This window comes from Protopterus annectens, chromosome 11.part0 (genome assembly GCF_019279795.1).
Source record: "Protopterus annectens isolate FY-2018-M chromosome 11.part0, PAN1.0, whole genome shotgun sequence".
Taxonomy (NCBI): domain Eukaryota; kingdom Metazoa; phylum Chordata; order Ceratodontiformes; family Protopteridae; genus Protopterus; species Protopterus annectens.
The window spans coordinates 702,582,500-702,654,588 of NC_056745.1; the positions used below are offsets into that span (position 1 = coordinate 702,582,500).

The window sequence follows — 72,089 nt, forward strand, 5'->3', positions numbered from 1 at the left end:
TATGTTTAACTCAAAGTTTATATGAAAAAAAAGTCTGTTTATGCTACTGCCAGAATAGAAAGGAAAAACAAGGAGGGACAAACATTTTAATAAATGTCAGACCCAGCATGGAGCCTTTGCTCTTAGTAAACCTATCCAAAAATAGTTTGGCTAAGTATTTGTCTAATATTGTTGACAATGAAATGAATGAAGTTTCCAAAGAATTTGAGCCCTACCCATAAATAACAAAATCCATCCCTAATATACAGTAGCTACAGGGCAGATGGTCTTAATGGCTATTTTTGACAAATACAATTGATAAAAAAATTAAACAATGAAAAATATTAGCAATCTTTAAAAATCGGGAGATGTCCTGATATCTGGAGAAAAGCTATTATTGTACTCATCTCTAAGACAAGAGATGCAGCCTCTTTAGAGAGCTATAACCCAGTATGCCTCACAAATATAATGGATAAATGTTTTGAGAGAGAATTAAAATAACTATTGTCAGGTAAACTTCCAGGATAGCAATTAATTCACCCCTAAGGATAATACAGTAGGATTCCTAGTCCTGGTTTTCACAGGCATTTTGTCTATGGCTACAATCAGAACTGTAAGATACAATATTTACGGCCTAAACCAGGTAATTTAATTTCAGACCATTTTTCAAAGTTAGCTGGACTGAGATTAACTTCTTCTCTTCCAGTATCCTCTGTTACAATATATTAATTTCAACAATTACAATACAGTATGACATACAGGTGCATTTATTTTCTGTCCAGCAGGACCCACTTTTGGTACATTTTTTTTTTAACACAAGCAACTTTACAAATACATTTTCAACACAAGCATCTCTACAAATCAGTTTGATATACAAATGACACATAATTCCTTACAAAACTCCAGCTAGCTATGCTGGCATATGTTATACATCCATTGCCTTATTTCTCCTGGCATAGCTGGCACTACCTCACATTGTCACAGGCTATACCACTGGGTTAAGCTTCTCACAAACAACGATGGAGACCAGAAAGAGTAGCAATTTTATCATGGTGACAACATTTCATAACAGAGTCGGCATTTGATGGAACTCTTTCCACTACAACTAAGACTGTAAGATACAATTATAACCTTTAAAAATGAATTGGATAAAAAATTAGATAACACAGTATTTAACTCAACCAAAACCAAAGGAAGAAACTCAAAGCCAAACAACACCCAGAAGGTGACAACTTGGAAAAAAACCTACAACAAGCATTGTAAGAGGTCCAGAAAGCACCCAGAAGTCAAGGCAAAAATAAACTGTTTATTCCAATACAATTCTTCCCTCTTGTATTGTTTTTTTTCCAAGTATTTAATACAACCAAACAAACCTGTAATGTCCACATGAACACTCGCAAACAAGAACCACAAATCCTGCAGTGCTTGAAGAATGACATGAAACAAATCTAAAACTTGTAGAAAATTTAATAAATACAGTTAAGTGCGCCTTTGTTCTGGCCATTTACAAGGAACTTCATCAGAATTGCCATTTCCTGATAAAATCCTTCACTATATATCATACTACCAAATTACATGTTACAAAATATCCAATAAAAATCCAAATTTAATTAAAACACGCAATTAAGTAAAAAAATGAAGCTTACTGAAGGTTGGGCGTCGGGCTGGCAACTTGGCACCATAAAAATCTACTGCCAATCATTAGCGGACCGGAGTTCCGCTGTGGCAACCCCTAAACGGGAAAAGCCGAAAAGGCAAACAAAACTTTGATGTTTTTGACTTAATTGTGAGTTTTTAAATAATCATTGTTTTAATTAAATTTGGATTTTATTGAATATTTTACAGAATGTGATTTGGTAGTAAGATATTTAATGAAGAATTTTATCAAAAAATGGTAGTTCTGAGGAAGTACCTTGTAAATGGCTGGATCGAAAGCGCTTAACTCTATGTATTAAAGTTTCTAAAAGTCTTGGATTTGCCATGTGTCGTTCTTCCAGCACTGCAGGATTTGTGGTTCTCATATTTAATACTTATGAAAGGCCCTGAGTCTACTTAATATAACACATTGAATAGTGAACATAGCATACCACTCAAGAGTGCTCCGGTATGGCTAGTGATCCTGTGGAATAGTTAACCAGACCTTCAATTTTGTTTCTTGTTTCTAGTATCCTTTCTACATGCTTCAGTGGAGCACATTTAATAAAATAAGCTGGACAGCAACAAACAACTTTTAGTGAAAAATAATGCAATACACTTAAATGGTGGAGCTACAAAATTAACAAAGTATTAAACCAAAAGGAAAGTTAAAACCATGTACATTGCCTTCACGCTTTAACCTACCCAGTGCAACATGGCTATTGTGAATTCCATCCAAAAAGAACTCAGTAAAAAAAAAAAAAAAGGGGGGCAAAGCTAATCTTCATTTGAGGTAAATCTTGCTATCAACAATGACAACAATAATAAAGTCTTCTGCAACCACATCTGAAAAGTGAAGGAGAAGAAACAAGAATATGTGTGCTAAAACAAAATGGCATCACCACAACATAGGAAAGAGACAGCTTCCACTATGACAATTTGAAATGTGGTTGCTCAGAAGAGAATGAAACATCTATACCATTCATACCAGTGGTATGGATCAAAAAATGTGTCACCCTTACACCCACAAACTTATACCATTCTCCACAGTAGAACAATATTGGGGGAAAAGAGGAATCTCCTCAGGTTATCTTCGTTTGCACTCCAGTAAACATGTGAAAGTGATTTCTGAACTACTACACTTCGATGAAAACTGTCACTTCTGAATAGTCTTACAGATTTTTGAAGTCTATGCAATTATGTTTTAGGAGGGCAGTGCAATGATGTGTTCTGCTTGACAGGTTAGCAGTAACTTTTGCTACTTTATAATAGCATTGTTTGAGTTTATGTAGTGTATTTTTCTACAAGATAGTAAGGATGGGGGGCATACAGTAGACTTGGAATAAGAACTGTATTATATGTTACTTGTCTTGCCTGTTCCATAAGATATGATTTTATTTTATACAGCATACCGGATTTATTATGAGTTTTTCTTATGACTTAATTGGGCATGATCACACTTTAATTTATCATCAATGATAACATTTAGTGGTTTGGTAAGAATGACTTAATTCAAGGACTGAATTGTCTGGACAGGAGATATTAATGGAACAATATGGAGTATCCAACATGGGTTACCATACGTTTTGTTGAACATTCCTTTATGTGACAAATGCTAGGAGTGGCTGAGATTGTAGAATGTTCAATACATCTCAGTGTCATTTCTTCAAAACTGGTGAGTGAAGATTGGGAAGGGGTTAGAACGTGTGTGTGTCTGCATGTTAAAGTTAGGATAGGGGTTAGGTAAGGGTACAGGCATTGTGCGTTTGCATGCAAGTGTATGTATATTACAGTTAGGGTCAGGGTCGGGGTTAGGTGTGTGTTTGTGTGTCTGAGTGTGTCTTATGTAGTGACAGTATTACAGGAAGGAATTTTAAGGTATAATGTGGTGTTAGGCTTGGCACTTACTACTGGAGGCCCCTCTACCTACCTCACTAATATATGCTAACCCTAACCCTAACCCCACACCGTACCTTAGAAAGAAACTTTCCCATAACACTGCCACTATTCAGACAAACTGGAGACTAGTATTATGGGCAGCAGTTTAGTGTAAAGATCAGAAAAGGAACTTGCTTTCCTTTTTCTATGTTTCACTTGTTTGACGTTTAAGTAATTTGGCCTTTTGCGTGTTCAATCTTATTTTTGTCTGTATGTTATGTTTGACATTAAGTTCAATCATACATAAGTAAATCCCAACATGATATACAGAGTTTTAGTATTACTTGTGCTAAAGGCATGTTTGTACATTTAGTACCATATTACACTGCTCTAGCCATCTTTCGATACTGTTAAAGGATGCTTGAGCAATAGTTTCCAGTTGGTCCAGTGCAGGAGCTGAATAAATTAGAATGGATTCATCTGCATACTTCACTAATGTTGAATGGGCATTAAATGACTGTTTTGTACATATTAATTGATAAAATGTGTAAGGGTCCAAGGATCGAGCCTTGAAAGACACCCATTTTCACTGGACAAAAGTTTGAATACATGTCAGACAAGTGTACACATTGACTAAGTGCGAAGTTATTTATTATTTATTTCCAGTTTGATGTCAGACGAGGTCCTCTAGGCTCAGGGAGCCCGTTTTTAGTGGAGGCACAGGGAGAAAAGCTCTGCATTACAGAGTTTAGTTACATATAGAATCGCAGTGAAAAAAGACACAATTGCAATTTCATTCCATGCTACAGAACAGGAATAAAATTCTTTGGTTACATAGTACCTAAATATTTAGGATGGCAGTGGTAACTTAATTGAGAGGGAGAATAAAGACTTAGAATGAAAAGAGAGAAAAAAAAGGTGGGATGGGTTATTTATAATATGTACAATTATGTTATTTACAATATGTACATTTATGCAAGGTTAGGCTTGTACTCAGAGTTAGTCAGGTGTTTAAGGGGTGGATTGATTATTAGGCTAGGTGGGGAGAGTGCAGTTGCATTTCCTGTTACAGGAAAGGTAGGAATGTAGCAGGGTTTTAAAGTTTTCATAGTTTTCACAAGTCCTTAGAGAGGAAGGAAGAGAATTCCATTTTTTAGCTAAGGAAAAGGCTAGAAGAAGCTAACCAGCAGGACGACTGGGTTTGCGGACAACGATTAGGTTTTGGTGAGTAGATCTTAAGAGTTCTCTGAGTAGTGTAAGGTTGAAAGATGTTGGTTAGTGCTTGGCACTTAGTAGGTTGAAAAATTAGCCTGTGGGCTGTAGTAATTTGGAGATAGTCTAGATGGTTGGAGAGTTCAAGCCAATTTAACAAATGAAGGGCAGTACAATGATGGGAGGAGAATTTGGCTTTGGTCGCAAATTTAGAAATCTTATTATAACAGGCTTCCAATTTGGAGGAGAGAGAGGCAGAAATGTTTGTTAGTACAGGAGCACCATACATTAGTGAGGGGAGTAGAAAGATAGTGGCGAGAGTTTGTCTGATGGAAGGAGACAGAAAGTGGATGTTTCTGTATAGCATACCAAGTTTTATATGGGTTTTCTTAATGTCTTGCTGCTTTTGTTTTTTGTTTAGTATTACCTCATGTGGGTACTACTTGGCACATTGACTATGTTCAGCGAGATATAATTGTGTTGAAAGGAGACAGTCTGTGCAGGAGTAAATTAATGCAAGTCTGTATGAAACATTTAAATAAATCTCATAATAGACAGTCAACAACTTGACACTTATTTTTAGAATCATGTATTAAGTTTTAAAAATGCAGTATGTGTGCTATGATAAGGACAAAATCCAAGTTATGCAGGAGAGAGAATATTAATTTTGGTCAGGTATAGGTTCATAGGTAAGTACTAAGCTAGCGGCCCTTATAGCCCATTTTGATGCTTGAATTAAACCATCCCATTTGTTAAATTGGGCTTGCTTATCCCATGGTCAATAATCATATATTACCACTAGTAAGAATAATGGGATAATCCGAGGGGACCCATGCATGGGATAAAGCACTTGCTGCCTCTCATCCTGGGGTAAAGTTTTCCGTTTCCCATTCATAGATCTATGTTGCATTTGAATATGGACATTGGTGAGCTTTGTTTTATGTGGCAAGGGAGTCTGTTCCACAGCAGCAGTATCCTCTGCAAAATATACCTGTCCCATCAAACCCTTCTACTGTTGCAGAAGAGGTTTAGATCCCTAGACAGAGTATTTTTGATTCTGTTTGGCTTGAAAATGTGCACTAAATCCATCAGTATTTGGCTAGAGAATGCCTTGTATGCCAGACACAAGTCGCTTCTTAGTCTATAGGAAACAGTGTATAGTGATAGGACATCGAGTCAGTTCATTTAAGACCTATTGTTTAGGCCTTGTCTCTTTTAGTAAGATATCTCTGTGGACATTCCAGCTGTTGCATGTATATGAACAGATACATGCCAAAGGTGGCATTATACTCAATGACTGGCCTAATAAGGGCTGAGGAAAGGTTGACAATGACATGGCTAGATCTAAACACAATCCCTTTGCTTGTGGGCTCTGCAATATAGAAAAACTTCCATACAACAATGGGCACAAGTTTGTTGAAAATTAGGTCACTGTCCATATATATGTTCCCAAACACCTGTGTCAACTCTTAAGGGCATATTATCAATGTGGTAGTTCCTCAAGGTAGACAGCTTCCCAAAGGATACAATAATGCCTTTTTGGCACCAGTTATTTATTTGGACAAACCTTCCTGCAGGATGGCTAAGTCATTTGGGGATTCAGTGGCTGCTCCTACCTTGCAGTCCTCTACAAATTTAGCCAGAGCCCTTTGGCATTGGCTTTTACTTCAGAGACACAGAGGCCACACAGGAAGTGTCCCTGTACAGAACTCTGGAAGACTCCACTGGTGACTGGTCTTTCTGTGGAGGTAACTTCCCCTAATTTGATTTCCTGCACCCTATCTGTGAGCCATCTGGCAATCAGTTGAGTGACGTAGGGATTTATTCCCAGTTTATTTAGCTTTTCTACTATGCCCGAGACTCTGTGTGTGTGAGTGTGTGAGTGTGTGAGTGTGTGAGTGTGTGAGTGTGTGAGTGTGTGAGTGTGTGAGTGTGTGAGAGAGAGAGAGAGAGAGAGAGCACGCAAGATAGTGCCAAATGTTTAGCAAGGTCAAGGTATGCGAGTACCATTTTAACTTCATCCATCACATTCAGTATGACCTGCCCTTTATAAATCCAAACAGAGATGGGTCCAGTGTTTGAAGGTTTCCTATGTCCATTTTTTCATGTCTTTACATATGAGGCTAGTCAGACTTGAAAAGTTTGTAATTGCCTGGGTCCATGGGAGAAAGTACAGTTGTGTTAAAATCTTACAATAACGGTAGATGTCCTTGCCTTCAACACTGCAGTATTCATTACTGATGTGATTACCTGTCATGAAGCCCATCATCGAGCCAGTCTACCAAAGTCTACTGTTGCTTTAAGGTGCACTGAACACCACCTACACACTCCTCGCATAGCGTAGGACATAAAGGTGATGTTCACACACACCATCCTCAGAACTGATTGCCCCAGTAGGAACAGCAGTCCAAGGATGACCAAAGAGAACCTGCACATCCAGGAAGGAAAAAAGACTAGGGGGATGGAGGGAGGTAGTAAATACTGCAGCGGTGAAGGCAAGGACATCTACCATTATGGTAAGATTTTACTGTATTATGTCCTTACATTCACCGCTGCAGCATTTGTTACTGATGGCAGAGTGCCAAAGCTCAAGACGAAACTTGGGAGGAGGAAGCAGCAGTACAGCCTAATAAACCATGGAGAATGGCATTAGCAAAACCAGCTCTAGCTCTGGAGATACCATCCAACTTGTAATATTTGGTAAAGATATGCACTGAATAGCTTCAGGAATAGAATTAGTGTCTGAACCCTTAAAAAAAAGCACCAGAAGCCACAGCTCTAGTAGAATTAGCCTTTTCAGATGAAGGAAGGCTCTCGCCATGAAAACTGTAACAAAAACAAATAGCCTTTGAAATCCAGATAGAAATAGTTTGCTTGGAAACAGCCAATCCTAAACACCAAGGATGAAAGGAAACAAACAACTGATGAGATTTTCTGATAGCTTTAGTCTTATTTAAATAAAATCTGAGCTGTCTATGCACATTTAAGATATGCAGCACCATCTTCTTGCTGTCAGATTGCTGAGAGGGGAAAAAAGTAGGCAAATTAATAGACTGGTTAAGTGACAACTCATTAAACCACCTTGGGCATAAAAAAGGATTAGTACACAAGGACACCCTATCCTCATGAAATATGAAAAAAAGATGGACAAGCCATAACGACTTGCGACTTAGACACCCATCTCACAGAAGTAAAAGCTAAGAAAAGAACTGTCTTCCAAAAACAAAATTGCAAGGAAGCTGAAACAGCAGGCTCAAAAGGAGCCTGAGTCAATTTCTCCAGAATGAAATTAAGATCCCAGGGAGGAGGAACAGGCTTTCTGGAAGGTCTAATATTGCTTAGCCTAAAATTCAGAAGCTAACAGGGGAGTTAAAGGCAGACAAGCAGAAAGAGCTGATAAGTGGGCCTTAATGGAAGAATAGGCCAAAACAGCATTGACCAGCTCACACAAATAAGAGAGGAATAAAGGAACATCCACAGTGAGCGAGTCCAGGTCATGAGAAATACACCAAATAGAAAACCTCTTCCATTTAGATAAGTAGAATTTCCTAGTAGTAGGTTTCCTGGCCTCCTGCAGGACCTGCAGCACGTTCTCAGAAAAAAGGTGTCTATGAGGGATCAAAACCCTATTACCCACAGTGTCATTTGAAGAGTGGACAGGTGCGGATGGATGAGATACCTTGTCTTGTGTGAGTAGATCCACCCTGTGAGGTAGCTTATGATGATTGCCCTTGGTTGTAGGGGGAACCAGTGCTGTTGCGGCCAAAAGAGAGTCACCAACAAGATTTTGGGAGCATCCTGTTGAATCTTAAACATGACTCTCGGAATGAGAGGAAGGGGAGGGAATGCATAAAGAAATATCTCCTACCAAGAAAATGAGAGAGTGTCCACCTTCCATACTAGAGTACCTGGGACTCTAGCACAAAACAGAGGAAGTTGTCTGTTCAGAGGTGAGGCAAAGAGATGTACTTGAGGAGCACCCGACTGAACAATGTCCAGAAACACATCTCTGTGAAGCATCCATTCGTGGGATTGAGTGAAGGACATGCTCAGAGTGTCTGCCACAATGTTCTTATCTGAAGGAATACAAACTGCCTGAAGTGACACTTTACTCAGATCCCATACAAGAAGAGGCAGCCAGCAAAGAAGGTAAGATCTTATTCTCCCGTGTGTTGATATAACCCATAACTGTGGTACTGTCCGTGAATACCTTGAAAGGCCCCAGAGAGAAAAGAGGAAGAAAGGCCTGAAGAGCCAGCTAAGAGCTCTCATCTCTGACGGTCATGTGTTCCTTCTGCTGATGAGGTGACCACACTCCCTGAACCTTCAGGGAGCCAAATGTTGCTCCCCATCCCACATCTGAAGCGGCTGTGAACAGATCCTGAGAAGGAAGAGAAGGATAAAAATGGAGCCCTGGATTTAGGGACATGTGCTGAATCCACAACAGAAGTTCCTTCTTGAGGCAAGAGAGAAGAGGAACTGTGAAGTCTAGAGATGTGCATGTTGAAGCCACACCAACTTCAGAAACCACTGGAACTTCCTCATGTGAAGTTCGGCCAGAGGAGGTATCAGAATGGTGGAAGCCATGAACTCCAGAGCGCTGAGAAACTTCCTGGCTGTAATGGAGGCCAGGGGAAAGTAGAATTTGAAAGAAAGAAATGAGAGTTAAGGCCTTTGGAGGAGGCAGGGATGCCAACATTGGCACAGTCTAAATCCTGCAACCCAGAAAGACACGATCCTGAGAAAGTCATTGAAGACTTTTTGAAGTTTATCATGAACCCTAGACTTTGAAGAAGACAAATGGTAAAATGAAGATTTTACAAAAGGACCTCTGGAGAGGATGCCTGAATCAACAGGTCATCCAAGTAAGGAAATATTTGGATCCCTTGAAGCCTGCAAAAAAACAATCCCAGGAGCAAGGCATTTGGTGAACACCCTTGGGACAGTAGAAATTCCAAAGCACAGAACGGAAAATGCCAGGAAGCAGAGAAACACAAAAGCCTCCTGAAAAGAGGATGGATCGGAATATGGAGATAAGCATCCTTGAGCTCCAATAAACAGAAAAAACAGCAAGAAACGGATGGAGGCAAACAGGTCAACAGTTAAAAACGGTGTTCAGACTGGCAGCAAAGATGTTCAGAAGATGGTACATCTGAATGTCACCTTTATGCCCTATGCTATGTGAGAAGTGTCTAGATGATGTTCAGCATACCTTAAAGCAATGATAGACTGGCCGGACAATGGGCTTCATTGCAGGGAATCCCATCAGTAATGAATACTACAGCACTGAATGTAAGGACATCTTCAAGGACATGCAGGGGAACAAATTTAGCTGTTCTCCATTCGCTTGGTACAAAACCTGTATGGAGATGATGCTGAACAGTGTTGTTTGGGCTGTAATATAAATAAATTAATATTTAATAGTAACGCTAATATAAAATAAATAGTTAATTATAATAATATAAATATCTGATATTTGCTTCTGAATATATTTTCCACTGTTTTTGAAAGAGACAATAACATAACAACTGACCTGTAGTTTGAAAATTCTGTTGATGCAACTCCTTTATGTAGTGGCGTGATATACTGTTTTTTCTATATTTGGGAACATTTTCTTGTATAGACTTATTTATAAGAATTGTTAGCTTAAAAATGAAAGTTTGTGCTATGTATTTATTTTTAACAGAATTTAGAAATAGCCTTTATTTTCTGTAATACTGTTTGCAGTGGGGATCTAGCCCTTCAGCAACTCTTTGTGGGGTTGGCTTCCTTACATATTATGTTATGGTTAAGAGGGTTGTGTCAGTTTCATTTATAAACTATTGCAACAAAAACAGCAAAGGACCAAATACAGAAAAACAACAAAAAGGCTAGAAAAAAAAAACAAGCACATTTACTAACACACTCTAGTGCCTCAGCTCATAATTAGCCTTCAATGAGTAAAACAGTGCACAATCAGCAGCACAATATAATCCAATCACAAACAGAATTAAACTATTAAATTAAAACCTAAAAATAATTTAAATTGAGACTCTCCGTGTGAAGCAATGTAGGAAGGTGTAGGAAGTTAATATCATGATAAAAAGACAGCAGCCTCCAGAGCAAAAGAAAACAGACACTCTAACCCAAGAGTTAAATTAACATACCTCAACTGTACAGATTTTCGCAGAATGTCCAGATTTTTGTTTCATGGTTTGGTCTTTTTTTCTTCAATTTGCGGTTTTCTGGCAAATTAGTGTCAAATCATTAAAGATTGAAGACAGAAAATAATGGTAGACATTTGAGTTTGACTCCATACCATTGAGAAAATTCCTGCTAATCCAAAACCTGTTATTCTATTAACTTTGTAAGTTTGTAAGAGCAATATTTAAAAGATGTCCCTATTTTGGGCCTTTGTGCCACTTTTATTTATTTATTGTTATGACCAGATTTCTTAAGAGTTTATGATAAATCGAGTAATGTAGTTTGAGATGGTTTGCAGAGTTGTGCTGTTTTTCTTTGAGATGGCAGCAATGATGGCCCACAGCATTTAAAAAAAATCCCTTAAACTTCATCTGTCTTCACACTGGATAGACACCTGCACCCCTACAGACAACCTCAAAACCTGACCCCTCTCAGAATCCTACTCTTCCTTACTCCTCTTCACTCCATAACTAGTATATCTTTTCCTTTTCTCAATCTTGCAAATTCACTTTGTTGTCACTTTAGCCTGTGCTATCCCTATTCTAAGCCTTCTGTCACCTTCTTTGACCCTTTAAACTAATTCCTTCTCACTGCTATTAATCTTACTTATACATTTAAACATTTCTATAACCACATTTGAATCATGACAGCAAACAATTCTTCACGGTTACCAAATTTATATAATTATCAAAATTAGTCTAAGTCATCATTACTTTAATGTGATACTACTGTCTTATATACTCTGTATTGTTATGTAAAAATTCTCTAAGTAGTTAAATGTGGAACTTTTCTCCCCGGGCCTCCACTGAAAATGGGCTCATCTCAGGCCCAGTGGATTTTTCCAGTAAACAAATTCAATAAATAAATAAATGGGTAGTCCATATCCAAGTTGGAAGAAAAGGATTTTTCCTTGGCAGTGGCAATTCTGGCTGAAAGTAATGAGGATCATTTTTTTTTTGGGGGGGGGGGTCTAGGAGAGGAGGGAGTTGATTTTTATTTTTCCTATGTGGTTGTAGAAGTGGAGACTGATCAGGTCAGATGCCTAGGTATTTAAAGGATGTAGCAATTTCTGTGGAGGAGTCATTTAGATTTGTAACAAGAACATGGGGTGTGGGAGAGTTTCTGAGCTGGGCCAAAAATACTGCTCAAAACATATGTAAAAAAAATTATGATACAAACTCAAACAACAAGAAGTTCATACAGTATCATGAAGTAATGCACTTGCACTCCTAATATAGGTATTCCTTCAGTGTTTTCTGGAAAGACTCTAAGGCTTTATTGCTTTTAACTTCAGTTGATTTGTTGTTCCAGACAGCTGTGCTAAATTAACTTAAAAAATAGGTGTAAATTATTTACATACATGTTTCAGTTCTTGAAATTGCCACCAGAAGTGATTATACATGGGAATATTTGTGTGCCTATTATGTAGAAAACAGCACAATCCTACTTCTCAACCTTTTACAAGAAATCTGGACAAAGCCATAAATTGGGGGGGGGGGCCTCTAAATATGGATACTTTTTAAATACTGCTCTTAAAGAAAACTTTGATAGAACAAAATGTTGTGAATTAGGATGAATTTTGGTCCTTCCTTATTATAGCGTGCCCCGGCTAGGGTTATCGCCTTTCCCACTTTGCGAGGAACAGTCCCTCTTTGGGCAGTTGGGTCCTGCAAAAAAAATGAAAAAATGGCAAATGTCCTGAAATTTTAGGACAAAAATGTCTCCTATATTTTCTTAGTTGCATAAAACAGTTATTTTCTATCGGAAACACTTAAATGTTATAAGAAACAGAATAAGCAACTCAAAATGCTACAAGAATAACCTTTTATTCTGACAAAAAAGTGAAGTTCTGTCTTTTGTACTGGCCGTGGGTATATTTTTGCCCTAAAAAAAATCTGACGTTTCTGCAAAAAATGTCCCACTTTGAGCATTTGAAAAGGTGACAACCCTAGCCCTGGCGACGGTGGCCTTGGCGATACAGTCAGGTAAACAGGGCGATTAATCTGAACTGTGCCACAGACAACACTCTGAACCATATTTAAAAGTAAAAACGAAACGTGTAGCCCGCTACAATAACTGGTCAAGCACTTTACAAACAGGAAAACAGTTGTAGCTCTCAGTCTCTTGACTTCACAATCAGAGGCAAACCCCAAAACAATTAGGGACACTTATCAACGTGAAAAGTTGACAGAACAACAGAATGCGAATTAATGTACATTTTCTTAAGTAAAAGAAGCCTGCCGACATTAAGTGTAATCCACCACCTTCTCTCCCTAAACCTCCAATTTTGAACTAAAACAGCAAGATCTGAGAGTATCGATTGTACTCCTAGAGACACTACATCATGGGCTCGGTAAAAATACTTACGCTGTCACTTTATATCGCTAACATTTCCAACATGGAAACATGCACACAAATCCAAAACTTTAGGCTAATAAATACTGAAGCAAATACTAAGGAATATGCCAACTATGAGTCTATGCTGCCTTCCTTTGCACAAGCACAGTCTTGCCAAGTAAGTACAAAACAGGTACAATGGTCCAAAAATTATATAAATACATTCATATTACAATATAGACAATATACACAATTTACGTAATCACTTAACTGCATCGCCCGAGGCCGTTATCGCCGGGGGCTGCTATAATAAAGAAGTACCTACATTTTCTAAGGGCATGAAGTCTGCAACTCAAACGTCAGTCATTACGTTCTAACTTCAACCCTCAATGATTTGCCAGAAAAACATAATTTTATTTAAAAAAAAAAAAACAAACCAAAATCTGGACAGTTGAAAGGTACTGAATAAATACAAAAACTGTGAGATAAACGAAGAAAAAATAATCTGGCTGTAGGTAGACCCGGATGGGGGCACCGGGTGGAGTGAAGGGGCTGCTATGGAGCCCTTTTACTTACGGCAAAGGACGGCCATGACTTAATAAATGCTGGGTCTGGCATTCATTGGCATTATGGTCCATAGACTTATTTTACTTCAAATGTTTTATTAATTCACATTCTCTTATCCTGCCGACTTTTCAAGTTAATAGTACTATTTTTTATCCCTGACTTGGATATTTCCCCCGATTCTGCAGGTACTAAGAATAGTTTAGAGGTACGTTGCTCAGGGATAGCGTGAACGTAGGCGCTATATTCACAAACAGTAAATGCGCACCGCCCACAAATTGTTTTCTATCTGGAACCCGGTTTAATCTACGCATGCCTGCTTGACTTTAAATGGAAACGTTAAAAATTCCAGATGCACATCTCTAAGCAGTCTTCACTTTATAGTGACCACTAAGTATATACCTTAAACTGAACAAAACATGCGTTGGGGATTACTTAATTCAGAAAGGGTCACTGTTAATTTATACAGGAACGTTGTTTTGAATTTCCATTATGTTTCTGCTTTTCAATCGTAAATTATGAATTCTACCTAGTGGCAAGTACATTATGCAAATGGATTATAGACGTAACATTTTCAACACTGAAGTGAAAAGTCGATATAACGTTCTACGCGTTTATTTCAAAAAAGAAAATCAGTAAATACGACAGACATTTATACTCCTGCGTCGAAGTTAAAAGACATTTCTAACACATCAACCCGAAGAGAATATCGGTGAACTATTTTATAATTTTCTTAACACACTGAAAATTACACATTCAATGCATTATATAAGCATAATGAGTACAGCTATAGAGAATATTTTTGTAATTAGGTAGCATTATTTGGATAGCACAGCCCACCACAACTACGCCCGCTATCATATTAGAAAGCTATCTCTGTACCTTAAGCATGACGTATTTACCATGGTAACTTTTCATCCCTCATTTCCCGCGCAGACTTTCGCCCATAGAAGGGCAAGGGCTTCTATGAACGTCGTGACGTAGTTAAACGCATGTAAATGAGTTTGATTGAGTAGATTGTGGCGTGGGAATAGCGCCTGCGCATATAGTGTAACCAAATACTCTAGACAGAACAACGAGACATCAACAACGCGGTGGACGGGAAGAATAGGTGCAAGCAAGTATAACAACTGTTTGGAGGTGTGTTTTCTTTCTTTTTCGGTAAATTGAGGTTGAAAATGTTTATAGGACATTGTAGTCAAGGATGTACCAATATGTTAGAGGAGGATTTGGGTAATAGTTGTCGCGTGCGTGTAGTTAGCTTGTTGGATTGAGACCGCGCGGAGAAGTTCTGAACTAATTTGTTGCAGACGTTGGGCATGCAAAATGTTGGCACTCATTGTTTGTGTGGTATATTAGACTTACTATGAAACGTGTAAGTGTTTTTTTTTTTTGTTACTAATACTACCAGTGGTGAAAGCCTGGATCGTGCAGCAGTAACGTTTAAGGTGATTGAAGATGTACGAAGTAAGCGGGCCATACGTTCTGATAGTGTTTTTGTTTTGTTTTTTTGCTTGGATTTATGTCCGATTGGAATAAAGTTGTGCATATTGTTTAAGTTTAATAAATGTTTGTATCTTTTAACGTGTTGTCTTGACTAAGCCATGCTCAGATGCGTGTATTTGTAATGCTGTTTCTGTCAGTAGAAGGGGGCGGGGGTGTTTGCACACTGTGTTAGCATAAAAGCAACGTGGATATGTGAAGTGTGATACTTGATTTTAACAGCTTCAGCATTAGTATTTTGCTAGATTCGGTGGCTTGTTATAGTTTATAATAGTGTTGTCATCCTAGGCGTTGACCTGTCGTTAACGGAGTTGTTCCTTTATTTTATTACACATTAGTGGAACTGCCCTTATTGTGATGTTACAGAGACGAGTGTGTTTGGTTTATTTACTCCAGGATTGTCTATACTGACTTCAGCGACAGCTTGTCATGGGCTGGTTATAACAATATGTGATAATATTGCCTACTTAAAAGTTTAGAATTGTGGGTATCTCGGCTTGTTGCACACGCCGCGAGGTAGTTTTGAGGATGATGATGATGGTGGCAACGTCTTGTGGTGGGGGCGGGTTCATATTCAAGTACAGCGTCCTCATTAGCAAGTTGTTCTTTTGTTGTTTTAGTCTTTTCTTTTGTTGCAGTCCTTCAATGATTGCAATTTTAGGTAGCAGGATGGTACAGTTCAGTGAGTAGCACGGTACAGTTCAGTGAGTAGCACGGTCTTGTGCAAGTTTTCAGCAGCCAGGTCTGCTGGGCTTCACGTAGGCAGGCGGGTTGAAAACAAAGAGGGCAATGAGGCTGTCCCTCACGCAGCTGGCGTGGCTGCTCCCATTGGAATTTCGGTACTGCACCAGGCGACACTTGCTTGTCATTTGGGGCACTTTTTGGTTGGTGAACCGCCAGATTGGGAGGCTTGTATTCAACGAGGGTACTTTTCCAGCGTTCCCGTTCTAGTGTGTATTGGGAGGTCGTAGCGCAGATTTGCAGGACCATGCTGATCGCTGAAAGAAGTAGGTGTGTGTACCCTGCTGCCTACCCGACTAATTTCAGATGGCAGCCAGGCTGTACAAGGTGGGCTTTCCGGTTTGAAATGTACACTGATGTGCAAGTTAAGGTGCTTGGTGCAGCATTGTAAAACAGTAGCATTTGTCTTCTATTTGTTGGAGGTCTGCCGGGGTGTCTCTGAAGTAAAAGCGCTGTTGCCATGTTTGAATTACGTCAGGATAATGTAATGAGGAACAGCTTTGTATGGCTGGTCTTCAGTCCGGGCCCCTTACGTTTAAATGGAAACGTAGTTATGCTTACAATTTCCTCTTTTTAGTTGACTTTGTATGCGGTTTATGTTGCTCGTGGTGGAGTTCGGGTTCAGATATAGCATTAATTGGGGCGCTTTCATTTCTGTAGCGTTAGTGGTACTTTGCATGTGTTAATCTTGATTAGGTTGCATTTTCCTTATTCTTTCTCAATTAGTTTTTCTATAAGTGGCTGTTAAAAGTAGATCTACGGGATATTTTTCTTAACTGCAATTAGTGATTTGATTACAAATTAACTATATGCATGACTCGCACTCACCTGGCAACACGTGTTGCAAGTGCGTAATAGTTTTAGGTATGACTGTTACCTTGATAGAGATATATTTGCAAATGTATTCCTTGGATATGTACGGTGTTCCTTGTGGCCTTTTTTGGGAGGGGGTGACAGGATTATGCACGGGAATGATCGAATAGCGTGGCAATACCGCTGTCACTGGTGATAACTAATGCAATAACTGGAGAAAATCACGAGCACCGTGCGCAGTGTTTTTTATGGCGTGATAATGTATTACGACACGGAGCATTGTAGCATAATTTATGGCTGTATGCAATTATCGATGTTAGTTTTGGTATGTATACTTTGATCGTGTGTGTGTGTATATGTATGTGTGTGTATATATATATATATGTCTGTGTGTGTATGTGTGTATATATATGTGTGTGTGTATATATATATATATATATATATATATATATATATATATATATATATATATATATATATATATATAATTAGTAAAATTGGTCAAGTCGAATTAGTCTAAAATATACATTGGCGAGAGTGGTCTTTGACTAGCTAAGTCAAGTAGTGATTGCAGACACCTTTTTATGTTTGTTATAATATGACACAGTTGCTTAACCAGTGTTTGAGGGAACCTGAGTAACATTGTTTAGACTATGTAGATTCCGCCGTTGCCAGTTGTAGAGTGGTATTTTGTGTACACTTTGAATTATCTCCCTGGCGTTTGTTCAAAGTAACATTTTGTGAGCTATCTAACCAGCACCATGGTGTGCAGTCCTAGTGGAACCTCTACTTGGCTGTATTAGTAAGTCAGAAGCGGTTCTGGTGGCACACATATTGGCACTTGGTACACTGTACAATGTATGTAATCAAGATAAGGATGCAGATAGTGATGCTTTTTATATTCTAAAGCATAAGTATTTTTACTTGAAATGTAAGAAGTTATACTTCAGTTTGTTGGATAAGTGGCTTGAATATTCTGTTTTTAAATTGTGAGGAAGTGCAGACTACTTGAATGTACTGCTTGAATTGCAAAGGGAGAAAGCATACACTGTAAAATGACTAGCACTTGCTGTTGTGGGTGCCTTGTCCATTATTTGGTCTCGCCACCCTGTAATCAATGTTTCTGACTTTCGTTGGTGTGCGCTAATGACTGGTGCTGTCAGCTAGCAGTCAGGGGTTGCCTTGTGATTATGTGAGTGAAGTTTACAGAGGTAAAAGTAATGACTGTCCCTGTCCAGGAGAAACATAGGCACCACCCCCAGAGAGAATTTGCGGCCACCCATCTATTGATCTAGGTTGTATTTGAAGATTGTCAGGGAGGGGGCTCTATTTCATGCAAATAGGAAGTTTGTTCCAGAGAAATGACAGCGGTTTGATTTACGAATTTGTAGCATTTCTTTCAGGGTCGGGTCAGGGTTTGTCATGTAAATCGGGCACATGTCATCCCTTAGCAAACAGTAATAAACTGAGCATGGTGGCAAAGCTTCCAGTCTTTCTGGCTAAGACTTGTTTTGTGTAATCTGTAATTTCTTGGTGAGAAACCCTCTGGTCTCCAGTTTTGCATGTGTCTGGTGAGGTACATACACAAGGGAGCATTGTACTCTTATTATTGGTCAGAAGGCTTGGTATAATAGATTTAATAGCATCCTTCAATCTAGATGAGATGCCTTTACTTTGTGCCACATAGGAATTCAGGTTGCTGTCAATGCGAGTACCCAACTCTTGTATCACTGCATCTGCACTTTGGGGGGGTTGCTGTCTATAATGTAATTAGCAATGATGTTGGTTTTCCCAAGGAAATTGTAATGCATTCAAGTTTAATCCATGGCTTTGGCACCAAGCATTTGCCTGCATTAACCATGTGTGTTGTGTACAAACTTTGTTGGGGGGGGGGGGTTTCCCCTCCTAGTTTGCAGTCTTTTGTGGACCTTGGTCAGCCACAGGCCATCAGTTTGCCTAGACTTCTGAGAAATTCTGAATACTAAGGGGCCCCGTACAGAAACCTGTGGTACATCTATGGTTACTGGTCTTTTGCTAGGGTTGAAGTCTCCCACTTTTGTAGTATGTGTCCTGTTGGTGAGCAAGTTGGCTACCCATCTGGTAATATTAGAGGTTAATTCCCAATTGGGAAGAGTTTCTCTAATACCATAGTGGGAGAATTGGGTCAAATGCCTTGTCTAGGTGGTATGCACAGTCTTTCCCTCATCCAGGGCTTTGAATTTCTCAGTTATTTGTATACTCAGCATTTTGATTCAGTAAAAAAATCAAACCCTTGGCTTTATTTATTTATTTTTCAGTCTGTCTTTCTTTTTGTTTGTTTTTTTTTTTTTTTTTGCAATGTCTCTGCTATTCTAGCTTTGTTGGGGTGCTATAATAAATATTTAAATTGTTAAATGGGGTTTTAGAGTAAACTACATACATTGTAATTTTGTTTTTAATGTCTAACATTTATATTACAAATTCTGTTGTCATCCTTTCAGGTTAGCTATTCAGAATGTTTGGTTTCCACAAGCCGAAGATGTACCGAAGTTTAGATGGCTGCTGTATCTGCCGGGCCAAGTCTTCCAGTTCTCGATTTACGGACAGCAAACGCTATGAAAAAGATTTCCAGAGCTGTTTTGGGTAAATCATTTTGCTGCATTTTAGTGAAAGTTTGAACTTTTCGGTGGCATATGGAGTAAGCAGTTCTTTAAATTAGTGTAGGTAAATTGGCTGTCGGGGGGGGGTCTATTCACAATTTTTGAGAGTTTGCACTTTTTGGAAATGTACACATTTCTGTCACTGCCATGGTAACCTATTCTCTTCCTTGAAGAAGCTGCCCTTATAAGTTGTGTAGTTTTTCTCTAAGCTCAAGTGCTTTTTGAGGCCCACTAAACAAATTGTCTTTGAACCATTTTAATTGCATGGTATTGTGGAGAGCAGAAATCTTCTGGTGGCCTCATTGTAGCGAAAAAAGTTTATAGACTTGGTCTACAGGATTTGGCCCTGTGCAGGAACAGGGTGACCCTTTCAAGAACTGATCTACTTTTAATACCATGGTATTGTAGAAAATATCTCCCTTTTGAGATAGAGGCCCATATATATTTTGTGTGTGAATATACTCTTCCCCCCCCCCCCCGCAAATCTGTACATTTTCTTAATGTTGTGACTTTTTTTTTTTTTTTAGCTTGCATGAAACTCGCGCGGGGGACATCTGCAATGCTTGTGTCCTTTTGGTGAAAAGGTGGAAGAAACTACCTGCGGGATCAAAAAAGAACTGGAATCATGTATGTATTGAGCAAAGAGTACTATTCTTAGGTTACTGTTTACTCCCTTTGATAATATGTATGGGTGGGAGAAAAGTGACTGCATTATTGACATATCGTGTTTAAATTTCTGACAAAGAAAATTGGAGCAGGACTTGTGGGCACAAAAGTTAGTGATGTTATATTCTGTGATTTCTGTCTCCATGCTTCTTACACTTACTAGGACTCTTGCCTTTCCGAATGGAATGCTGGAATACTCTCAATTATATTGGTCTGACTAGGGTGTTTATCTCCTTCTGTTTGTGGCTGAAAAATTCACAAGAATTATTCCACATACTGAGTGAGTTTGTGTATGCGAGCAATGTTGAACTTTCATTGCAGGTATGTCACCCCCCTACACACACCTGACACTTGTCCAAGATCCCTATAAAGCTGAGAAATGGGATTCCCAGTTTACAGCAGTTTTGAACGTGGCATGCATTTCCCTGTAATGTCCATATCCTCAAAGTATCTGTGTCAGACTCGTGACCTGTTGCACTCATCCGTAAGAAGCGCACACCTATGTTCATAGGTTCATACTAGGCTATCTGCCCTAGGGCATTTATGAGAGTGTGTTTGGCTTTCGCCACCCATTTTAAATTAATTTTGCTATGCCCTTTTTCGAGGTTAGTATACTGTGCCTCTAACAGTATCACAGAAGTGATACCCGGCGTAAACCTACAATCTCCCATCCACTCATCAAGATTACTCTTGAGAGTCAATGAGGGACTCTGCCTAACCTGGACTGGGATTTTATTCCAGAGTGAAGGGAGCCTCTGGGTTATGAATCTGTCCCTCCAACATGTCCTATTTATTTCAGTGCTGAGGTTCAAGTCTCTCGAGCGCATAGCTCGATGGGATTTGGATTTTCTGAGGTGTAGCATGTCCATTAATTCTGGGTTGGACATGGCTTTATACGTCGGGCACAAATCGCCTCTGAGCTGGTGGTATGCCACTGAGTAGAGCTGGAGTTTCTTTAACCGGGCAGCATATGGCATCTGTTTGAGCCCTTTGATCCTCTTGGTGAGGTACTTTTTCGGGTCTTTCCAGTTGCTGCAGGTGTCTGGTAAGGTACATCCCAAAAGGGGCATTGCACTCAATTATGGGCCTGATGAGGGATGAGTAAAGAGGTACAATGACCTCCCCTGATCTAGATGTGAATCCCTTCATGATTAGCTGGGCTATATAAAATGTTTTTCTAGCTAGGATGGGCTATATAAAATGTTTTTCTAGCTAGAATGTTGGCAAGGTCTGTGGGTTCGGTGAATTTATTGTCATTTTGGACTAATTCTGAGCATATCTGGGAATTCCCCAAGCAGCTAAAGGAATTCCTGTGCTTATCATTGAGGCCCACTAAACAAATTGTCTTTGAACCATTTTAATTGCATGGTATTGTGGAGAGCAGAAATCTTCTGGTGTCCTCATTGTAGTGAAAAAAGTTTATAGACTTGGTCTACAGGATTTGGCCCTGTGCAGGAACAGGGTGACCCTTTCAAGAACTGATCTACTTTTAATACCATGGTATTGTAGAAAATATCTCCCTTTTGAGATAGAGGCCCATATATATTTTGTGTGTGAATATACTCTTCCCCCCCCCCCCCGCAAATCTGTACATTTTTTTAATGTTGTGACTTTTTTTTTTAGCTTGCACGAAACTCGCGCGGGGGACATCTGCAATGCTTGTGTCCTTTTGGTGAAAAGGTGGAAGAAACTACCTGCGGGATCAAAAAAGAACTGGAATCATGTATGTATTGAGCAAAGAGTACTATTCTTAGGCTAGTGTTTACTCCCTTTGATAATATGTATGGGTGGGAGAAAAGTGACTGCATTATTGACACATTGTGTTTAAATTTCTGACAAAGAAAACTGGAGCAGGACTTGTGGGCACAAAAGTTAGTGATGTTGTATTCTGTGATTTCTGTCCTCGTGCTTCTTACACTTACTAGGACTCTCTTGCCTTTCCGAATGGAATGCTGGAATACTCTCAATTTATATTGGTCTGACTAGGGTGTTTATCTCCTTCTGTTTGTCCTTCTGTCTTGGATTGTGGCTGAAAAATTCACAAGAATTATTCCACATACTGAGTGAGTTTGTGTATGCAAGCAAGGTTGAATTTTCATTGCAGTTTGCTTTTTTGTAAGTATGTCACCCCCCTACACTGTCAGACACACACACCTGACACTTGTCCAAGATCCCTATAAAGCTGAGAAATGGGATTCCCAGTTTACAGCAGTTTTGAACGTGGCATGCATTTCCCTGTAATGTCCATATCCTCAAAGTATCTGTGTTGTCAGACTCGTGACCTATTGCACTCGTCCGTAAGAAGCGCACACCTATGTTCATAGGTTCATACTAGGCTATCTGCCCTAGGGCATTTATGAGCCTGGCCAGAGTGTGTTTGGCTTTCGCCACCCATTTTAAATTAATTTTGCTATGCCCTTTTTCGAGGTTAGTATACTGTGCCTCTAACAGTATCACAGAAGTGATACCCGGCGTAAACCTACAATCTCCCATCCACTCATCAAGATTACTCTTGAGAGTCAATGAGGGACTCTGCCTAACCTGGACTGGGATTTTATTCCAGAGTGAAGGGAGCCTCTGGGTTATGAATCTGTCCCTCCAACATGTCCTATTTATTTCAGTGCTGAGGTTCAAGTCTCTCCCATAGCTCGATGGGATTTGGATTTTCTGAGGTGTAGCATGTCCATTAATTCTGGGTTGGACATGGCTTTATACGTCGGGCACAAATCGCCTCTGAGCTGGTGGTATGCCACTGAGTAGAGCTGGAGTTTCTTTAACCGGGCAGCATATGGCATCTGTTTGAGCCCTTTGATTCTCTTGGTGAGGTACTTTTGGAGTCTTTCCAGTTGCTGCAGGTGTCTGGTAAGGTACATCCCAAAAGGGGCATTGCACTCAATTATGGGCCTGATGAGTAAAGAGGCACAATGACCTCCCCTGATCTAGATGTGAATCCCTTCATGATTAGGTGGGCTATAGAAAATGTTTTTCTAGCTAGGATGTTGGCAAGGTCTGTGGGTTTGGTGTATTTATTGTCATTTTGGACTAATTCTGAGCATATCTGGGGATTCCCACCCAGGTTCCTAATATAAGTCAACTTAAAAATTGTTTTATTGAGTGACAGTGGTGGGTGTGGAAATTTAGAGTTGGTTGTGAATTTGGCTATTTTATTACATAACCAAGACAGACCTACACAAATTGTCTAAGGTCTGTGAATACAGGGGATGCATAAAGCAATATAGAGAGAAGGTGAGCTCTGAATATAGTAACTGTGGTTAGTTTTTTGCAGCGGTATAGGGTTCCCAGTTTTTTATGGACTTTGGATATGGTTTGTGCTATATGTTTGTCAAACTTTAGGTTTTGGTCAAGTGTTACACCATGTAGTTTAGCTTGTGATACCGAGGAGATTTGTGCGTTATTGGCAGAAGTGATGGAGAAAAGAGCAGCCGAGGCAATAGTTTTGGTGGGGTGGAAAAGCATAAGTTCTGTCTTTGGGGTTAAGTATTTGAAGATTTTACAAAGTTTTTGTCTTTAAGTCTTCTTGGACAGTGGGGGGGGTGATTGGCAAAGTTCTCTACTCTGTAGAGAATTGTGGCAAATCTGTTTAAATTCTTGGCCTGTATTACTTTTTTTTTTTTGTTCCTCGAGGTCTGGTTGAAGCATTAACACTTCTGTCACGTCTACCTTTTTAGGGTGTTTAAGCTTGTTTTATGTGGGTGTTTTTCATTCCTAGTAGAACCCCATCCGAATAAAAGTGCTAAATCCCATTAAATTTTGACAAAGTTCTCCTGTATTGCACAGCTTATTAACAAAAGGGCTGTGCTTACATCTGGGGATGTTATTGCTTTACACAGCCCTCATTAGGCCTGTCATTGAATATAATGCCCCCCTCTCTAACATATATCTATCCAGACACATGCAACAGGTGGAACACCCACAGAGATGCATACTAAAAGGCTACAGGGCCTACTATACCCCGATACTTCTGTATCTTACAGATTGCTAAAAGGTTGGCATACGAGGCATTCTCTGACCCAGTATAGCAAGTCAAATAGCACCAGGAATACTCTAGACCCCTTTTTTTGCAACATCAATAGACCCGTTTGTAGGGATGGGCATGTTTTGGTTTTTCCTCTGTATGCAAGTGATGCAAATTTTTTTGATGCAGATTTGTAATCTGTTGTGTTTATAATTTGCTGACGTGATCTTATAGCTGTGTATTGTTCTGCAGGTGGTTGATGCCCGTGCAGGACCCAGCATTAAGACTACAATGAAGCCAAAGAAACTTAAGTCCCTGTCTTCAAGAAGGCAGAAGTGCAGTCAGATCAGTAAGCTGCAGAAAGAACTGAAACGGCAAAGTAAGTTCCTTTTATCTACATTTTGTAAGTGCTGAAGTCTTGCATTTAAATGTTGGGGTAACATGCAGGCTTCTCTCACTCTAGGTTACATTTTCAAGAGAGAGGGGATGTCAGAATATGGGCTGACATTACAGAAATTGGGACCTGATTAATGATTTTTGTTTTGTAGGCATAGTTTCTGTGTTTGAGGCCTGTGTGCTGTAGGTGCAGCCCATGGTAAAGATTTTGTCGACATCTGATAATGTCATTTTGATGTGTTGCAGACTCTGATGCTCATAGTACCACATCGAGTGCTTCCCCAGCTCAGTCTCCCAGTTACAGTAATCACTCTGATGACAACTCTGACACAGAGATGGGTTCCAGGTCCAGCAGAACTCCAGTATTCTCATTTCTGGATCTTACGTATTGGAAAAGGTAAACCAATGAAAGCATATTTCCTAACTTGCATATGTTAAAATTAATCATGGGCCTGACTGTAAGAAGTTTAGTTTTGACTTGCATGGATTTGTGAAGGTATTTACAGTTTAGGAAGTTGACAGTCCAGTAGCTAATAGTGGAATTGGAGGTTTTTAGTTCTTGAAGTTGTTGTTTTCCCCTCACTGGAACATAAAAGGGGTCCTTTTCGTGTGGTTACATTGGTTGGCATATGTTATCCTCTCCTAGAATAGTTTTTAAAAGATGTGATATTGTTTGACACCTAGTGCAGGGCATGCAGTGGTGTGGTGGGGGTGTAAGTGGCATCGGATATGCCGCCACACACAGTCCTTTCTGTAGGTAACTGAAAGACAGTAGATGGTCTGATACCACAGTTTTGGATAAAGTAGGCTGTATAGATGCTTGTCTTGCTTGATTCTTATTTTAATTTCTGTCTCCTCCTTAATAGGCAGAAGGTGTGCTGTGGCATTATCTACAAAGGACGATTTGGGGAGGTGCTTATTGACACTCATCTTTTCAAGCCATGCTGCAGTAAGAAGGCTGCTGCAGAAAAGCAGGAGCAGCAAGTGATCCAGTCTCCCTCCATCCCTCACAGTGATGAATGGTGAACCCCACATCTGCCCCTCCCCTTTTATGTAAATGTGCAGCTATGTGGACTTGGGCATCAAACTTGGAAATACCAAAATAATTATCGGTTTTGAACCCATGCTAAACTGCCAAAAGACTGTATATATTCGTTCTCACAAACTCTGTATCTATATGTTCTAAAATATGTTAATTTTTTGTTTTTATAAAAGACCTAAAGACTGTACATTTTATGTGGAAAAAAACCTACTGTGGAATATTTTTAGCAAAAAGTTTTTGCTGCTGTAAAAGTGCTTTTCATTTTCATAGGCTCGCCTTTTTCTACTCCATGTAAAACTGTCTTGAGAAGAAGATACTGTAATGCTGACATACTGACAAAGATCCCCTTTTTTTTTCTTCTTTTTCTTCTTCCGGGTAGTTAAAATAAGTTGGCCAGTAAAGATTTCATTAGCGATAGAGGAATAAAGGCTTTTTATTTATATCGATTTGTATTGGTGAATATATTCACCACTGTGTGTTTTTGTGGTAAGGCCCTAACTTGAAATCTGTCTGTTCTCTTGCACTTTGTACTGTGCCATGCTGGGCATCCCCCCCTCCCTTTTTTTCCCCTCCTTTTGACTGCAGAAATGTTTCTAATTCATTTTAGAATAAAGTTGTGCTAAACGTAATGTCTGATTAAGAGTAGGTCACTGTAAGTTTTGTGGACCTTTTTAGATTTTTGTGTATATAATGGAATTTTGAGCCCTGTCTTCTGTTTGTAATTTTCTGTTTTTATGTCTAGTTATGTTGAAAATAGTGTTAGGGAATTGGATAAAAAGGTTTATGTCAAAATTTCTTTTTTTTAGATAACACTAAGTTAACTTGTATTGTGTAACAAGTGAGTGTTTTGTGACACAGCTGCTATGCCACATCTTGTCTGCTGTTGCAGTATTATTGGAGCTGGGTTTTCTTAAGATGGGTTTTTCATATTGGCAGACCATGGTATTTAGTTAAGACTAAAGGTATAAGTAGTGGGCATTCTGTCTACTGCTGTTATGCTGCAGCATGTCTGCTAATGGTAGTATTATTGGGAGTACAGTCATTTTTGATGGGCTTTTTCATACTGGCAGACAGAATTTGAAGTAAGACACAGACAGTTGGTGTCATGGCATTTCATGTGTTTTTCTTTGCATTTTAAAGATGAATCAGAGGTGTATTTACCCTTCAGGTTGTTAAATTGGTTTATTGGTCTTTTGCAGTCTTACTCATAACATTTGAAAGTGCCTTGATCCCCTTTTTTACATCAGTACATTTGATAGGATTCTGCATCCGATGCCAGTATCAGTTGCATACTTCAGGAGCTTTGCAGTATGTTGTTTTGTGAGGGCTTAGTATGTTGTGCATCAGATGGACTGCTTGGCCCATCAGGTCTGCAGATATTCTTTTGCTGCATTCAGGTTAATGTCCCACTGAATTAAAATGCCTTTCACTAGAATTTCTTTTATTTTTTTTAATTCTCAAAATTGCTCCATTTGTCTTCCAGTGTCCTTCAGATACTTCTTCCTTTGTCATTAGGTTAATTGAACATTTGTGTCCTTGTCAACCAGGTTCTCCTGAGACTGCTTTTAGTTTTTTTTTTTTTTTTTTTTTTTATGTACTTTGCACCATTTGAGATGTTATAGCTGCTCTGTCTTAATGTCCAGTACCATTCTCTCTCTCTTTGGAATGCTTTACAACATTGTGTTGGGTCTCCTTTTTTTATTTCTTTACTGATCTGTGTTTCAGTTGCTTGGACTTCTGAGCTGTCCTACTTCTTCAAATAGAACCGTATGCATTTTGTTTGTATGTTGCAAGTTCTCCATATTGCAGAATACAGCAGTCAAAAAAACTTTTTATACTGGGATATAGAAGTATTAATTCTGTAGTTTAATTCTTTCACCCAGTTTCCTGTCATTTTCATAGTGTACCCCTGCAAACTTGTGAGCTGTAATGTACTTAAATCATGAGACCTTTAATTGTGCATTTTCTTTTCAAATATGAAATTTTAATCTTTGCTTTGATACTGGGTGCTTTTACAATACTATTTGCATCATTGTCCCACTTTCTTTGACAATAACTGCAACTTTGTGTGTAGAGAGGTTAAAAGTACATACCGCCTTAAATAATTCTGTGTAGAAGGATTTTTTTTATGCTTTGTGAACCATAACATGGAGCTAGACACATTAGTGCCTGCCTGAGTCTAGTCAGATCAGTCTTGCCATATTAAGACTGAATGTGTGTGCATCTAATGGGGCTTTTATTTTATAGTAGTGCTACTAAATATTCTGTGCACTAAAGCAGTATATGTGGGAGTTGTTAACTTGCATTAATTTTTGTGCTTAGCTTGTATATTGAAGGAGGTGTGAACAGGAATGACTTCACTCGTTTGTGTGTAGACCCTCTCCAGTACTCGGAAATTCATATGTGGCCACCATTCTGTCGTATGCTGAATAATTAAGCAACAGTATTATGAAGGGCTTTGTTTGCACTGTAAAACTGTTTGCAAACATCAGAAATTTTTGTTTTTTGTTTTTTTGTATATTTTATTATGGGGAAAATGGCTTTGAGCAGAATAAATTTTGAACTCGTCTGGTACGAGAAGAATCGTGATATCTGAAAGCTTAGTATCTCCTATGCAAGGCAGGAACATTTGCCAGCCTGCATTTGCTCATTGTTTATACCCCGTACATAGTGATAAATTTTTTTGTACCCGTTTCTACTATTGTTTCACTTTTTCTGCTTATTTGAAAAATGCAGGTGTTATAATATGAAATGCATGCCATACTGTTTGTGTGGCACTCATTAGTTTAAGGCATAGAGCTGTTAAATGACTGAACTGCTATTAAAGGTCCTTATTTTTCCTGAATTGCTACTTTTTTTTTTTTCCAAAACGTATGCCATTTAAAAAATGATTGTGTGTTGGGGTGACCCAACACTGACCTGGCTTCACTGAACAGACAAGTCTGTGTTTAAATAATTTTGTTAAATCCCTTGTAAACATACCGCCTTTCTTCATTGCATATTTGTCTCTCTAAGAGAAGCTTTTTGTGACAGGAGGATCTTCCCACCTTACCATAAAAACACAGTCCCCCTGCTCTTTGTTTTTTCAAACATTTTGACTGCTGTAGAGAACCATAATTTCAAAATAACAATTCTTGTCTGGCTTATTTTTTTTCCAGCATGGTCAGTCCCTGTGTTGGATTTGTGTTCATTTTGGGTAGCAGTTTTAGTTCTGGAATATACTGTAATATGAAGCCTTACTTGTTTTGTATTTATTATTTATTTATTCCTACAATTCAGCCACTGACAGCATTTCCAGCCCTGCCTTTGTAGTTATTTTGTAGTCTCACAGGATGTATGTAGTCGTGCACTTTTTTATTGTAGTAAAAAAGATTTATGGAGCCTGTTTTTTGTACTTTTTATACTGTTCATATTCTTGTAATCCTATTTTTACTAGATATTAAATAAAAGTTAGCCTTATTTAACATTTTTCTCTGAATGTAATGTGTACTTGTTTGTCACAATTGCAAACTTTTACTCAAAAACATGACATACTTCAATATCTAAAGCAATTCTTTGACTACCTGTGATGAGATTTACTATTTATGGTGAGATGTACTATTTCGGCTAGAAAACTGGATTTGTGTAAACATGACCGGTATCGCATGCGAGGTATCTTGGCTTGTAGCATTACTCCAACTTGCTATTTCCAATGAAGCTCGTTTTGAAGAGGATGTGTGCTGGTAAATGCTCATTGTTTGAACTTCCATGCCTAATGAGAAAGGGTCTATGTATTTTCATCCTCTGAATAATGTGACTTGGCTGCCCTGTATTTTGCAGCCATGTTTGCTCTCATTAGTTCAGCAGTAGAAACCACCAGACTGGATGATTTTTTTTTTTTTTTTCTTTCCCTCATTGAATTGAGTCTGCTTTTTGGTTGGTGTTAGACTTGCTATATATCTCCTTTAGACTTGCTATATACCTCCTTTAGTTTCTCTTCCCTACTTGAGGTGGGACTAATTCCTAAGGCAACCCTGGTTATTCTTTTGAAAAAGAAAAAGATGGCTTTGATTCAGGCAATCCAGAGAATATTGCCTGATCTGTAGCCTTCCCTTTGTTGGTGGGGATCTTAAAGCAAGTAGTAAGCATTCAGCTGCGATCTTGTTTGACAGATAACGGAAAAGGTTATTGATGTGACTTCAGAGCTAGACAGTACTGAAATGGATCTAATTTAACTCTCTAAGGATCTTGTTGCAGATATTCATCATTCTTTTTCTGTATGTTTCCTTCATTAACTTAGTGGCATTTTACTGACTTTTTTTTATGTATTTCTGGGGTTAACTGACTGGTTTGTTCTCACTCTCTCTGTCTCGCACTCATGACCCTTAGTTTCTTTGTATTTTCATGTCTAGAATTTTTTTGATATGACCTTGCCTAAAAAGGCATTATGGGGGAGGTAAGTACTTTAGCCAGCAACTGAAAGCCTAGAGGTGCCAGGTGAAGACCATTGCTGGCAAAACATCATGGTCTATCCACCATGTTGTCCAAGCTGACTGGATTGCCTTAGAATATGCCAGAAACTATGAGCTATGACAGTGTCATAACTGCAGTTGTTGAGACACTTGCATATAGGATCTGATGAATCCTTGGACCAGACAGGCAGTTGACTGTAACCTTCTTGTTCAACCTGGTGAGTAGGCGTCTTGTGTGTCACAATAGTCACCTGTAACTAAAACATTTGGAATAGTTGTGAATTGCTTTTTAATGTGTATTGGGTTATTTGGGTATTGTGTTAGGTGTGGCACGTTTGTTTTGGAGGTCTCTAGTGTTTAGATAGGTTTCTGGAGAGTACCTCTGCATATGAAGGTTTTGTGTTGGGTGCATATTACAAATGAGTCGTGGTGTGTGAGCCGACGACCTGTTTAGTGTTGCTATTTTGGGCGTGAGAGATCATATTTTCCAATGTTTAGTGTAGGAGCATCTCTTGCAAATTGCACTGTGATTTAGGAGTAAGGGGTTGTCAGTGTACATGTGGCAGTTGCTACACTATCTCAAACATGTCCACCGGGCTGGCAGGAGAAACAGGCAGTCCATAAAGCAAGGTTTGAACCTGGTATCTCTGCAGATAAGGGGAAAACGATGGGGATATCAGGCAGGTAGCTATTTTAGGGTCTGATGTTGACAGGTAAAAGGTAAAATGTCTTCTGGGTGCTTCACTGAACAGTTGAGAGGTATTAAAGAACTGCTCTGCTAGATAGCGGCCACTACTTCTATTGGCACTTTTTGTGTGTATAATTGCCAAGAGTTACCTCCCTCTCTGCAGTGGTGCATGATGGTGCTCTACACTCAAGCAATACCAAAGCAGCTAATACATACAAGCATATGATCAGTCTTTCATACTTCCTAATTATACACCTAAAGCACAGACGGAAAAATATAATTTAAACTGATGCATCACATTTAACTTTGATAGCAGTCCTGCTACTTTTTGTCCCATGATTTTCAATGCATTTTTCATTTTATTTTTAACCTTTTGCATCTTGGTTGCCATTTCTCCCTTTGTCCCTAATTAATCAGTTAGTCCTATTTTACTTGTTTCCTCTAAAGAATTTGAAAGTTGGACTTTCAAGATTGCTGCACACTGATCCAACAGCATAATTTCAAATCTCCCAGTGTGAAAGCAGAAAATGAGAAGAGAGCAATTTGTGGTACAATTCAGCTACTGGCTAGGAAGTCCACTAGCTGGATGCTATCAAAGAAAGACCTTTAGAGAACCTGAAAGAAAATCAACCAGAAAAGGTGGAGAGAAAAGACTATATGAGAAATCAGAGGTTGAAATGAAGAAAAAAAAAATCTGAGTGACCCTTCTCAAGTAGAGCGGTTTCATAAAATGAAAGTGACAAGAACACCTGGAGAAAATCAAAGATTTTCTGCTGTAACTGAGAAACTGGAAGGAACAGACTGTATTTGTTTTATGGAAGTGCAACTAAGCTACTGGACTGCTATTCCACATCAGTATTAATTTAAAGGGCACATAAAGTATATGCTCCAAACCTGGCCATGAGAAATCGGCCAAGACCTGTATTAGCAAAGATGCAATCATACCAGCAGAAAGAGAAATTTCTTCTGACAAAACTCATAGATTTTGCCGTTTAAACCTTTTTCAATGTTCCAAAGGCAAAAGCTTGAACAACAGAAAATAACACGAGTTAATTAGAAGAATCAAGAGTACCTTTGGTCTCGAACCAGAGTCTGGTGTTAGGCGATGGAGATGAATAGGAGTAAGTCCAGCATAATTGAAATTGAAGAAGAAATGAGACACAACCACGTGTAAAATGTGGCTTTTCAAGAAAAAGTGGCTGGGAGACTAGACGTTTCCTGAACTTGTTAAATTTGTTGGTGGATTTAAAGCGTATACCCCACTTTCCATCATTTAATGTTTAGAATGACACTAAGAGAGTAAAAGGAACTGTAAAAATTTGTACTATTAATATCAACTACATGCTATATATAGTAAAGCAGATTTGTGTAGTCAGGGATACTTTAATATCTGTAACAATCTGCACCAGAGGTTCCCCCAACATTTAAAGTACATTTTCAGTTGTACGAAATGTAGCCACTCTCTAGTACAAGCGAAGAAAAGCTGGACATAAGTTAAATGTTAATATGCTGTGATCTTGGGCTGCACTGGGGGTGTAAATGTGTGTTGATTGTATTGTATGTAGAATTGATCTTTTGTTTTTATTTTTAGTGTGAACACCTAGATTAATGTCCTTGGCTTAAGCTATAGACATTTTTTTTTCCATAAGCAAGTAGGTTTGAAAAATTAATGATGAAAGCCATGAAAAATGCCAAGCTTCTTTTACACCTGCAAAGATATTTGCTTGTTTATTTTTCCATTAGCAACTGTTCAGTGGTAGTAAAGAAAGATATCTGTTAAGGTAGCTGTACATTCTTTTCTCTGAGTAAAATTTAAAACTATTCATTAACTACTTTTACATGGAGGTGAGCTTGCCTGCAGGTGCAGACTATCGTAAGCATTCTTTGCTGAGGGAAATGCAAAATTTAAAGGTACAATGGCAAGCAGTTCAGTAAAAAAAAGTTTGAAATTATTCAAAGTCGATAAGAAATAGAAGCCTGTCCAGCAGCCTTAATACTTAAATACATTTAATGTAGTGGTGTGCAATTTAGTTTTAAAGAAAGCCAATGCACCTTTTTTAGAGCTAAAAGTTAGTTTCCTGAAATCATGCATGTTTTTCACAACTGGGAGGGGAGGAGAGATAAAATAATAGACAACAATTCGTGAAAAGTGGGAACACAGGCTGTATCATGTGTTTAGCATAGGTAACCTTAGTTTTAGGTTAGGTAATGCCTGTGGGTGAATCTGTCAATTTTGGGCACTCCTCCTGGGAGGGTTGCACTTATTTTTTTTTTTTTTTCCCAAGATGTACATAGCTTTGAGTATTTTGTTCAAGTTAACAGGGGATGGGGTGCTTGTTTCGAAAATTATTTTAGTTTTTTATTTCAATGTTTTCATTAAATCAGCTTTCAGCGTGGAATACTATAGATGTAGACTGGAACTTTATGTGCAATAATGAGGATGCTTCAGTGGGACCTAGAAGGGAAACTAAAGGGGATAGATTTCTGAAGAAAGTTATGAAAACATTTGGTATGGAATGTGTAAATTCAGTAGCAAGAGCCCAAACAGAATTTACATATCGCCCAAAGTATAATAACTTGGCTAGATTAAATAGAAATTTTATTTCACAGGAACAAGAGCATTTGATTGAAAGCTTAACTAATATTTCTGATCGTGCACCCATAAAACCAAGATACAATTTAAGGAATAGGTAGTTCAAATTATTTGAGAAATATCTTGAGAAATTGTAGCTATTGGGATAAAATGAAAATGCAGTTCAAAAATAGGGTAAAAGAGAGATATGGTTAAGAGATAATAAAAATACAGGGGTGACTAAGGTTAAAGTATTGCAGAATAAGGGGACTCTCACAGAAGAATAAGAAGCACAAATGCAGAGTGCTAAAAAGAAGATAAGGGGTATTTGTATACTATGCATAAGTTCAGAAAGATGGTTGTGAAGCAACTATTCTGTTGTGAAGCATTTGCATTCCCTGACACAATAATATGGAGGTTGAGGGATCAGAGGTAAGAAACTGAGAGGCATCCTCTAAGTTGTGTCTGTACAGAGGAACCAGGCAAGGGTGTCCTCTTACCCCTTTATTTGCTTTATATTTAGAGCTATTAGCAAAGAAAATAAAGGACTTGGAAATTCAGTGATATAATTGTAATCTTACTCAAGAAATGTTGGCTTTATTTGAGAACAATATTATTCTGTACCTGATAAAACCAGAAAATGGGATTTCAGTGTCGTGGAGCATTAGAGTATTTTTGGGATATAAAATGAATAGGTTCATAGGTTCATACTAGGCTATCTGCCGAGGGGCATTACAAGCCCTAGCCCATATTTTTTGTGGCTTACGCACCCCTTTAGTTTGCTGTCTCTGTCTCTCTGTCGAGCAGTGACACTGAGGGTGTATCTGGGCGATCTCATCCATTCTCCATCCATTGGGATTCCTTTCTCTTGAGGCCAGCAGTCTGCCTCTCATAAACCGGGATGTTTGTTTTCATGAGCATGGGGAGGGTCTCTATGTGATCTCTCCCCTCCTATTCCTATTAATAACCGTGTCGTAACCCGTTTAAGTCTTTTCTAAGTCTCCCGGATTGTGGATTCAGATTTTGAGATGAAGCATAGATGTTTCCCAGTGGGTTTGACATGGCCTTGTAGGCACAGGCACAGGCCACCTCTCACCAGCAACAATAGCAAACAAGATGTAACTGAGTTTTTGCATAAGCAGCATAAGACAGATTTTTGAGACCCTTATCCTTTTTGGTTTGTGGCCTCTCCAGCCTCCAGCTGTGTCGGGTGTAAGTGTCGGGTCAGATACATTGGACTGAAATGTGATGAGTATGGGAGGATGAGTGTGAGGAGACTATGACGGATACCTCCCAGATGTGAGGATCTGATCTAAATCTCTCTTGATAAGGATGTGTAGATGAGTCCCTGCTAACTACTACTACTCAATGTGAGAAATGAATGAAAGGATGACCTCGTAACCCCTCAGAGGTTGATCCTTTCTTCTTCTGTGTAGTTGCCACTATATTCTATGCCCTTGTTCTGTGTTGTTTCTTTGTTTTTTATCATTTATATGATTATGCATTTCTTGGCATTTAACTTTAAGACCCTCTCCTGGCCTTCATCAGTTGAGACCCTTCTGAAGTGAGACTGTGTCATGCGTGTTTCATTCTAACCCTCCTGTGTTTGCTTTTCTGCAAACTTTAGTTCCTGTAAAACTGTGTAGGCCAGTGTCAGTAGTCTCTTTGCCAGTACTTGTGACAGGCTGACTGTGCCTGTGGGCGCCTCTGAGCTGACCTGGCAAAGTTCTGTATGGAGCAGCAACTTCTGACCTGTACTGTATGTACTGTTTCTTTTGGTTGATGATCTGTACAGGTTTGGTGGGTACATTTAAGTTGAGTTTTTCAGTGATAGTTGATGAGTTTTGTATTATTAGCCGCAAAAGTATAGCCAGCCTTCGAACTGCTTTGCCAGGTCTAGGTATGCTGAAAAAAATGGCCTCCATTGGCAATGACAACCAAACTGCTGGATCCAACAAGTCCAAAAATTCATGTCTTTATGAGATTCCCAATTATGATCCAATGGCTGCTGTACTGATCCCTTTGTCAGGCTATGGGGCCAATTGTCCATTAAGCCGGTGGAGGCACTTTGTTTTGGGGTGGGGTTGGGACCACAGTAGGGGTGTAATTGGCACCACAGTAGTATCCGCAGCGGGACCTGGGTAAACTGTGTGGGCCTGGGTGGGTGAGATTAAGATCCTGTGAAAGAGGAGGTGACCTTAATCATTCCGGTGGGTGTCCATGGATGCTGTGTTCTTTGACACCATCAGGTCCCATGGATGTTGTGTTGAGGGAGCATTGAGGGCTACAATCATTTGGTGGAGATTAGGTTTGGTACCTGGCATTCCTTGGTATGGGGATTAGGGGTCTATGTTATAGAATATAGTTTGCACTGAGTATGTCAGTCATCATTTAATCATTGTCTGTAAATATCTCTTTCTTGTCTGGGAGTTACTCTATCTTCATCTGATTCTTTTTTGACTATCTTATGTTTCTTCTTACTAGGTTTTTCTGGAAATTCTTAGCTTTTTTAGCTATTAGCTTTCTTTTATTAGCCTTAGCTTTTTTTGATTTTAGCTGCTTTTTTTGATTTTATTAGCTTTTTTTAAAAATATTTTCTTGTAGTTGCTTTATAGCTTTGATTTTTTATCCATCTTGTGGTAGCTTTTTTGTTTGTGTTTTGGAGTGTTTTTGGCTGGTTTGCCTGCCTTTGGTGCAGTTCTTTGCTTTGTTGCCTGGCTTTTGCTTTGTATGTTTGTCCTTTGTACAGGTGAGTGTACTGTAAGAATGTAAGGTAAATTTGCTACAGAGTTATAAAATTTCGACAAGTGGTGAGGTAAAGGAGTTTTTCAAGCTTGAGTGTGAGTGAGGTTTCATTTCGGGTGAGTACTGTGGTCTTTTTACTCTTAGTTACGGTGGGGTCATTGACCTCAGTGAGAAGGAACATACTTCCTCTGTGACATGGCTTTCGGTATGATGAGGGTTGAAATATTGTTTTTATGATGAATTTGAGAATGATGTTTCCATGAACATTTGGATGGTGATGTTTGGTCTTTGGGCATTTTAGTGTATGATATTTGGAACAGTGTGGCTGAGTTTGTAGAGTATTGAGGTTATGTAGTCATTTTATTGATGATGGGTTTAAAGTCATGAGTGTTGATGAGGTTTTCTTAGTTTATGAGGTTCCTATTTTGGCCAGAAATTGCTGGGGTTCCTGAGTTTAGTCGGCTATGATGTGTGTAGGAAGATTTCGTCATGCTCATGTGTGGTTGTGATATTGGATGATTGCCAGGGATGTGTCCTTATGTGGAATTGGTCCTTGTGGGTTTCCTTGCGGAATCCTTGCCTGTGGTTGGATAGTGTAGGGGTGGTCTTGCTGAGCCTATGAACCCCTCACTGTGAGTGTGATGAGGAGCTCAGATTTCTTATTTGTGGGAAAGGTCTCGAGTGTATTGAATGTTCTCCATGCTGAGAGGGCAGCATCCATTGTGCATTGAGGCTGAGAGTTGTGGCAGGTCTGAGCAGCATTACTTTCGGTTTTTTTAGAGGTTGAGTCTTCTGTTAAAGGCATAATGATGAAACAAAGACTAAAGCTGCAAATTACGTGTACACACGTGAATTGGTTCAGTAATATCCATACTTTTGTGGACGCAATAAAATGAATTATGAGTATGGATTAAAAAAAGCTTCTGTTATGGCATCTAATGTGTGAGGAGACTAAACAAAAGATAATATAAAAAACGTGAAACTTGGTGCTTTTTTATGACTAGATAGTAAAATACAAGCTGTGAAAATATTGTTAGCCCCTTTATACAGGTCAGACATATTTTTCTCTACCAGAGGAGAAGTTGTGGACAATAATTAATAAAAAGTTGAAAATTAATCCGGGAGGAGAATTGGACAAGGGGCCAAGTTTGGATAAGTTTATCATTCCAATAGCTCAAAGTGGAGTAGGATAAACCTGATGTGAAGGGATATTTTAGAGCTACACAGTTAAGGATCATATAACAAAAAGGAAGCTATAATTCAAAGTGGAAAGAGATGATGAAACAAGGGATCATTCAAGAAATGAGGAGAGCTGGATTTTGAATACAGATTCTTAAGAACAACAGCCATACAGAATATTCTAGTCAAAGTAGCAGAAAGTATTTTAAGAACTAAGGCAATATGAGAATAGAGCAATGAGATTTTGCCTATACGAATTACTGCAATGAGGGGTACAGAGAATAGGAAAGATGGGACTTAAATTTATTGGAGAAAACTGACAAAGGAACCAAGGTACTGGGAGAAAATAACTAGAGATGTAAAAGTAATAGAATGGGAAGGGTCAAGAAGGCTTTTGGACTGCAGTCTAGAGACTGTCTACTATGGGGACTGATATCTGAGTATAGGCAAAGACAAAGGAATAGGGGAATCCCAAGTGAAAGGCCTGCTCTGGTAGAGTTTTAGTTGAATCTAGAACAGAAGCTGCTGTTAAAAAGGGGATAATTAGTAGGACATATTGCAGTAAATATAGGAATCGCCCAGAGGCGGTTAGAAAGGATTGGGAAGAGAGACTGGATAAGCAATTTACAAGTGAACAATGGGAAGGCATATGTATGGCTGCCAAGTATGCAACAAAATCTTAAACGATTTAGAATTTTTGCTTGGAAGTGTTTGCATAGGTGTTATACCCCAAGCATACTCCAAAAAACTTTTCCACAGGTAGATGACAAATGTTGGGAGGTGTGATGGGGAAGGAAGAGGCAAGTGTGAACATGTTTTGGGACTGAAATTTCTTAGAGTAGTTTGTCAGAAATATTGGGTGAGCAAATGGGTGTAACTAAGGAAATGATTCTTTCAAAACTGGGACACAGGATCGGAGTAGCCTAGACAGTAAGGTCATGTTGAATTTAATTCTAGTGACTGCCAAAAAAGAATTACTAGAAAATGGAAAGTTTTAACCAGCTGTATTTGAGGTATTGAATGTTGTAACAGAAGTAAAAGAACTGGAATTGGGATCTTTAGAAAAGGGTAGGAGCAAATTAATAGAAGTAAATGGAAATTGTGGGAATAATACATGCAGAATAATGTTATGAGGGAGGAGTGATGTTTAAGGGAAGGCAGAACTTGAACAATTTAATGTATTTATGACAGTTCTACAGAAGAACATATGTGATGTATAACGTATGTAACTGGGAATGGGTCAATGTTTTTTTTATATAACTGTATGTTTGCCTATGTCTTAAGTGATAATTTAATAAAGATACTAAAAATTATCCCTGAAGCAAAATATCTTTAAAATGTTATTTTCTCAGCTAGCCTGAGATTTATCCTGCGGAAAGGGCAAACAGTAATCTAAAATCCAGAGATGTAGATAAGAATTGGTTAGATGTCATTTAACAAGAATACTCCCCTCACAGTCCGGAGTTGCTGTGGTAGACAGCAGAAAGGCAATTCTGCTAATGGAAAGAAATCCGCATCTGCCATCTAAATAGACTGCTGGAACTGTCACTGGATTTGTCTTTTAAATTTTCCTGAAGACATGCACAGTAATAGATTCATTATTCCCATTAGACCCTAATGAAGTCCTCTGGCATTTCACTAGGATCAGCCTAATAATGGTTCTAGTCATTTAATATTGCCTATTCATATATACATTAATATTACCAAAACCATGTTACTTACAAGCTATTGAAACATTGTTGCATATTCAGAAAATAAAAATCCATCCATCCACAACCCTTTTCCCATGGTGTTGGGGGGGGGGGTCATTGGGTCACTTAAACAATGGCAGTCATCTAGAGCCAAGGTTCACACTGCTGGGTGGCTAGCTCTGCCATGGTTGTTCTTCCATGCCACACACACCTATGGGCGGTTTAGAGTTTCCAGTCCACCTACAGCATGTCTTTGGAATGTGGAAGGAAACTGGAGTACTTGGAGGAAATGCAAACAAACGCAAGGAGGATATGCAGACTCCACACACAAGGCACCCCATCTGAGAATCTAACTGGAGAACCTCTTGCTGTGGGCCACCAACACTATCCTCTGCACCACTGTGCCACTCCATATTCAGGAAAAATAGTGCAGTACATTAAATGAAATACCTGGGTATAACCATTATGTCTAATAGAAAATAAATGTTACAAACTTTCAAAAGGATGTTTATAAGGTTGGGATAATAGGTTGGTACTAGGCTAATGGTGGAATAGGATTCCCTGATATTCAATTATATGATGCTACTTCAACAATTTTAAAAGTTATAGTGTTGTGGATAAATTCATCCTATGATTCAAAGCGGAAACAAATACATCAAGACATAATATTAGTAAATACATATATCACAACCAGTCATAAAAAATGGTTCCTACTAATTTTATCTGGTTATTAAAATATTTTTGGTAAATGGAAGTACACCATCTTTTCAAGTTTCATATTTAAGTAACATAATTTCTTTCTTGTTTCCAAAAGTTCACATATTCTAACCATTGTATTGAAGACAATATTTTCTGTTTCCAATTGCATGTACAAATGACTGCTTAGAAACTCAAGTTCAACAAAATGCTAGTATTAAAACAACAAAGTAGCTTAATTTATTGAAATCAATTCTTAAATGGTACTGATATATATACTGTTGAAAATTTAAGGTCCAAATACAATCAAGATTCTAAAAATTAATTTTACAAATAGAGACTTTATGAACACAGAGATAAATAAGATATTTAACCTAGATAAGAAATCATTCCCCAAATTATTAATAAATAATATGGCATAATAAATGGCACCCTCCCATGATTTCAGCCCTGGAGGTGACTAATAACTGAGTGGGGTTTTCTTTGTGATAGGCAGGCAAGCAAGCCATCCTTACTACAATCTATCCCCCTTCATCATGTTCCCCAACCTTATGTGCTACTTCTAGTTCTCTATTTTTAGTGCAGGCTTCACAATCACTACTTGTCCACCTGCTGTTAGCTGTACCTCTCCAAATTTGTCCCTGTTATGTGCAGTGCTGCCCCTGTCGGTCTTCATCCACATGAGATTTTTGCTCCACCTGCTTCCTTTCCTATATCCTTCTTGCTCTGTACACAGAAAAAAAATATCCTTCCCCCGCACCTATTTTCCCTTACTATTGTCCTTCTGCACATTACTCTGTTTAATCTTCTCTATTTCTGCCTGTACTGTCAACACATTTCTTCCTTATTTTCACAATTAAATGACTTGACACATTGCTGTGGTACCTTTGTGTGGGATGCTCTCAGGGACTGTGTAATAGCTATGGGGTACATCAATGCCAATAATGTGTGAAAGTGCATAGCATCTGGAGCTCCACTTGCCTGACAGTGTCCCTTGAATCACATGTCCACGCATAGCATGGTTGTTCCGGCAGCACAGTTAATGCCATTTTCCCATTTGTGAAGTGGTATTATGGAAACCAGTCCTTGGCATGATGCAGCTATGCCAACACTCATGCATACCTAAATGTCATTGGGCCATATCTAGCTAAATTCAACATGCTAGTCACTACTGCCCTATAGTATTACACTTCTTCCTGGGTACATATTTTCATCTGAGTACATGTTATGAAGCATACTAGTCTGTTGCTGAATGCTCAACAGGATCCTCAATCTAAAACTGAGCTCATATTAACCATCTGGTTTATGTCTTATTCTATTCATTCTCTTAGAAGATAACACTGGTTTTAATTTGAGGACTGATATAGTTACTGTGTTTTCTTCACTGTTCCGCTGAAATGGAGTGTACGATTGGTTGCTAAATTGCTAATATAAAAATAATTGGAATAGTCAGCCTCAACCAGTATGAAAACAAATATTAGTAAGCAAAATTTTAAAAAATCATACGTTGTGGAGTGAAGTAACCTCTGATCATTACCATTTCAATGGGGTGGTAAAGAAACAATTGCAGCTATTGTAGACGAGCAAAACAATCTAAGCGAGGTCAAACATGAGGCATTTTGTGAGTGTCAGGAGGTAGAAAAAAAATGATGCCTGTTGGCTGAAAGAGTTAAAACAGTAGCAGAAACCATGAGAGTCATAAATGTACAGCAAGCGTACTGTAATTTGAGAGTCACATACAAAATGGGGAGGAGGACAGGCAGGAACTTAAAGCTAGAAAATAATTGGACTGAACTGTAAAAGAGTTTGGGGGTTGTATTAGAGAAAGCTGAACAAACTGCAAGGGTTCTGCATGTTCTTCTTACATCCGCATGGGGTGCTTGTATTTTGATTTCCTCTCACCTGCCAAAATATATTGCTTAGTGGCTGTTCTAAATTATCCCTGTATGTAAAATTTTCTGTTGCTCTCATGGCCTGAGCAATGGCTGTAAGCCACAGTCCACTTACTCAGTTTAGTAAATAATTTAATAAGTAGCAATAAACTTTCAGGAAAAAATCATAACTAGGTTGGTGTAAAAGCAATGCTGCTTTGAGGAAGTTCAAGAGTTTTATATGGTTTTCTGGAAACACATGGACTGTAACAAGTTATGAGAGGTAACTGGGCAAGGGAATTCAGCAATTCAGAGAAAGTACAGATAAGTGAAATACTATAAAGGAAGACGAGCATAATAAAAGATGAGAAAGTATAATGTAATTTGTCATGCTGTTCTTGCCTCACTTGTCTCCCCAAAACTGACAAGCCCAAGCTTACTGACTCATCCGACTCCATCTTCCACTTCATAACATCCAAGCACATTTGGCATAGATGCAGGAGTTGGGGACTGATGTTTCTGATTTTGCCAGGTTTCATGTTTCAAATGAGTTTACTTCAGAATAGCGTCTGTTTGGTGTTGTCTGCAGCATCTCCCAAAAATGCTGGTATATGTAGTTTACTTACCTTCCCAAGATAGGATGTTAGTTTACTTCTGTATTTTCTGCAAAATGTTATTCCAAAGATATTCCCAAGGATTCAATAAACTCTGTGTAGGCTTTGTGCGAATCCTACATGGAGTTTACGTGTTTGCGCTATGAGCAGCAGTGCTAATAGCATATGCATGCCAGTATCATGCTTACAAGAATACATTATCCACTTCTACAAATATTGAGTTAAATTGCTCTTTGGCATGCTGAAATTGCAAATGCTCATTAATACCTTTGTATAATTTTTTGAGGTCCATTTGCAGAATGTCCATTTCTTTAACATTGTTTCACCATTAATTCACAGCCATGTCTATCAAACATGGCTAAACGTTCTTGATGAAACACAGAATATTGTATCAGGCCAGTGGGGAACTTCCAGGCCCAAAGTCCCTTAGGAACCCTACATGTTCGTAAGGATTCCTGGAAATATGCATTTTCTTACTGAAGTTTATGATACTTAAGTAGTTTCTTTTTAAACTCATCTAATTGCAATTCTAAACTGCTAGACTCTACAATTAAAGTTGTTGCGTAAACAACCGGCCAATTTAACCAATAGTCAATATCCACAAAATCTTGCTGTCTTACCCTGCCATCCAAACCATCACGGGCAGGTTGAGTATGTCTTTGCACAAGCCATTGTAATATCCATTTGAGACATCAGTTGTGTATTCTCATTGTCTGCGTCTGTGAACCACCAGAAGCTAACTAGGCTGCCTGAGAAAGTAACTGTTGTGACATATATTGCAAAAGAAGCATTAAATTAAGAATGGAGTCATTTAAAATCTCAGTTGTGCAGTGCTCATTGTCCTTGAGTCCTTGTTAATACTGCTAGCTACCATACACAAAACAAACTACTCCACGGACAAACAACACCTGAGGCACAATGCAGAACACAAATGTAATAGTTAAAATAAAAGGATACAAAATGATAAGCTCTTTCGTCTGCATAAATTTGGACTTCATATACTGGTACATTTAAAAAAATGCCTTAAATACATTCAGAAAATCACATGATAGACACCTCTCAAGCTAAAAACTTTTTAAAGCAACACATTTTAAAGAGTAATAATTATTTATGATAAGCTTTTCTCTTCAATAAACTTTGTATTGAGATTTTATCATTTAGAGTGGGGGCTGTTGCATTAAGATGCATGTGCCACCAAAGTTCATGTTTTTCAACTGCAGTATTAACATATTATAGAAAAGTGTACTCAGTACAATGTACACTACAAGTTTTTGCAAACTGAAATAGATTGAGTGATCAGCAAGGGCAAATACAATGCAACATAAGTACAGTAGGCAGGGAAAGTGTGCTGATTAAAATGGCTACAGACATGAATGATAGGAATGAAGAGTAAGTGGGCATGTACAATATGGCAATGTACCCAAGATAGGATATGTCAAGTTAAGTACACTTCCGAGACAAGTCAGTAGCATAACATGAAGCAGGTAAGTAGACAGCATAGTAAGTACTGCTGTTTACAACTCCTTTGCAAGTAAATATCACCACACGATAGTATATTATGTAACTGTCGCACAAGGTTACATGTCAATGGAGATGAATGGTTGTGTTATAAACATCATTCACTTGCTCAATGGAGAGGACATTTAGCAAGGATGGTATATAAAACATGGATACCCATGTTATATATATTTTTTCAGCTCTAGCTCCCTAGAGTGTTTCATTTAATATCACTGCCTCACTCTGCTTAGTGATGTATCAACTTATGTTTCAACATATGTTTAGTCTATGTATTAACTTGTGTTTCAGTGTATATTTCAAGCTATGTACTGTTTTAAATGTTTGGTTCATTATGCTTGTCATGTACTGGAGCTTTTCTCCTCAGGTCTCCGCTGAAAATGGGCTCACGATCAGTTGGACTAACCCAGTTAACAAATGTCAAATAAATAAATCTTCAAAATGACATGCTTGAATATGATTGAAATATTAACATACCTTACAACCAATCATGGAGACATAGTGACAGACTTGTGGATAACTACTATCAGAAGCATGCACTATTGGAAACAATTTAAAAATATCAACAACATTAATCTGCGACATTGCCAGAATATGTGAGTTTAAGTTATTATACATGTTCTGTAGGAACAAATCTGTACAACTATCATAATTGTCAATAAGCTATAAGGGGAATACACCACCCCTTTTCCAAAAAAATAAACTGTCTTTGGAGGTGTTAAGTTGAAGAGTTTTAAACCTGGAGTGGAACAGGGGCAGTGCTGGCCATTTGAGAGGTTGGCATGACACATAAGCCACAACCCACATATGCAAGAATGGAATCCATGCCATCAATGTTGTCAATGATCTCCATATTTGCTAGGAGCGACACAGAAAGACATCTCACATGGGTCTACTTGAGTAGACTGAAAATTCATTTAATTGAATCTTACTTAACTTATATGATAACAACAAAACCTTACTTTAATGAAAGTTCACATCACTGGAATTTTAATCTGGCAAAGGATGCAGTTGGACAACATGGGGAAATTTGCCCTCTCTCCCACTATAGTGCGATCTAGGAGTTGGTATATTTAGTTGGGGGTTGCAGTCCCCCACATTGGGGGCAAAGCACCCCACTTGGGTTAGTTTGACATACTTGGGTGTGTTTGTTTTTTAGTGTTGCCAAACTGCCTCCTTTAATGGATTAAAATTCCAGTGATGTGAGCATTTATTGAAGTAAGGTTTTGGTGTTGTTATCTCGGTTAAGTAAGATTAGATTTTTTAAACGGATTTTCGGTCTACTCGAGTAGACCCATCACACACACTTCTTGTACAACACCTTGAGGGGAAGTCTGCACTGCCAATTCCTAATTGTTATGCATAACAAAGAATAGTTCTATATGGGCAACAAGATATGTTCACTGTACCGAATGTAATACACTTGACTAAAGCATCCCTGGCTGACATACATATTGGACGTAAGAATAACACACTATTATGAGTGGATTCCCTACACACAGCTGTGTATTGCATGCATCTGTGACATTTAATAACAGTAGATAAATTGTTTGAAGCATCTACAATACGTTTGAAATAAGAACTGGTGTGTTATAATGAATGGTACAGCAGTATGTGTGACTGATGGCAATGCATCAACTATGCCCATGTTCACAGAAACTACAGCAGTGTAAAATGTAGCATTAATGAGCAAGGAAGCTGTCACTGTGACAATCTGTTCACATACCAAACAATAAATGGAGCACACTCTATAAACATGTCCCCTTGATATTGCCAGTGAAAATGTTATATTGGCATGAAATCATGTCATGCATGCATATGTGTTCATGCAAACTATCAAGTAGCAATAATGATGTGATGTATTGTTATGTCTGTGACATTGTACAATCACACTATAGCTCTACTTAGGATAGAATTGGAGTTCATAGATTCATGGGAGTGTACTAGGCTAATGTTCCAAGATGACACAAAAGCCTAGCCATATTTAACACATTTCACAATTTGAAATATCTGTGTGAACAAAGTTCACACTGTTATGAGGTTATGCTATGTTATCCAAGACCAACTGCCTATCCATGAGGGACTGGGTGCAACACTAGGATTACAGTTAACATTACCCATCCATTGGCATAGGTTGCACATAAATATAATCAGGAAGGGCTTTTGATTTACATGAATGGGGAGCTTATTACAGAGAAGAGGTAGATGTTCATCGTTTTTCACTGTTGCAGTCCTAACCAATGGGTTATCCAGCTCCTAGTAGCCCTTGATTGGCCAGCATACCAAAGGTAAGTAAAAATAACATCGGCTGTCGTTGGTTATAAAGGACGTCAGGGCGTCCGATACAAAAGAAGGCAGCCGACGTCACTTCCTCAGTCTTCCTTGCCGCGGAGCCCCAAAGCAGAAGCATTTCTTGCACGAGTGCCGGTCGGCAGTTTACCTTTTGTGTTTCCAACTACGAAGTTGAAGTCAACTACAGCTAAGTACCCTGTTGAGGATTCTCTTTTCTTGCCTTAACAAATGTCAGAAAAGGTTAATAATTGCTTTATCTATGGAAAGCAGATTCCCCATAGAGATTTTCATTCCTATTGTATTATTTGTTTAGGCCTTGACCACAACATTCCTAATTGTGATCTTTGTGCTTCCTTTAATCCGCATACTATTCATCATTGGGCTAAGCTTTTAGCTAAGCATTTTGGAGTTTGGCCTAAGTTTGTCGGTATGGCATCCGGTGGTCTTCAGGCTTCGGATATCCCCAAGAATTATAAGGATAAGGACCGCGACAGGCTTCCAAAGGTCAAGTCCTCTGATGATGTTAGGTTGGTCGTCAGTCATGCGGTAGTCAGTAAGGCGCCTTTGTAGCCCACAGATTTTCAACCGCAGGCCTTGGTTGAGACCATTTCTGAGGTCCCCAGGTCTTCGGCAACCATTTTGCCTTCTGACCTTCTGCCTGTTGCCTGTTCAGCTGGATCTGGAGCCGCGAAGTTGACTTCGGTGTCTGAGACCTCAGTTCTTCATTCAAACAGCAAGCTCATACTGAAGACTTTGGCTGCAACTTCGGCGGTTGCCAGGCCTCCCGAATCCTTTAGACTTGCAGGTAAATCTTTCAGTCATAAGCCTGTGAAGAAGCAGGCTCCAGTTTCCTCTCGTTCCCCTCATTCTCGAATGGTTAAAATGGCTGATGGCCTTTTGTCTCTTATTAGGGGTTCACAGCCTCCTCCTTCAAGAAGGGGTAGCGATGTCTCTCCGGAGGCTTTGTTCTTTTCAGGTTTGGATACTTCTAGTATTTTTTGGATGAAGAAGAAGTTTCTCAAGCTTTCTCTCCTTTTGAGGATTCAGATGCAGAGGAATCCATCCCTTCTGCTTCTCCTCTAGAAGATTTTTCTTTTGATGATACTTTAAATACTCTCAGGGAACATTTTAAATGGGAAAGTCAGGATTACCCCCTTTCTAAGAAAAGGATTAGGGAGTTTTTGGATTTGCCTCAGCATAAGCCTTTGGCTATTCCTCCTGTGTTGGAAGTGGTTGATGATGTGTTTCTGGAAAATTCCTTGACTCCAAATTTGGTTCCTCTTTCTCCCAGGAAACCTGACAGGTACTATAGAGCCCCTGATTCTCATCTGTTTCTTTTCAGGAAGCTGTTGGCTGATCCAGAGGTTATTTCTCAAGGCCCTAAAGGAGTTAAGGCCACTGTTACTAAAAATCCTGTTCCTTCTGACAGGGAATCCAGGAACCTAGACAGGTGGGGTAAAAAGGTTTATACCTCTGCTACTCTTGCTATTAGGTCTACTAATTGTCTTTTTCGTATGCTGAAGTACCAGCAGCACATCTTGAAAGCTATTAGATCTAGGATAGCAGGTGTGCCTCAGTTGGCGGAGAGTAAGGCCACAATCATCTGTGTGCATAGCTGTGTATTTGCCTTAAGATTTTGTACTTACAAAAAAAAAAGATCTGTGACACCTCCAAATACAACTGTGGGGTTGCATCACTTGCCACACAGTTGAAATATTAACACAGTCGTACAACTCTGTGTGACATTATTACATCACTTGCACTTCATATATCACTATATGTTTATTACTGGAAAGGTGTGTGTGAGTGCTCTGAGACCATATATGGCCACATTACACATGAGTGGATGTGGTTCATGCAGAACAGTTAATGACAGAAATGATGGCAGTCACATAATGCTGTTGGGCAAAAACCTGAATAATCCTTGTGAACAGCAACAGAATTGTGCATACAATGAAATTCTCAAGGTTGCAAGTGAATCTGAATTGGTTATATGTTTGTATACATAACAACATTACAATATGTGTATGAAACTAGAACTATGTGCCCATGTAATTAGTATGATGTAATATTGCTGTATGTCACATAGCATTTCCTGATGGTAGGTATATACACATGTACACACGTGCCATAATAAAAATGTCACTGTGATGACTGAATGAGAAATGGGTAGAATACTGATATATTCCACTACAAGAACAGATGCCTTACTAAGGCAACAACATAAACAGGATCATCCCATGTCAGCAGTCCTCAGGAAGCAAATTAATACAGCTATGATGTAAGGAAGATGTAATCAAATGGCAGCATTGGCAATCAATACATTACCTCAAATCATAGATTGGAATACAGTGTTGTAGGGCTACTGTTCATCAACACCACAACATAGCACATGTGAATGACTTGTGCAGTCTTCATAGGGTCATAGGACATTATTAGGCTAATAATCAACATAGCATAAAATTAGAACCATGGCTATAGCATATAAACAAATCCCTCTGTGTGTGTATATGTATATGTGTGTGTATATATATATATATATATATATATATATATATATATATATATATATATATACATACATACATACACACACACACACACACACACACACACACACACATAGACATACAATCATACACATGGAAGTTAGTAGGGGTACGTGCATGTGTGTGTATATGCTTCATTGTATTACATACTGCCTCTCTCCACTCCATATGTGACATGGGCACCACCCCATAGCAGAATTAGTAATCACACATCCAGTAGTGCACTTTATAGGGCATCACATTATCATTCTGTGTTGAGATGTTTGTAGGAGTGATTGACATAGCTGTGGACTGAAGCTGTTCTAGAATCCTCTCCAGACTGGCAATTGAATGAGCATACGCACAAATTGACTACAGTGAGATTAGAACCCCCACCTATTTAGCCACATAAGCTAGAGAACACAGTACTTAACGCTAGTGCAACAGCACAAATCTGACTTTTATATTGTCAGAGAACACTTTATAGCAGATGACATCAGTGTACAATGAGAAGAATATGTTGGTAGGAGTATCTTGCATGCTGCTCCACAAGTATTTCCAGACTGAGAACTAACTGACCACACACAAGTTGACTACAATGAGATTAGAACTCCTATTTAACATAGTTACACAAGCTAGAAAACACAATACTTAATGCTAATGACACAGCACAAAGCAGGCTTTCATATTGTTAGAGAAAACTGAATAGTAGATGACATCATCTGTGATTCCAAAATGTTAGTTGACTGAACACAAAACAAATTGTCTGAAGTGAGTTTAAAATTCCTACCTATGTAGTTTCACATGCTGGAGAACTGTATTTGACGATAGTGCCACAGCACAAGTCTGACTTCTACATTGTCAGAGAACACATAGCAAATGCCATAATCAGTGTATGATGAGAAGAATAAGTTGGTAGGAGTATCTCATATGCAGCTCTAAGCTGGTCTCCAGAATGAGAACTAAGCACCCACACACAAGTTGAATACAGTTAGATTAGAACCCCTACCCACCTACACAAACTAGGAAACACAATACTTAAAGCTATCATCCCAGCACAAGTCTGACTTTCATATTGTCAGAGAAGACTTTATACCAGATGACATCGCCAGTGTCTGGTGAGAAGAAGAAGATGTTGGTAATAGTGACTCACATACGGCTCTAAAATGGTCTCCAGAATGAGAGTGATCTGAACACACATGCAATTTGACTGCATTGAGATTACAACCTCCTATTAACACAGTTACACAAGCTAGAGAACGCAGTACTTAACACTAGTTCCACAGCATAAGTCCGACTTTCACCTTCTCAGGGAAGACTTTATAGCAGATGACATCATCAGTGTATGTTGGGAAGCAGATGTTGGAAGGGCTGTATGAAATTGCTGTGTAGTCATGTACCACTATAAAAATGTGTTCCCAATGAGACTTGAGTGCTGACATTAGGCGATAGACTCTTGCTCTTCTGATTATGCATATACATAGTTACACATGCAGGCACACATACAAGTTGACTGTTGTGCAATTTGAACCCCTGTCTAACTAGTTAGTGCAGCTGAAGAACACAATACTTAACATTCGCACCATCACAGAAGTCTGATAGTTTGATTATCACAGTAGTCTTTATAGAGGATGACATAATCATGGTGTAGGTAATATTTGCTGTTATGAGAGTTGTGTGCAAAGTCTGTACTTCATATTTACTTTTGTGATTGCAATGAGCAAGAATACTTTAAAAGTCATTTTGTTAACCTAGGTGAAATAAGCTGTCATGAATGCGTGTTGCACACCTGAGACATACATGTAACCTGTTTCTCAAAATGTTGTTTACAACACACGCACACACATACACGCACACACACGTGCACACACGCACACACACACACTTTGGAAACATCAGGAATGCAAGTGTTCATGTGTGTGTGTTCATATTCTAATAAATTGCTGTCTACAGTACTACATTTGTCAGACGATATCAATGTGTTTGGATCAGTGATGACCAATGGCTAGTAACAGTATAAACCCATAATAAATGTACCAGTGCAGTTGTGCTCTTTGTTTCTGTAGTGTATTTGTCATTGGACCTATTACTGAGATATCATTTGCAAGTGTATTTCTGCAGGGCACACGCGTCTGAATAAGTATGTCTTCAGTGACTAAAAGCCCCTTCCCTTCTGTTGAGTTTAAGAATGCCTTTTGATGAGACAGAGGATAACTGGGCAATAACTATAGTAATACATGCCAAACACCTGTTTACACAGTGCATCTCTGAGAAACTCATTTGCGCAAACCATGGCAAAGTGTTAGCGCATACAAGATTCTCATTTCATGAATACAACTTAAACTTGAGAATTTGTTAGGAATATATGTTATGTGAGAAATAGCTGACAGATACTATGCTGTTCATACTTTAGGTTTATATTGGAAATGTTTTGTCATAATTTTTTATGACATGAAGAACTGTTGCTATTGCCTTACCCATTTGTGTGGAGTTAAGTGACGAGCAAAAGCATTTCTTTGCTTAAATGGAAAAATAGTAATATTTCTATTGCTTTGTCTTCCTTCACGAAACAGGATAAGTTGCGATGTGTCGCTGTCAGCACTCTGGACAGTAGTGAGTGTAAAAATACAACTGTTGGCTTGCTTTCCCTGTGGTAGCAGGTATAAAAGCACTAAGCTCATGGTCAGAGTAGACATAATACAGGGTTCAAGTCCAACTCATTCACTTTATTTACAGATGGTGTCAGGATGGCATTACCTAAGCAAATGTGAACATTACTGTAAACGTGACAAACAATGACTACCTTAAACCATGTGTCTTACACAATTTTTATAATTAATGCTTACCTGTATACAGTAGTACAACTATTAGCTGCTTTGCAGGCTTCACTGCAAATCACATTTTAATTGTGTGTACAGCTTCTAGAAATGTCAAGGGGTGGTACATGTTTTGAAAAGATTATTTCTGACTCAACAGATAGGATAATTATTTGTGTATGGCCATATGCCTACATATGTGGAGGCTCTCAACAAAACCATACCTAAACAAAAGAGACCTCCAAAGAAAAACACACTCACACATCACAACCCACAGCACCAAGCATCACACACAGTACACACATCTGTGTCTCACAGCCTCTGAGGCCCAGCCAAAAACCCAACATACTAATCATAGAAGACTATATTGTGAGACAAACAAATGTGCCCCTCACCAGGCTAGACAAGGAGAAAGTCAGTCAGTTGCTTGTCAGGTGCTAGAATCCGCCATATTACACACACACACTCAAGTCTCTGAACAACAGATACTGTTATGACTCTGTCATAGTCCATTTTGGTGTGAATGACTTGAGATGTACCTCTCTGGACTATATGAAGAGAGACATGATTGAGCTTGCTGATTATGTGTCCCAGGCAGGTATGTCCGTACCCTTAAGCAGCATCGTACCATCACCCAGAATGATGCCTCAGTGCAAACAGAAAATGATTGACTTCAACAATTGGCTTAGTTTCTGGTGTCATTCCAAGGAGATCCAGTACCTGACAGCCTGGGTGGACATGATTGACAGACCATAATGCCAGAGATGGCCTTCATCTGTTCCCCTGGGCTTCAGACTTCTGGCAATGGTTCTTGCCTTCCCAATAGTGCCTTTTTTAGGCAAAGTCAATAGCACAAAATTACCAACATGAAAAATTCTTCTAAATGAAATTTAAAAGTCATGCTGCTAAACACTAGGAGTCTTAACATGAAACTGTACTCATTGCAAGCATTCCTTGCCCTGGAGGATGCTGACATTTGTGCAGTCACTGAAACCTGGTTCAAAGCTGTGGGGAGCACCTCAGCCTTACAAGGTTACTCATCCTATCATACTTTCAGAACCCAAATGGAGGGCTATGCTGCCAAAGGAGGTGGAGTTTCAATATTTATCAAAATCATACATACCTCCAGGCTGGTAAAATGGTGTGATGAGCAGGAGACACTCCAAGTGCAGTTAACTGTTGATAAAACACCTATTCAAATTATAGCTAGTTACAGACCCCTAACCATGACTCAGGGTGCCCACTCCACCTATCTGGACTTCCTTGAATCCATCTACCCTGATCCTGGGTGACGTTAACTACCCAACCATAGAGTGTAAGACCTATTCTAGCCCAAACATGAACACCCAGAGATTGCTCAACTTTGTCAATGCCAGTGCACTGGTTCAGTTGGTCGACACCCCTACAAGAGGTGAAAATATCCTGGACCTGGTCCTAACCAATATGAGTAGCCACTGTAGCACCCCTACAGTGTCATCTTCCTTGGTATGATCCCACCATAAAGCAATCACTTTTCACGTCACTATCTCCCCTGACCCTCCCCTTGTTAAGGTCAGACAAAAAAACTTTTCCAAAGCTGACTACACGCTCCTCAGAGCAGATATAAGTAGCTTCACAGCCAAAGTCACTTCAGTTGGAACTAGCACTAATGTCCAAGCCTACACCAAAAAACGATATGAGCACCTATGTAGCTGCATGGTCTCAGCAGTAGCTGACAGGACCAAATCATCTTCCTCAAGGAAGAGTAAACCTGTCTGGTGGACAGCAGCAATAAACAAACTCTATAATAAAAGGAAAAAAAAATTGCTGTCCAGGATCAAGAAGGAACAGGTGCCAAGTTGGAAGCAATCTCTCCTTTGAACAAGCAAATAAGGTCACTTGTGAAATCCTCTAAGGCTAACTTTGAGTCCAAATTAGCCACATCCACTAAGGACAATCACAAGGCCTTCTTCACATATGCCCGCAATATCAAAGGTAACACCCAAATCTGCTCTGAACTGGTGGTCAATACCACCACATGTACAAATGCCATAGATATAGTCAACCTGCTGGCAGACAAGTTCAGTGGAAATTTCACCTCCCTGTCACCCCATCAGTAAACAGGACATCCCTAGCACCTGCCCCCCTCCCCTCATTACCAGTGAGTAGGTTTTTAATGCCCTCTCAAAGGCAAAAAATACAGTCTCCATGGGACCTGATAACATCCCTGGCTGTATCCTACATAAACTCAGGTATGAGCTCTCAGCTCCATTAGGCACCCTATTCAACCAAAGTCTAAGCGCTGGCTTCGTCGCACCTGAATGGAGGACAGCCAGTGTCATCCCTCTACGTAAACGTGGCGCATCCACTGAGCCAAGCAATTATAGACCCATCAGCCTAACTAGCCTAATATGCAAAGTCATGGAACGCATCATCATGGACCTTACATGCAAGGACAGTGGCAATGTCCAGACACTTGACCACACACAGTTTGGTTTTGTCAAAGGGAGATCATGCCTGTTAAACTTGGTCGACTTCTTAAAAACTGTCACCAAAGCCATGGACGAGGTGAAGAAAGTGCACACCACCAACCTTGACCTAGCCAAAGCCTTCAACACTATTCCCTACTTGGGCATAATAGATAAACTCTCCCAACTAGACATCAACACATATGTTACCAGATGGCATCCTCACTAATTATCAAATTAATAACAATGTACTAAGCATGCAATCAGTTCTGAGGGATTTGGGGACCCAGGTTGATAGCAACCTGACTTTTGACCACCACATTGCCTCCATTGTATGGAAGGCTTTCTACATGGCCCACCTCATAAATAAGGGTATTTCATCCAGGAACAAGGGGGTCATAACATCCCTGTAATCTTCCCTTTATCAGACCCATTATCGAGTACAATGCCCCCTTCAGTATGTACCTTGCCAAGCACATGCAGCAGCTGAAGAGACCACAGAGGTTCCTCACAGGAAAATCAGGGTCTCAAACACCTATCTTATACAGATAGGCTAAAAGCACTATCCCTCTACTCAGTCTTGTACAGATAGCTCAGAGGTGACCTGTGTCTGGCATATAAGCCCATCTCAGACCCAGCACTGCTGGAGTTGCTGCATATCCGTAAGTCAACTTCCAGTCGCACAACTTGCATGCAGGGCCTTAATCTGGTCTGTGAAATTAATAGAACTTGTTGGTGGGATATATATTTGTGTCCCAAAGACTCTCCCATCTGTGGAATAGACTCTGTCTCCATGTCAAGCAGAGTACCTCTCTAGCCCTCTTTAAGATTAATCTGGGTGACTGGATTGGAAACAGAAAATACACCCCTGGGATCCTACCTGTGTCCTTGCTGGACCGGGGAAACAGGTGCTGACTTTGAGGGAACATGGGTGAAATTCTTGGCTAGGCTTATAAGGGCCTCTGGGCCAATAGCCTAGTATCATCCTATGAACCTGCATATCCTGAAAAGTATGTACAGTATGCTTTGTCACAGTAAGGACAGTTTGCACATAGTATAATACAAAGATTTCATCCATCATCACCTGAGCATGTCAAGAACAGAATCATGCAGATGATTTTAAAACATTGCACAGTACACAAGAAATGATAAGCTATTGAATTAAGGTAACATGTTGGTATTAACCATCAGCACAGTCAAGTCAGTCTGCAGACACTATCCATCAGCCTAAAAGATACAGACACTTAAACAGGAGTTTGAGTGATGGGGTGAATACAAGGAGAGCTGAGCATACACCTGGCAGTGCTTTTTAATGGCACATTAATGATCATGTATTTGATCTGTTGTCATTATTAACGGTATGTGCTGTGTATCATGAAATGAGTGATATAAGGGTAGATATGTGGGTGATTAAATATATCATACACATATAACATCATACTAACAAATGATGAGATGTGCATCTGGAATCGAACTCTTGAAGGTGTTGTCCAGAAAACTTCAGACCAGTGATTTATGTCAACACTCCACAGAGTAATTTGCATTTTGTTAAATTCAGCAGTCTAAATAACTGTCAGAATAAATGTTTCAAAGTACTGCCTTTACTCTGGTTTAGCTGTATGTTCCTTTAGCACAGTATGCTTAAGCATCATTGTATGGAGATAACTGGGCCAATGGCAAAATCTGACCAGGTTTTGCCATAATACATGAGCCATTCACTGTCAATCGGCTTCAATGTGTGATGCCAAACTCCATGCAAATGCAGAGGACAAAAATGAAGGCTTTATTAGGGCATTTCTGGCCATTTGTGTTGTGTGTGATTCTATGTTTTTACCAGATTAAAGGTATGAAAATGGGGTAGACAGGAAAGTGGTGAAATGGAGGAGCAAGCAGGGGGGAAGAACAAAGAGGAAGCAATAAAGGAATGTGCAGAGTGGAATTAGGAAAGAACCACAGGTATCCATTTCTTTAACACTGTAATGTGAACATGGATAGAAAACTGGATGACTTTGTCACCACAACATAGATAGATGACAACAACGCAGTCATGTTGTATACCCAATTGGACCAAATCAAGTATGTTGAGAAGACACATATGCAAAGTGGAGAACTATGTATAGGACAAAGTTTTTTATGTGGGGCAGGTGCCATTTTGGGGGGGGGTGCATTTCAAAAAGAGAAGAATGTTGGGGAAGAGACATAGGAATGTGAGGGTCAGGTAGGTAGGGTAGGGGATGAAGCAGGTGTAGCCAAATAGGACACACAAGACAGACACAGAGATGGTGATGGACACAAAAGGTTGGGGACACCATGATTGCTGATAGGTAGGGGACATCAGAGGTACATGTCCATCAAGCATGGGAACAGTGAGAATCTAGGCCTCACCCTCAGAACTGTCATTACTGAGCCCTTCCTCAACTCCCTGTGGGATTGCTTGATGTGGGGTTCTTTTTTGCATTCTAAAGAGTACTATCTCCAGATGGCTGATGCAAGTACCAATGCTAGTTTCTAATACATCAAATACTATCCCTGGCAACTCCTGGCAAGAGTTGTAATCCCCACCTCCATTAGTACTCCCGGAGGGTACCAATGCACCAGCAGCCAGGGCAATGCTACCTAATGTGGATGGGCCAGGTGGTGCAGGAGCTGCTGAGGCTATATTGCCATGTTGCGTCCCAGATGTGTTGGGTGTTGGTGCAGCAGCTGGTGGAGGGTTGGCAGGCTGATCCACAGTGGCTGGCCTACCTTCCTTTGCTGATTTTTGCAGAAAAGTATGACATCAGAAAGGTCTGTTCACACACACACACACACACACATATATATCTATATTTATATATATATATATATATATATTTATATATATTTTTTTATATATATTATACACACACACACACATATATATATATATATATATATATATATATATATATATATATACACAATCACAGAAACACTAAGTGTAAGAATTGCAGCAATAAAATACAAAAGAATCACTGCAGTCACCAGGCTGAAGATCATATACATACACTTTAATGGTTAAAAGCCATAAATTTATTTATTTATTTATTTATTTTACATTTGTTGACCGGGAAAGTCCGACTGGAGGGAGGTCCATTTACAGCGGAGTCCCGGGGAGAAAAGCTCCACTAATTCAACTACATGTTTGGTGGTAATATACACTATACTGGATATTATTTACAATACAAGATATAAAAACAATATGAAGAAGTGATTTGTATAAAACTAATGAAAGGACTACATTGTATCAATACAATCATCAGATATATCACATATGACAGTATGACCAGACAAACTTTGCTGATGCAGGTTTGAGCGTGAGCACAGGAAGGCCCTGTATGTCAGTTTTGAGGAGAAGTTAGTACTGTAGTATAGAGATAGAAAGCAGGATATAGAGTAGGGTAGGAAGTATTTGGGTAGAGCAGGAAAGCATGTGATGCAAGAGCCAGGAATGCAGGAGGTGTGATTTAAGTGATCTTTTGAACAGTGAGATAGATGGAGCTGAGGAGATATTCTGGGGGAGATTATTCCATGTCTTTGCTATGGTATGAGCAAATAGACACAGACATAAATAATCACAAACATAAAAAATAAAAATAAGATAAGTGCTTCTGGGTTCTTACAATCCTTCATCAGATGTAATCAGCTAATATCTTAGTTCAGTAGTTAACACTAGCAGTCAATCAAAAACCATTTGGCTCTCCAGTCAAGCAATGTCCAGCCTTTAATATGTGCACCAAAAGCTGGAGATTATGGAAGTTCATGGGACAAACGTCAGCTCACAAAAAACAGTAAGGAATGTTCAAACTGTCTACACCCATTCTATTCAAGCAAAAATGTGATTGGCCGTCATTGTCGATAAAGACCAATTAATACACAGGGTTGATGAACCTGTTATTAGCTTAAAATCATTGCATGTAAACCAATGAGATCTTCTGCAACATTACACTCAGTCAGTGAATGGCCAGCAGAATTAAAGTGTGCCGATTCAAAGGCTACAATTCTTCTTTACTCACTTAGCGGAACTCTTTTCTGAGATCTTAACATCTGAATAAAATTAGCAACTTACAAATGTTATTCCTTGTTCCATGTTCTTAAACAATACATGAACTCAATTGTAAAAATATTTGTCCAAGACTACCTTTTATACAATTAATGTTTATGATGATGATGCATATATATGAATGCCACATAAACGTGAAAGCCTAAATATATCTTTTAAATAGATATTAGCATTGGCCATTCATAAAATTAATCGTCTGGATCTTGGTCATACACATCTCCTTGGAAATCTTTAGAATGGAATTTGTTTGGTACTCACAAAGAGCCTCAGCCAATAAAGAGCTTCTGAGGAAGCCATTTCTAATTGGTTGTTAAATGTGGAAAACACCAATAGATATCCTCAATCAGGAGAACATCTGTTTTGCATTTCACCAACTGTAACAAAGTTACTCTGTTTGTATTACATATAAAATGACATATGTTCCATAAATTTTCAGATCTTAACATAGATTGGGATTTATATTTTGACATTTATAAATTCATTTGGCAAGGATCCATGATTGAGACTGCTTGTTATACAAGCTACATGTGAAATGGCATTAGTTCATTAAATTCTCAGCTCTTGATATAGATTCCATCTGTTATATACATCTTCGACTATCACAGTCTGTCACATCTCAGAGCATTTCGACAGCAGGATAAATAAGTTGCCTTGAGTTTTTACAATATAGAACCTCAAACCAATGGAGAGGTTCAAAAATAACCATTTTCAATTGATCAGTAGATGCAATAGCTTCCAATCAGGTAAAGGGCCATCTGCAAAAGCAGTCAAATCTGTATTGCATCTATACTGGAAATATGACAGCCCACAAATATAAAACAGAGTCATCACCTTGAACAGGACTCATAGACTTGTGATTTAAGATTTCCAAATAATGCATACTTGTAAAATATATATGGGTCTTTATAAGTAACCCTATGGAACAACACACAGATGGTGAATAATTTCACACCATAAATTGCCTACTGTCGGAATGACATACAGAATAGCTTTGGACTAACAGTTTTCATTTCTAAGGTATAAATTCCATATTTTGATGAATATTAGTATTGGTCATTCATAGGAAGAGTCTCAAGGATGTAGTCAAACATATCTCAAGGAATATCCTTATAGTAGAGTTCGATGGATAGGTAAAAAAAGTTTCAACGAATAAAAAAGCTACTAAGAATGGTCTGTTCACACACACACACACACACATATATATATATATATATATGTATGTATGTATGTATATATATATAGAGAGAGAGAGAGAGAAAAAGCGAGACAGAGGAATAAGGGGTGGGAAATGGGAACAGACAAAAAAAGAAAACATGGTTAGAACCATTATATGCCACATAAATTCTTTATTGCAGTATATATATATTTAGTATTATATTAGCTATACAGCTTTCCAAATTCAAAATAGGATTGTGAGTGGTAACAAGTGTTAAAGTTTACAAATAAATAAAGAGTTTTACCTTTTAGTCTTGAGTCAAGAATAATGCCTCAGGAAGTGCAAAGTACTGGTTTATTCCATAAACAGTGTTGGGAGACTGCTTACTCAAATTTCCAGATCAGTCTATGGTACATATGGGGGTGAGGGTGCAGTAGCTACTGGAGGATTATCATTCTTTTCCAGAAGTCTCTGCTTTTTGTCCATCCCCAGTTTCCTCCATACCTGCCAAGACAGGATAAAGGGACCCTTTTTTTTGGTCTGCACTGCCTTCTTGACCTCCTTTACCTGTTGTAGCAACTTATTAGCATCATGTAATGTCCCTAATGCTGACTCCTTTTCCCTTTTAAAAGCTTCAGTATACCAAAAATAAAATACTGCCATTTGTTCTTCACTTACTTTGTTTTTCTTTTCTTCCAAAATACCCTTCAATTTCACTAATTTATCCTTATCATAAGTTCTATTTAATGGAAATACTTAACAGGGAAATTATTAGTAAGCTAAATCACTCATTTAAATACTTAGAACTTTCTTTTCCATAATTGTGATACATGAAATATGCAGGAGTCCCATTTACAGGTATTTGATCCTGCTTGCTTAACTTTGTCCCATTTTCCCTATTAAGACTTATCTTGTAAATCTTGGATCCTGGTAATTCAGAAAAGAAAGATTGCATCAATTCATACACCATTCAGAGAGAAGGATAGGGATTCTGTTGTTGTGCAATGGTTTCAATCAGCCTTTTCCCACAGCACTCCCTTGCTTTCATCCCATTACGAGCTCAAAATTTAAGTTCCAGCATTGGGATCAGAATAACAGGGTGATAGTACTGCGTCCAGAACTGACTACACTTTTAGACCCTCTGAGGGTAGTACTGCATCCAGAACTGACTACACTTTTAGACCCTCTGAGGGTACTTTCACACAGTTGCACTTATGTCCCAATGTGCTACACACCTATGTCCCAGCATGTTATAGGCTCATGAACTTGATTTAACTTTAACTTTCTCTCTCTCTTTTCACTCATACATTAAACAACACAAAACATTCCTCATGCATCTTACTTTTTAGTCTTGAGGGTACTGCCCTAGACACAATATGCCCCCTTGTGTTCATTTTCCCTTTTTGGTGTATGCTAATAAACTTTTCCTTATTTCCTGTGGGGTCCTCCCACTATTACTTTACATATACCTAACAAGCAAACTCAGTCTTTCAACAAAACATTTATTCACTCATTCCTCTCTTTTACCTACAATTATCTAAGAGAGAAAAATAAACATTTTCCACAAATCCATGTTCTCTATTTAGTCTAGCAGCAGTTTGCAGACCCTGCATAGTTAGGTATCTGAATCTCTGACTATCCCATACAAAACAGCATGGAATTCACAGAAGAGTTTTCTGTGCCGGGCCCTTGTAATTTATTCCACACTGCCCTGCAGCAATACCAAAGTTCAGAATCCATGTCATGGCACCAAGTGTTAAAGTTTCAAAAATAAATAACAAAGAGTTTTACCTTTTAGTCTTGAGTCAAGAATAATGCTTCAGAATGTGCAAAGTACTGGTTTATTCCATAAACAGCACTGGGAGACTGCCTACTCAAATTTCCAGATCAGTCTCCAATACAAAGGAAAAAACACATCATGTATATCTTTTCTTATCAATTTCATGCATGCAAAGCTTTGACATTACATTACTTTCAATGAATCAATGTATTTAAAAATGTCCTTATCCCTTGTGATTCTCTCTTAGAGCTTCACGTGAGCACTTCACAAATATGCATTTTAAAACATTGACCACCTGGTTTAAAATGTATTATATTTCAACCTTGTAACATTCAGTACCAGTACACACTATCTTACAGACATTCTTGCAACCACTCATCTCCCAGCCTGAGAAGGTCAAAGCATACTGTTAATGAATCTGGTTTTCACAGATACCTGGCACAATTAACCATAACATAACATCCCTTAACTCCTTCAGCACTTACTTTGCCTTTAATTATCTATCAGTACACTATAATTTGCTAATAGAGAGAATGCAGTTGTAAGGCACTTGAAATGCAAGGCTACTACTTATACAAAAAATGTCTTTTGCATAATCATGCATCTGTATTTCAGTTTTTCTTTCAGTTAAACATATCAAATAATTTTGACTCATTTGTGAAGAAACTGCAAGTTAATATGTTTAGTGAAGAATAATCATGAGACATAACATTTTCTATAACAGTCTTCCACATTTGACACTATAACTGTCACACAACACACACAATTATATTTTAATTTTAACTTGATAAAATATGCTTCAGCATCATAGTATTTGTTATTTACAGTGACTGAATTTTTATTTACCTTAAGTTCATTGTCAGATACTTTTATGTGGCATTGCACGTGCAGGTGAGGTTAAGCATTTTGTAATTACAGCCTTTAGAAGAGAAAATGTTAAAACAGCTAGAAGAATAATGCCAATTATTGTAATGATACTTTGTATTTTTTTTTACCAGTTTATAAAAGGAAACAGCAGCAAAGCAAAAGTACCTGCTGTCACTGGATTCAGCATAGACTGCTGTCTGAGTCAATGTTCTCTTTTAATCTTTCACTGGGGCAGATAATTCATCCTATGCACTTTTATCTCTCTTTGCTGACAAAGATAATTCATCTGGAGCCCCCACATGGCAAGTCTTCTTACAATGTGAAGAATGTATTCAGGTTGGTAGTCCTGTACAGCGGATGGCAGTAAAAGTCATGAGCAGCATCTGGAAAGGGCCTTTCCACTTCACATGCAAACAGTTCTTTTTCTGGAAAGTTTTAACATAAACCCAATCACCTGACCACAATTGATAACTGGGCTGGTCAGGCAGTTGAGAAGAGCTTTTCATACAGTTTTGTGGTGCTGATGCAAGAAATAAATATTTTTTTTTACAGTAAGACAACATAGAATCATTCTTTAGAGTTCATTTGTCATTTGACACAGGGGGAATAGCTGGAAGGGCCATGGGTCTCCCCATTAATATCTCATAAGGACTTAATCTCCTTGTAGTATTATATTGTACTCCTCATACTCATTAATGCTAAGGGATGCGCGTCTGACCAGTTAAGGTTTGTCTCAGCACAAATCTTTGAAATCTTATTTTCAAGGGTCCTATTATCCCTCTCAACTAATTCAGATGACTGTGGATGGTTGGGACAGTGAAGACAGTGAAGACTCAAGTTAGTAGTAAAAATAATTTTCCAGTCGGGGTATTGTTGAAATTGGTTCCATGATTATTATTGATAGTACAAGGTACAACAAATCTAGGTATCATCTCAAAAATGAATTTCTTAACAACTGTTACATAATCTGATTTGTGACATGGGTAAGCTTCTACCCATGCATAAAACATGCATATCACTATGGATATGAATTGTAAATTATGGACCTTTGGCATCTGTACAAAGTCTAGCTGCACATTTACAAAAGGTCTCCAAGGTGATAGTAAGAATGCAGCCCTAATGTTGGCAGTTTTGCTAACATGATGTTTTAGGCATACTGCACAGTTATTAACATACTGAAGTATCAAAGAGGAGACATAAGGGGCATACCAACTTTGGGTAATTGATTAAATGAAGCTGTCTTACCTGCATGGGCTGGTAAATGATATGCCCTTACAAGGCATGGTAGCAAGGAGGCAGGCGCCATCAGTTGGCCATCCGGATGTCGCCATAACCCATCATCAGATTTACTGCATCCATCTTTAAGCCACCTCTGAACTTCTCCCTGTGATGCTTCAGCTTGGAATGCTGATACTTTCTTAAAATCAAATACATCATTACTTTTAGATTTTTGGAATAACATCATATGGAATTTTGCACAAAGTCTTTTTAAAACTTGCTTAGCAGCTTGATCTGCCAAATTATTTCCCTTTGAAACACTATCTACCCTTTTGATGGGCATTACATTTAACTACTGCTAATTCTTTAGGTAACAAAAAAGAATTAAAAAAATGATTCACAAAGAAATAATTTTTAATTTGAGTTCCTGCTGAAGTTAAAAATGTTCTCTGTTTCCAAAGTTGCCACAATCATGTACTACACCAAAAGCACAACTATTGGTGTAGACACTGACAACTTTGTCTTTGGCTAATTCACAAACCCTTTGTAGAGCCACTAACTCAGCTACCTGGGCAGAATGTGCACCCTCTAGTCTTTGTTGAAGCAAAACATTATTATTGGTGCAGACAGATATTCCTGCAACCAGATTTCCATTTGTGCTCTTCCACCAGAACCATCCACAAATAGATTCAGTTTAGTGTTGGGTATAGGAGTGTCCTTTAAGTCATTCCTAGGAGAAAGCAGATAATTAGTCAGACACACACAAACATGCTCTTCACTATCCTCAGCAGTAGGTAACAAAGATGCAGGATTTAGAACAGGACAGTGTATGAGGGAAATAGATGTATCAGAAAGAAGTGTAAATTCATATTTAGTTAGACTTGCAGATGAGAGGGGTTGAGTTTTTATTTTAAGACAGATGACACAGAATGAGGGAAGGTTACCATAAGGTCATGCCTGAGCCCCAGTGATTGCACAAGATTGACAATAATGGCAGCAGCAGCCAACAGCCTTAGACAGGGTGGAAATCCCTTTGCAACAGAATCAAGTGCTGTACTATAATAAGCTATTGGACAATAGTTGTCCCCATGTTTTTGTGCAAGCACTCCCTCAGCAAATCCTTTTCTTTCATGACAAAATAAAATGAAAGTTCATAATCTGGTAACCCTAAAGCTGGGTCAGTATCTAGAACTTGCTTTAAATTCTGAAATTCTGAAATTAATTTTCCTCTTAACTATCCCAAGGGAGGGGCTCTATCCTGTGTTAAAGATTTGTTAAAGGTTTAGCAATTTCTGCATAGTTAGAAATCCACTATCTGCAATATCCTGTCATACTTAAGAAAGATCTAAGCTGACACTAAGCAGTTGAATGTAGGGCTTTAGCTATTGTCTCAGCATGAGATGGACATATCTGCTTGCTACCCTGAGATATCAGATGACCAAGGTAACATGCCTGAGATGACCATAGATGTAATTTTTCCCTTGACACCTTTGTCATTTTTCTGCAAGAATAGTTAAAAGATGTAGGGTATCCTGCTGATGCTGCTGAAAATAATCAGATGCTATTACTAAATCATCTACATATTGCACAAATACAGACCCACCTAGAAATGTCACATCTTCCCAATCCTTTTTTTTAGAATTTGAGAAAATAATGAAGTAAATTCAATGTATCAATGTGGCAACCATGTCCATGTATACTGCTGTCCCTTATAAGTAAAAGCTAACAGAAAATGACTTTCAGGGTGGATAAATATAGAAAAGATTGCTGAACACAGATCTATCACATAAAAATATTTTGCTGTAGATGGTATGCAACTTAGTATTGTTGCTGGATTTGGAACCACAGGAAAGGTTGATAATACTACATTGTTTACAGCCCTCAAATCTTGCACAAACCTATGAGTATCTTTTCCTGGCTTCTTTAGAGGGAGAATAGGAATATTACAAGGACTTTTAGCTGTCGCTATTACTCATTGTAGTATCAAGAACTGAATTATTGTTTTGATTCCCTGCTCTGCTTTTGGTTTCAGTGGATACTGCTGAAATCTAGGGAGAGATTTAGATGGATTCAATTTTATTTTTGCTGGTTCTGCAGATTTTAGTATAACTGCTTCATTAACATGTTTAAACCATAAGTTAGCAGGTACCCGCTGCAGTAGTTTGTGGCTGTCTGTATGCCTTCAAAAGACTGTTTCTCAACTTCTGCTAAGAAGACTGTTAATACTTCCCCCTCTGATTCTGTTAGAACATCCAAATATACCCATTTTGGTGTACAGTAACTAGTATAACCCAGTTTGCATAACATGTCTTTCCCTAGCAAATTTACCAGTGCAGTAGTACTAAAAAAGGAATGCTTTTCTTCAATCAGTCCTAAAGAAATGGGTATAGGTTCTGAAACAGGTCATGTAACCATAGCATTTGTTACTCCACCTGCCTTTACATTTTTTGTTTTGATACTGGTATCTGACTATCTGAGGTAACATTTAATACAGACCTAGTGGCTCCACTGCCCACCCAGAAAGGAATTTTCTTTGAATTTATTTCTAACCTAACATTGGGTCCCTTTTAATTTATTGGCAGCAAAAGATCAAGATTTATTTCTACTTTATTACTCTGACATAGTCAGTATGGTGATTCTTGACTCCTTCCAATTTGAGGAGATGGGGGAGTAAATGCAGCATTGTTATAATTCAGCAACCATTCAGTCCAGGTATTTTGGACTCTTGGCATTCACTTGTGTGGAAAGTTTCATCTTTAATGTTCTGCTTCACCACAACTGAAGCAAGATCCATCAGATGAGGCAGGAGGGGCACTACCAAATTATTGTTGACAACCAGATGCACCTTGTTCCCCTCGACCAGCACTCTTACTAAATCCCCTAGCAATTCCTCTCCCTCTTGCCCTGCTTCTGCTCTGTCCCATTGGGGCTTCTAGCTGCCTTATTTGCAAAGTTAACAGCTTATCTTCAATATCCTTTCTCCATTTTTCCTGATACTCAGTACAGTAATTTATAGCACTTAATAAGGATTCCAAGACCTTTCTTCGACAGTCTATAAGCACTTGTTTTATTTGATTTTGTACAAGGGCTTGCAAACCCTGCATAAAAGCAGCTCCAATAGCTGGCTTACCTTGTTCTTCTGGGTTTGGTATTCCTGAATGTCTAGCAAACACTGTCTTTGAGATGGCTCAAATAATATGTAGGGGCTTCCCCTTTATTTTGTTTACATGCCTATATCTTATCCCAGTCTGTCCTAACTTGATACACTTCTGTAATTTTATATAACAATCCTATCATTTTGTCTATTAGTGCATTCCCTGTGACAGTAAAGTGTGTTATTTCATTCTTCTCAGGTAACTGTTTTCTTATTTTATCTGAAGTAACTACTCAAAGCAGCTGGTTTAAATCTGTTAAAGTAGAGTTGTAACATTCTATTATCGTTTTTAATTTCTCCTTAAACCTCAATGGATTATCTCTGATATTTGGAAAACATTTAGGCATAGTATGCAAATCAGCAGGGCTCCAAGGGTGACGAACAAGCTCTGTATTATCAGCCCTCAAGGTTTCTCAAAAAAGTGCCAAAAGATCCTCTCCAGAGGCAATAGCCTCTTGTCCTACCCTAATATGTGAGCACACATGATGAGCTACAGGACGTTCGAATACTATTGCTCCTGTTGGAGAGGTAGAAGCTTGTTGAAAATGATAGGAAGAAGAAGACCCCACCCCCTCAACTGCAGATGCATTTTCTGAAGATGATGGTTGAACTGGGAATCTAGGCTGAGACATAACAATACCACACTGACTTGATGTCCAATGGACAGTTGTCAAAAATGCAGGGGTATGTGAAACAGCAGAATCTTATGCAGGAGCCTCCTGCACCAGTACATATGGGGGTGGAGGTGCAGTAGCTACTGGATTATTATTATTCACTTCAGAAGTCTCTGTTTTTTGTCCATCCCCAGTTTCCTCCATATTTGCCAAGACAGGATAAAGGGACCCCTTTTTATTGGTCTGTACTTCCTTCTTGACCTCCTTTACCTGTTGTAGCTACTTCTTATTAGAATCCTGTAATGTCCCTAATGCTGACCCCTTTTCCCTTTTAAAAGATTCAGTATACCAAAAACAAAATATTGTCATTTGTTCCTCACTTACTTAGTTTTCTTTTGTTCCAAAATACCCTTCAATTTCACTAATTTATCCTTAACATAACTTCCATTTAATGGAAATACTTTACCAGGGCAATTTTTAGTAAGCTGAAACCAATCATTTAAATACTTGCAATTTCCTTTCCACAATTGTGATACATAAAATATGCAGATGTTCCCTTTACAGGGATTTGATCTTGCTTGCTTAACTTTGTTCCCATTTTCCCTATTAAGACTTACCCTGTAAATCCTGGATCCTGGATCCTGGTAATTCAGAAAAAAATGGCTACATCAATTCACACACCATTCAGGGAGGGAATGGTAGGTATTCTGTTGTTGTGCAATGCAGAGGAAAGGTTTCAATCAGCTTCTTCTCACAGCACCCTCTTGCTTTTGACCCATCACAAGCTCAAAATTTACAGCTCCAGCATTGTGATTAGGATAAGATACTGTGTCCAGAACTGACCACTCTTTTGGACCATCTGAATGTACTTTCACACAGTCACACCTATGTCCCAGCATGCTATAGGCTCAATAACATGATTTATCAAAGCACACAGCTATGTCCCAGCATCCTATAGGCTCATGAACTTGATTTAACTTTAACTTTTTTCTCTCTCTCTGTTTTCACTCATACATTAAACAACACAAAACATCCCTCATGCCTCTTTTCTTTTAGTCTTGAGGGTACCACCCTCAACACAAAGTGCCTCCTTGTGTTAATGTTTGCTTTTTGTTGTATGAGCATACACATTAATAAACTATTCCTCATTTCCTTTGGGGTCCTCCTGCTATTACTTTACATATACCTAACAAGCAAACTCAGTCATACAGCAAAACAGTTATTCATCTGAATCCCTGACTACCCCATACAAAACAACATGGAATTCACAGAAGAAACTTCGGTTATGGGCCCCTGTAATGTATTCCACACTGCCTTGCAGCAATACCAAAGTTCAGAATCTGAGTCATGGCACCAAATGTTAAAGTTCACAAGTAAATAGCAAAGAGTTTTACCTTTTAGTCTTGAGTCAAGAATAATGCCTCAGGATGTGCAAAGTATTTGTTTATTCTATAAACAGTGCTTGGAGATTGTCTACTCAAATTTCCAGATCAGTTTCCAAAAACAAAGAAAAAAACACTCTCTCTCTCTCTCTATATATATATATATATATATATATATATATATATATGCCTTTTCTTATCAATTTCATGCATGCAAAACTTGCATGTTGCATTACTTTCAATGAATCATTGTATTTAAAAATGTCCTCATCCCTCATGATTCTCTCTTAGAGCTTCATGTGAACACTTCGCATTTTGAAACACAGACCACCTGGTCTAAAATTTATTATCTTTCAACCTTGTAAGATTCAGTACCAGTACACACTGGTCTAAAATGTATTATCTTTCAACCTTGTAAGATTCAGTACCAGTACAGGTCTATATTGCATTGTCGAAAGCTGACAATATTGAATCTGATATTGTCGACACGACAGTAGCAAACGTTCAGAACATCGAACGTGTAAACGGAAATCTCTGTAAGGGGAGATTTCCATTTACTTCAATATAGTGCGGTCTCGGAGTTGGTATATTTAAGTAGTGGGGGTGTGGGGGTGCAGGGGGGCTTGCACTCCTGCCTACACCCTTTAGTTATTTTTTATTTTATTTTTTTCGGAACATTCAATGTCTTCATAGTTCGATTAATAAAGGTCAACCTCTAGTGATTCAAACTATGAAGTCTTTGATGTTCTAATATAGACCCTACCAGTACACACTGTCTTACAGATATTCTTGCATCAACTCATCCCCCAGCCTGAGAAGGCCAGAGCTTACTGTTAATTAATTTGGTTTTCACAGATACTTGGCACAATTAAGCATAACATAATTATAACATCCCTTATCTCCTTCAGTACTTACTTTGCATTTAATTATCTGTCAGCACACTATAATTTGCTTACAGAGACTATACAATTGTAATGCACTTGAAGTGTAAGGGTACTACTTTTATGAAAAACTATCTCTTACATAATCATGCATCTGTATTTCAATTTTTCTTTGACATAAACATATCATAAACATTTTATTTCATACATTTGTGAAGAAACTGACATTTAATATGTATTTAGTGAAGAATAATCATGAGATATAATATTTTTCTGTAACACAAGTAATCCTTGCAATATGTAGATATTGCATATATTTTTAAATATAGTACAAATTAAGTTAACAATGTGTTTTTTACTGGCGTTAAAATTAAACAAATATTTTTGTAATTATAATGTATTTGATACTGGTAGAAACTGAACACACCAAATCTGAATACACTATTACACTTGCCAAATGCAATTACCAAGAGCTACATACGAAAGCATGCAGGCATGCTTGCTTTTACAGTTAAGATCTGCATGCTTAAGTTGCTAGTAAGGTATAGAAGAGCAGTAATTTTAATACAATCATGTTCATTTGTGCTGCACAGATACCCCTTCCCTCTCTGAGTCTTTCTAATCTTTCAGAATGCGCCTCCCTACTTGCTAAAAATTTTTGAGCAGCTGTAAAATAAAGGAGAGAAAAAGAGACCTGAAAGCATTATGCATACCAGTCCAGGCTATCTACGGCTTTCCATATCATTTAAAGTTACTTTAGCTGTATAATTACACAAGTGTGGGATGTCAGCAGTCCTAAACTTATCCAGCCACTGGTTGAGTTTTGCTGCCTTGCACCATTTCAGGTAATTATAATGGTGCTTGCATTGTTCTCCATTGCTTGGTATGCCATGCACACATGAGACAGCCTTGGCCAGACTGTTCCAAGCGTCAGGCCTATACCAGTGTATCCCCCCTACAGCATCCTACAGCTGTAGCTCTTTACAAGGAGCGCAATAAATATTTTTGATTCCTTCACATCCCACCTTTTTTTTATTAAACAAGACATATCTTTATTAAATTATTACTTATGACATAGGCAACCAAACATTTATATAAATTAGAACAGACTATATTGACATAATCTTAGTTGCAAACATTATACATCACTTATAATCTATCCAGTCACTGTCAGTCAAATGTTACATAGCTCATTCAAATCCTGCCTTCCTTGTCTGGATGTATTGTTCCCACAATTCCCATTTTTCCTATGTAATTTGCTCCTACCCTTTTCTAAAGATCCCATTTCCAGTTGTTTTATCTCTGTTACTGTATTCACTACTTCTAGTACACTTAGTTTAGACTTTGACTTCCATTATCTAGCAATTGCTTTTTGGCAGCCACCATAATTCGACTCAGCAAGGCCTTACTATGGGTTTACTATTAAAAGGGTGATTGGACTATGTCTCAATTGGAAACATCAAACACCCTAGTTCAACATTTTAAAATACCAGAAAAAAAATGTTGAGGTCACAAAAGCGAATGTACACTAGCATTCACTGTCGTGTATTCAACATTTTGAATGCAGATCGCACTATAGTGGGGATCAGGAAATGTACCCTTTCCCTCACTATAGTGCTATCTTGGAGTTTGTATCTATAAGTAGTGGGGGGTGGAGGGGGCTTGCCCCCACATACGGGGGTAGAAGGGGGCTTGCCCCTCTGCAAAACATTCATTGCTCACGACGAAGTGTGGTATTTTCGGTGAAGTCTACATTCCTGAGATGTTGACTTTCCTGAAATACCTCGTTCAGTCATGTTCATGGTTGTAGATTTGATTTCTGATATTTCAGGTCAGAAACATGAACACTCGCACATTGCAGGTGCGAGATTTTGATAATAAAACCTTACTATGTCTAGACAATTCCAATTCTGTATCATAGCTCAAAAAATCATTTCCTTAGTCATACCGATTTGCTCACCCAGTATTTCTGATAGAGTAGTCCACAGGGAATTTTTAAAGTCCTTCTACTCATTACACTCCCAGAAAATATGTTCCCAATTACCTCTTTCTTTCCCATCACACATCCAACATTTGCTATCTACCTGAGAAAAGATTCTCTGGAGTCTAAGTGGGGTATAAAAATACCTATGTAAACACTTCCGAAGATCCTAAATCTTCTTGACTTTGTTGCATATATATATATATATATATATATATATATATATATATATATATATATATATATATATATATATATATATATATATATATATATGTCCCCATATATATATATATATATATATATATATATATATATATATATATATATATATATATATATATATATATATGTCCCCATATATATATATATATATATATGTCCCCATTGTTTCTTTGCAAATTGCTTATCCAATCTCTTTTTCCAATCCTTTCAAACCTCTAAATCAAAAAGACGAGATACCAACACAAAGTGACCCTAAAGAATTTGTTTTATTTTTATTATTATCCTTTCTAACATCCTCTGATTGATAGTTATAGTTATCATGCAATATTTTATATGCTCTACTAATTATTCATTTTTTAACAGCAGCTTCTTTTCTAGATTCTACTAAAATCTCTACCAGTGCTGGTCTTTCACTTAGGATCCCCCTATTTTTTCTCTTTGCCTGTACTCTGATATCAATCCTTGATAGGGTAGGCAATCTCTAGATTGTAGTCCAAATAAATTCTTGGCCTCTTACCATGCTATTACCTTTCCCTCTCTAATTATTTCCTCCCAATACCTTGGTTCTTTTGCCAGTTTTTACCAATAAATTCCAGTCCCTTCTTGCTTATTGTCTGTATCCTAATTGCAGTCATCCCTATCAGCAGAATCTCCTTTCTCCATTCCCATTTTGTGATGGATTTTCTTTCAGGTTCACTGAATTTCTTTTTTGCTGGCATCCAGGCAGTGCACTTACTAGCCAGTTACTGAAATGTACCCAAAAATATGAGTTTACTGACTCTCTCTTCTGAGTTTCTGTTTTCTTACTGGGAGAGATGAAATTAAACTGCTTCTTAATGTGCAGCAATCTCGGAAGTCCACTGCCACATCCTACCTTTGAGTCCTGAATTGGGCACCATCCTTCCCACCTCCTGCCATGTCTGCACAAGTCCTCCAACAATAATTAAGGTGTTTTTCCGCCAATTCGTGATATCGCATTTTATGGCCAGTGTGCATACCCACACAGCTATGCCAACCTTGTTTGCTTGATGTTAAGCGGAGAGCAACATTGGCAAATAGAGAGGAAGGCAGTTTATGAAAC

At 38.5% G+C, this 72,089-nt stretch overlaps 1 protein-coding gene across 4 annotated transcripts; it reads left to right on the top strand.

The window, feature by feature from the left end:
* The first annotated feature begins 14,801 nt into the window (after window positions 1–14,801).
* Window positions 14,802–29,028, top strand: SINHCAF (SIN3-HDAC complex associated factor). 4 transcript variants are annotated; one of them, XM_044088158.1, is made up of 6 exons: window positions 14,802–14,928; window positions 19,326–19,467; window positions 20,012–20,111; window positions 24,379–24,505; window positions 24,769–24,919; window positions 25,389–29,028. In XM_044088158.1, the coding sequence occupies exons 2-6, from the start codon at window positions 19,340–19,342 to the stop codon at window positions 25,546–25,548; spliced, it is 666 nt and encodes a 221-aa protein (XP_043944093.1). In that variant the 5' UTR covers window positions 14,802–14,928; window positions 19,326–19,339; the 3' UTR covers window positions 25,549–29,028. The 4 variants fall into 4 exon arrangements, with proteins under 4 accessions (XP_043944093.1, XP_043944094.1, XP_043944096.1 ...); XM_044088159.1 differs by lacking the exon at window positions 20,012–20,111 and adding an exon at window positions 21,774–21,873 and having other exon boundaries at window positions 14,806–14,928; XM_044088161.1 differs by lacking the exons at window positions 14,802–14,928; window positions 20,012–20,111 and adding exons at window positions 15,925–16,359; window positions 21,774–21,873.
* Window positions 29,029–72,089: the final 43,061 nt, after the last annotated feature.

Coding starts and splice junctions, on each gene's coding strand:
- SINHCAF (XM_044088158.1), top strand. CDS start 19,340: ATGTTTGGTTTCCACAAGCCGAAGATGTACCGAAGTTTAGATGGCTGC. Junction 20,112..24,378: donor CAAAAAAGAACTGGAATCAT/GTATGTATTGAG, acceptor ATTGTTCTGCAG/GTGGTTGATGCCCGTGCAGG. Junction 24,920..25,388: donor GATCTTACGTATTGGAAAAG/GTAAACCAATGA, acceptor CCTCCTTAATAG/GCAGAAGGTGTGCTGTGGCA.